Consider the following 72,089-nt stretch of genomic DNA (forward strand, 5'->3'; position numbering starts at 1 on the left):
AAAATGCACAAATGAAATACACGAAGCCAGTACACTGAAGCAAGTGGTGTCTGTGAAATAAGGTAATGCAGTTTTCCTTTACTACATGCATAAAATTAAGCTACTCAAACCTTTTGCTTTTGACAATGATGTCATGAACTGATTTAAGAAGAGTCATGTTTGTAGAACTGCTTAACTACTGCCATGTAATATCATGTTTAGACCATACCCATGTGTGTAGAAATACACAGTGTTTCTGATATTATCGTATTTTTTAACAGTTATAGAAAAAGTTAATTGCATCTTCAAGGTGATATCCACAAGTGCAGTCTGGTATGTCTGATACATGTCGTCTAAACTTATCAGCGTTTAAGTCACTGCAGCCGAGCCTAAGGCGACAGTGGACAATTTGGCATGATCTATGAAAATATTTGAAGTCAAAATTATTAATAATTGCATCAGAACGATTAATTAAGGATTTGATTTCTTTTAATGAGCGAGCATTAGTTACTTCATCGGATATAGGGTTCCGCAGGTTGATCATATCCAGAAGAAATGACAATAAGCATAGGTCTGTGTTCTACATTTGATTGTTTGTATGTTGAATCTTTTTCTAAGGTTATATTTGCTGTTATCAGAGAATTGAATATACACTTTTCAAATATTTTGGCTAAGCAACTTGTGAGTGCTACAGGTCTATGATTTGGGCATTCATGTTCATCGCTGACACTGACACCGCATCAGCCCGGCAGTGGACTTGACACAGTTATTTGCGCACTGATTATATAACTCCTACAGACAGGTGGGGTGGTTGTTCAAAGCGAAACGGACGACCCCGTCTGTTATCTAATAAATGCTGTGCGGCGCCTTTGATCTTGCCTCCAACCATACACCTTATAGTAGTAAACGACGATCAGGATGTCTGCCCAGTGTATCCACAATTAACTAGAATGCTTCATATCTACAAATATATATATAGAAAATTGCATCAGTGTGGTTTATCATGTACAATGCTTTCTTACGCTTGGTGAGGCAGACTGAAATTGAACATTAGGATAACGTCAGCAGGGATAAAAGAGGTCATACCAAAGAACTTTATTTACTAGTGGAAAAATCAGACATTCCGATCAACCACTACAAGCCCCGGCCGGATCTCAAGGTTGACCAGATCAACACCCCAAAGGAATATCTCTACGCCAAACAAGGAGTCCCTTTCGTCATGGTGCGCAAGAAGGGGGGACAGGACATCGAGTAAGACATCACAAACTACACAGACTTGTACCACTTCTTCCAGAGTAGTGGCGTACCGACCTCAAACCACTTCGTCGCCAATACCGCCGCCCTCCTTGCCAAGAGTCTCTACCAGAATCCCGACCCCCAGGATGAGAAGCTGACCAAGAGACTACTACAAGGACTAAACTAAATTTTTTTTTTTTTTTGGGGGGGGGGGGGGGGTGTTTGCACTTCTTTATTTAATCATTACGCTTTTTTACCCTAATAGTATAAGTGCTTCCCCGTGTGCGAGATAGGCTAAAGTCGGAAAGCGCACGTTAAATCTCCGAGGTACCTATCTACCAGAACTTTATTTGCTGTTCTGGTCATACATAAATATATGTAAGTTACGTACATGGGGAGGCTAGGTTATTTACAGCTTACAGCAATATAGTGCAAATATTATGTTCAATAAAAGAAAACGTTGATAGATCTATAACACACTTTTTGTACTTTTAAACAAACTGTGGACTTTTAAGACATTTTCGCTTATTGTAATAACATCTAGCTAACCAATCATGTCTATCTATGAAATCTACAAGCATAGTTGCTGTCAAACCTAAAAAAACATATACAGGGAGGTAAGTTTTGACTTGCCAAGCACCTTAAGGTGAGTTTACTTTTAAACTGTCAAAAGCTATTGTCCCTTCAATACTAGTATAAGTCTGGAAGCTGTCTCTCGGACTGTTATGAGTTATGATGTATTTTATGATATAACTGGGGAATGTTCAAATTAGTTACTGTCATTTAATCCAACGTTCTAACTGTCAACTGTCTCAACAGGATCATAGGTTTGGTTATATATCTCCTCCCTGTCTCTATGTCTTAAGTTGTTAATCGGCAACTGCGGTCCAAATGTATCAACTTATTCATCTATTGTTGCAAACTTGACATATTTAAACATATCTTATTGATCATGAACTACTCAGTCAGTCAAGCACCTGTATCCGAAATGTAAAACCAGCCATGTTTCATGTAGTCCCAATATCACTGAAAAATGCCGATGTAACGTGACATATAAATTTACTCACAGACAATATATTTTTCGTGAGAGTGAAGCACAATTTTATTAAAGTTTTATTAACAATTTCATAAACTATAATAATATTAATATTAAAATTCATCATCACTTGCCAAGTTTATGAAAATGTCCCCATTTGGGAGATGTCACATATAAACAAGGATTCGAACTAAATTTGATCGTCTTTGACACTGAGGTTTATTCCCACTTTGCCAGCAAACTGCAGAAGATTAACAGTGAGTGAGTGAGCATCGTTTCTATGTTTATACAAGAAAAGATGTCATGCCAAAAACGCTCACAGTAGTTAGTGAGTAAACTCACGACCTGTCATGACCTGGTTGAGTGACTTCCTCCAATCAACATGAAAGGATTACCCACAGAGAAAGAAAGGATTAAAGTCACCCATAAATCTTCTCCTAACGTAGTACTCCAACTTCTAAATGCCTCTCAAAGAAGGATTAAAATCCTAAAGATATCCTATCTACGTGGTATAGGTACTCACAACCTCTAATAATAAACTGTTACCTTTGGTATCCCCAGCAATACTCACCATGGTCATTGGGCAAATGTAAAAATCACAAACCCTAACGAGATTCTGTCAACATGGTCACACCCGGTGATTGTGAAGATCTCAAATTCTATCAACTGTCAGACAGCATGGCTGTTCATATTCATTTACAACATCCTCTTATAATTAGTATAAAAGTGTCCCACACAAACACATTAAGATGTCTCACCGGCTCTAACTGGGGAACCTCCAAAGATACCCTCCTCTCACTGTATACAACACTAATTAGATCAAAACTAGACTACGGCTGTGCCATATACAATACCCTAAACAACTCTCTTTCTAAAAAACTTGACTCAATACAATATCAGGCTCTCAAACTAATTACACGCACCCAACATGGCACCTCCTACACCTCACTTCAGGCCCTTACAGGAGAAATGCCACTAAATCTACGCAGGGAACATCTAAGCCTTAATTTCTGGGCCGCGTCCCAAACAAACCCTCTCATCCAAAACCTAATTAACCAAAACATTAGCCCAAGAAACCAAGCTCTAGCTCGCAAACACCCCTTACTCACCCCAATATCCCAAAGAATAACTAACTACCTCAATGAACACCAAACTCAAAATCTTAAACAAAACTGCAAAAAATCAAATATCTTCACCCCTAAACTCAAAATACCCCAAATAGACACAACGCTAGCTAACCAAATAAATAAACAAACCGACCCAAACATAGCTAAAACCACCACACTTGCATACATACACGAAAATTGGCCAAATTGGTGTCACATATACACTGACGGATCTTCAGACCCGATCTCCAACCACACAGGCTTCGGAGTCCATACCACACAACCAGTTATATCCACACAATCTTACCGACTCCCTAACAACCAATCTATATTCACGGCCGAACTTATGGGCATGGCCTCAGCCCTGCATAACCAACAATCTAAAAACAACAAAAAAATCCTAATTCTCACTGACTCCCTTAGTGGACTACAAGCCCTCCAAAACAAAAATACCAAAAAACGACCTAAATTGATAAACCAAATACTTAAAAGCTCCAACGACCTAACAAAAGCAGGCAAACAAATAACCTTCTTGTGGATCCCCGCCCACGTAGGAATTTACGGCAATGAAAGCGCCGATAAAGCAGCTAAATTATCTCTCAAAATACCAGAGATAAGCCTAAACCTACCCATCTCAAAATCAGAAATTAAAAGTGTAAACAAACAAAAAATAACCAAAAAATGGCATAATCAATATCAAAACTCAAATAGCCAAATCAAAAAAGTGCTCAGAAAACCATTAGCCAAACCTAAAATCCTACACCCCTCTAAAAAAATTGACAGATTAATTACAAAACTCCAAACAGGACACACCAACCTAAATAACCACCTAAAACAACTTAAAAGACACACCACAGGCAACTGCCCCCACTGCAAACAACCCGAAACCACAGAACACTCACTCATTCACTGCACCCACTATCAAACACACAGAACCACACTACAAACCGCCCTCAATCTAAATAAGGTTCCTACTCTAGATGAAATACTAAACCCTCAAAATAAACTAGAAAACTTCAAGGCCCTAGGCGTATTCCTAATCAAAACAGACCTAATTAAGCGCATCTAAAAATTAATTAATCTACCAATCCAAAATCCAATAAACATACAAACACCCACCTCACCCGGCTCCCTTAGTTCCCTCCTCCACCCACCTCGGCATTTATTCCAAATTTAAAAATTTCAAAAAATCAATATAAGCAACCCCTAAAAGCCCCCTCTTGGGTTGCACACACCACTTTCACCCTTCTCGGAATACACTAAATGGTCCGGCCAGGCCCGTGTGCGAAATACGCAGTAGTCGGAAAGCGCACGTTAAATCTTTTATATCAGTCAGTCAGCCCACACAAAACCTTCTTTTATTTATTCTTTCAAAATACAACACAGAAAGTGGGGTGTGGGGAAAGGGGACATATTCCTACGTGAAGTAATGAGACATTAGTAGTGGTGACGGCTATATCATAATTGTACTGTCTAAAGCATAAATTTGGCGAACGAAAAACGTTATATTTGCAATCAAATGGAATGACTCGTGTGGGCAAATGAATATGTTCGCAATCCACAAACAATCATTTTATTAATGGCGAACATTTACCAACCCGCGACAATCGTGTCAACACGGGGGTTCCCCTAGCAATAAACTCGCATCTAAATTCACTACTGTTCTACTGTCGGCTAGCCACAATGGCTAGACTGGACCCTAGTGGAATGGTTCATGCCATAAAAGTCTAGCAACCGAACACTAATTAAGATGGGCCGACCTTGTATTTACGGTCTGGTGAGCACAGCTCAATGGCCGCTCATTAACTCAAATTTCACATCTCACTGTTTTGTTTTATCTCACTATTCTTTTGATAAATTTGTCAACTTCAACTGGAACCCGGTCCCGTGTTACACGCGTGGCACACGCGTGTGCAACGGGTTGCACACGCGACGCACACCCGTTGCACACCCGTGTCCAACGGGTGCTCACCCCGTGTGCAACCCGTTGAGCACCCGTGTCACATGCGTGTTACACGCGTTCTCAACGCGTGTTAGGGGAATGAACTTTTAGGCAGTAGTGTATCTCCTCTTCTGTTAAGTGTTGCCCTGGCCGACGCCGAAAACTGTGTTTGATTACATACCTTGGTACATTGGGTGCGGTGTAAATTGACGAAATATAGCTTGAATATGGTTCGTGTCAAACCCGAGTTGAACAATGAAGATGATTGAAGAAGTGAAAACAAGTACTTGTTGACATCGACTGAAGCCCCAGGTGAAGATAATAGTCTAAAAAATTATCCATGTAGCATTGATAAACATTCATTTTTATATAGCTTGATAAAAGGTAATACAAATTTATTTTTAAAACTTCACAAGTTCTAACGTTGCCTAATGGTTATTTGGAATACTTTAAGTACAAAATGAAGTAGTTAGCGTTAAACATAGACTCGATTTGTGGCTTTATCATTTTTCCAGATCGCTTTGGAGTAATAATAAGTCTTTCAGACAATGATGCTATTAATATGACATTTGTCAATAGTTTTACACATATATTGGGTATCATCTATCTTTGTTTCGGATGATATATCTATTTCCCCGCCTCGTGGATGGTAGAGAAGAATAGGCGCCCAGATTCTAAAACTTGTCACGGCATTGTCCAATGTTATGCCATGGCGTGTCAGCTTTATGTTTGGGAAATGTCCGAAAAGCAGGTCTTGGACGTTTACCACTTTAGTGAAAGCCACGAGCTCATGGTGATGACAAACCAAGAACGGAATCAGGGATTCCAACAACGATCATGGGTTCCTGGCATACCTTACGAACGCAAAGAGAATTGCGGCGCCTTAGACGTCTGAAGCAACACCCGTTGGATCTAAGAACATATATCCGACTGCGTAATACTTACCCTGAACTATGTGAGAAATTCTAAAGAATTCTGATAAATATAAAACGTCAACGCCAGAGAATATTCAGTCTCGATTATCTGCAGAAACAAGTTTCATTGGACGTATAAAAGTCAAGATAGCCGTGAAATTTACATGACTAGATGACTGAAACTCGGTGATGGCCCCAGGGTAATCTTGTCCTGCACTACCGGTAGTAAGTGTTTGTTGACTGACGCTATACAGTCGTACTCCTGCCATGCGACGGCGGCCTGAAAGCCAAACATATGATATTGTGATTGTGTATGTACACATGTACCATTCACAAGTACCAGCGATACACATGTGTTATTGCATGAGATCAATAGTTGGTAGTTGCCATCTGAAATCCTTTATGTTTCCTCACCATCTGCTATAATTATCTTCTCACTGATACATATGAATAATGCATTTACATTTTGATGTGTACTGTTTGTATGTAGCAATCATCCACACTCCTGTGTACTATTAATGAGTATCACCAATGTGCCATGTATTAGTATCGTGAGTGTCACACAACTAAATGTACTGGATGATATCCAAACACCAAACACACACATAAGATCGAAAGCAACATCGATTGAGCAAGGGGCAACGTTCTACACAAATAATGTAAAGGAAGAGAAATAAACAGGTGGAACATTAATACAGGACTTAGATGAAGGTTTAAATGAAGCTAGATTATTTTATGCTAAATTGTATAAGGAACAAGAGGTTAGCCCGATTAATTTAGAGCCCGCCTCCGTGGTCTAGGTGATGGAACGCATAGCGGACGGTCGACGGTTCGATCCTTGGCTGAGTCACACCAAAAGACGTTAAAAGATGGTACTTGTTGGTATCCTGCCTGGCGCTCGGCACTATATGGACAAGACAGCGAGTGGTCGGCACGGAGTCAGTAAACTGTGTCTGAGCGGGGTGTCCATGTTAAAACAGCGTCATGGTATCCCAGTGAGCTAGCTCTATACAACCGGCAATATTGCGGGCTAGTACATAAATTAGAAACATTATTTAAAGATGAAGCCATAAAAAATACGTTTTCAAGAGGTGAGGTAAGGTGAGGTGAGTTGAAAATGGGTGAAATGGGGTGTGTGTGCGTGTGTGCTTGTGCGTGCTTGTGTGTGTGTGTGTGTGTGTGTGTGTGTGTGTGTGTGTGTGTGTGTGTGTGTGTGTGTGTGTGTGTGTGTAGGTGTGCTGACTCCGAGCCGACCAGTCCTTGTTTTAGCCCCTTAATGCCGAGCGCCAGACAGGGTAACAACAAGTACCATCTTTCAACGTATTTTGGTAATACGCAGGCGGGGTTCGAACCCCGGGCGTTCCCCTCTCCGGGCGGACTCTTTACCACGTAGGCAGTCAGATTCAGTATGTTTGGAAGGGGAACCTTGTGAGGAGGAAATCATATGAGTTCTTAAAAAATGGAAAGTGAAAAAGCATGCCTAAATCCTGTTTATTTTTAAAAACAGTGGCAATTATTAAGGTCAGTATTTGAGACATTCCTTAATTTCGGCTACAAGAAGGGTAGTTAGTCAGTTTCACAAAAACAAGAATTTATTGCTTGTATCTCGAAGTAAAGTAAACCATGACGTTTCGTGAAACATTAGCGCCCGTTTCTAATATAATTGTAAATACCTCATTTGAAATCGGTTCAGTTGCAACAGCTAATAGAATTAAAATTGTTTTGCCAAATATTATTAAAGAAGAGGAAGTAACTAGACGAGCTTATTATTTGATGGAACGTACAGCAACATACTATTATTAATTAGTTTTGAAAAGGCTATTTATTCAGTAGATTATCGACTATTTCAAACGTTTCGAAATACACTAGTCAACATTGGGTAGGGATATTCTGAGTGGTCAGATGGGCGGTAAATCCGACTGGATCCTTGGGATGTTGGCTTACGAATAGTTTACGATTTGGGCTGGGGACTGACCTAAGGTCAACTTTAAGTGTTTATCAACAAACATGGCTCTGCTTTGTCTATCAGCAAGACATAACTAACCATGGGGAATCTGGACATCTTACTAACATATTGTTATCATAATCGAAATAATAAGTCTAAGATACCGAAGATGTCCCACAGGGATGTTGCTGGGGTACTTTAAGGTTTTGACAACTTTGGAGATTTAAAATGCGAGACAATATAGCAAACATTGTTAAAACTAAAAATGGCCCCCAAAGTGAATAAACCATGTGTACCATTGATGTGTACCATAACGTCTTTGATTCCAACCGTTGGTACATTGTACTGCCCTTGTACCATCCATCTGTTTCCAACTCTTATTTGACAAACATAAACTTTTTTTAACGAATTTAAGGTTAATTTACAACTTAACATTTGCAATGTTTTAACACTGTGTTGGTATGACACAGGTTTTGATAACATGAGTTGTCCTCATCAGTTACAGTTTCAGAAGAGTGAGTGAGTGAGTGAGTATGGTTTTACGCCGCTTTTAGCAATATTCCAGCAATATCACGGCGGGGGACACCAGAAATGGGCTTCACACATTGTACCCATGTCGGGAATCGAACCCGGGTCTTCGGCGTGACGAGCGAACGCTTTAACCACTAGGCTACCCGACCGCCCCCCAGTTTCAGAAGAAGCACGCTTGATGTTAATAGCTAACAGAATAGTGTGCATAAATCTGCGGCTTTTTCTTTAGGAATCAGTAACCTGAGTAATACTCTTACGACAAGCATGGGATACTGGGTCCTATTCATCGTCACAATCACCCGATTTCTTGGGAAAAGAGATGTTACAATTATTAAACATAATAAGTGAGATTCAGAAGACAACTAAGTGGCATGATAAAAAAGTTTTTGTTTGTTGTGTAACGCCGCACACAGCAATATTTCAGCTATATCACGACGGTCTGTAAATAATCGAGTCTGGACCAGACAATCCAGGGACTGACATCATGAGCATCAATCTGCTCAATAGGGATACGATGAAACATGATTTGAAATGATAATGACATGAACGTAAATTATGCTTGTATACTGACTACAAAGTTAACTTTGACATCATCAATGCAATTGGGATACGATGACATGCATCAAACCAAGTCAGTGAGCCTGACCACCCGATCCCGTTAGTCGCCTCTTACGACAAGCATAGTCGCCTTTTACGGTTAGCACGGGTTGCTGAAGACCTATTCTAGCGCGGGTCTTCATGGGTCACGTGGTAATAAGTAGGGAATGCAATGAATGGTCACAAGGCTGAATCAACAGTCCTTGTCAATGTCAGTCAATGGAGACTGAAGTGTAGAGGAACCCTTCTCTTGTCTCTGCAGTGTGACAAATGCCATGTCATAACTTTATCACCGTACACCTATTGAAGGAGGCATAAGTGGTCAACATTGCTTTGTCATTGGAGTATCCTGTACCCTTGACTTTAAGTTGTTGTGGCGCACGTGCTGATACGGCAACTACGTTGCTGATAAAAATTAAGTCAAGTGACAACTTGTGATAAAATTGCCATACGAAGTCTCGTGTAGAGATGTTTATTTAGTAGAGAAGCAGGGGAGGAGATGTAAATATTATTACAACTGTATGAACACGAGGAAGAGTATCTATGGATATCAACTTCTTTATTATGAGGAACACAACGTTTCGGAGTATATGCTTACTCCATCATCAGATGAATGAATGCCATGAGGCTGAGAGCATACAGTATATATATATATATATATATATATATATATATATATATATGTACAGGTAAGGCACAGGTAAGGTATATATATATATATATATATATATATATATATATATATATATATATATATATATATATATATATATATATATATATGTACAGGTAAGGCCAACAAAATAATAAGAAAACAAAAGGTGGAAAATAACAAAGGGTTAAAACTAACAAGGGACATGTATGAACATGCATGTGAAGGGTTAGCTTCACTGGTCCAGTGGTTTATGAGAAGAGTATGTATGCAGAGCCTAGAACGCATTTTGAGAGAATAAGGAGCAAGGTCGAAGTTCAAAGGACAGATCAAGGTCAAAACTTAAAATATCGCAAAAGACGGAAGATAAGTGTTGAGCCCAACTACTAGCTACAACTGGACAACAGTTCAGAACCTCTTGGGCAAATACATTTCTTTTATAAAAAAAAGTATTTTAGGGTGCAAGAAAACCCATTTCTATTCAAAAAAGGATATGAGTGTTGTGAAAAATATATGTTTGTTTAAGGTGATGACAGTTGTCAATGGCTACATTTGTAAACAACGATACACAAGAAACAGCGTTATAACTATCTCCCGCCATGGGGCACTTAGAATTTTATTTGTTCATACAGTATTGAATATAAACTATAAAAAAGAGTCCTACAAAGCCTTAAGGAGACATAGGCACTTGGGCCGCTTTATGTCAACAGGAAAAACGATTAAAGGAGATATTAATAGACACAAAAGGACCCTTCTCTGAAAAAACAAAACAATTTATGGCACCAATTCGAACTGTCTTGATCACTAACTCTTAGATAAGCCAACTTCAGTAGTTTCTGAGAAACATCTCCCCATTGCCGACCCTACGCACTCAGTTGAAAAGCGTGGAGCAAGGGCCATAACTCTGTGAAAAGATTAGTAACGACACCAATGTTCGAACACAGTCTCGGTAAGTCTTTCATAAGGGGGCACGGGTGGCCCAGTCGTCTTAGGCGCCGCGATTCGCTGTGCAGACTTGCGTCCCTTGGGCACACCAGAAACCTCTGATTGTGGGTTCGAATCCCGGTTTGCCCAGATTATGTTTCTAGGTTTATCAGCAGCATACCAGTGCTCGTGGGTTTCACCAAAGTGGTAAACGTCTGAGACCTGCATCACTTCGGGCTTTCCTCCCACATTAAGCTGACACACCGCGATATAACTGTAATACTGTTAAAAGCGGCGTTAAACACAACTCACTCACTCTCTGTCTTTCATAAGCATGTATACTTTCAATAACATAACTTCAGTAGTAACTGAAAAAACTTGTCACTATTGCACACACAATGCACTATGTAAAATAACATGGATCAAGGGTCGAGACTCTGTAGAAAAAATAATTTACGGCACCAATGATCAAACTCATTCTTGATAAGTATTTCTTAGATAAGCATGCATATTTCATTCATGGAACTTCAGTAGTTTCTGATAAAACTTGTCCCCATCTCCCGCAGTATGCACGTAGTTGAAAAGAATGTTACTAATAGTCTAGTTATTACCTATATTGTCCAGCTAAAATAGCATGACGTGTGTGCTTGCATCTGATTCATCTGCCGCCATGTATCTGAATTGCAAACTCATATATGAGGTCACACAACCACAAAATATAATCGACTCGTCGTTGCAATTTGGCTTAAATGTTTTTGATTCGTTAAGTTTACAACATGTGGATGTTGGATTAATAGCGAATGAATTTAAAACGGTTTAAGTTATTTTTGAATATACTAGTATCACAGCCGAGGCACTCGCCGCTATAGATAATTTGCATAATTGCTTATACATACAAATCGAATTGTCGGGTATTTGCATACTCAGAATACATATTAGTTGGTGGATTGGTTTGTTTGTTTGTTGTTTTACGCCGCACTCAGCAATATTTCAGCTATATGACGGCGGTTTGTAAATAATCGAGTCTGGACCAATCTAGTGATTGACATCATGAGCATCGATCCACGCAATTGGGATACGATGACATACATCAACCAAGTCAGCGAGTCTGACCACCCGATCCCGTTAGTACAAGTATAGTCGCATTTTACAAGCATGGGTTTCTAAAGACCTATTCTACCCCGGGTCTTTACGAGTCGAATACATATTGGAGGCCAATGTATGGCCAATATGTAGTGGTCCAGCACACTTGTCATTAACTAACTGAAACGTCTTATCCCCAATAATACTGGATGTCTCGAAAACAAAAGTGTTGTTCCCACATACCTAACCCTGGCTATCAACATAAACAAAATGTGATATTATTCATAAGTCAGCAAACAGAACATTAGCAACAATCAGTCCAGAAATAAACCACAGGTAAGACAGTTACCTGTCGTACATTCGAAGCATTCTGCTTAGTGTCGTTTCCCAGATGAGGACATCATTGGCGACTAATACCCCGTTCAGATGCCCCTCTATACATATGTGTGTATATGTGCATACGTGCATACGTGTGTAGAAATACATACGTGATTATACTTGTGATGTGAACGCGTTTACTCATGTGTGTATATTTACACCAGGAGCAAATTTGCATCATGTCTGGAGCAGGTGCAAATCTAAATGTAAATTTGCACAGTGTGTATATGTTGCACTGTGAACCTTTATGTTATCGTAAGAGGATGATCTAATTAATATCTGTTCTTTTGCCAACACCAAAATATTTGTCAACAGTTGCCAACTTTTACGCGTATATACAAATTTAAGTCGCCAGTGTTTTCTTTTGGTTTCAAGGAGTCAAAACTTTGTGTACAAATTAAATCAAACACATGTTGCTTCACGCGCGAAACTTTTCGGTGAAGTAACTCTCTTCTCATTCAACTTTGATTGGAAAACAACCTGTTTTGTGTTGAAGGTCGTAAACAGACCGACGAATATGTGTGCCTTACACAATTTACATACTTTATTTACACACCTAAGTTGATTTTCATGTGAACGCAAAGTAAATTTACATATGCACACGTATGTATAGTTACACATGTGCAAAATTACATAAGTTAGTACAGCAAAGTACGGTTATAACGAACTCAAAGGGACTACTAATTTTAGTTCGGTATAACCGTAGTTCGTTATAAGCATATATACAGCATAACTCCAGCAAATAGTCGGGACCAAAACATTAAGTTCGTTATATACGTAAGTTCGTTATAAGCGTGTTCGTTATAACCGTAGTTTACTGTAAAAGTTGTGCATGTGAACAGGGCATAAGTGTCTACATTTTAATCGAAGACTGTAACATCGTCCTTATCGGCGAATAATTACAATGTTAACGCTGAAGAGTGTTCTCTGAACAACGAAAAATCGTCGTTATTCACAAGCAAGAGTGGGGACAGGGAACGTCCATATTTGCCATCCTGAAGTTCAAAACCTGGTGTACACGCCGAGCTTGTCCTCTGCAACCATGCAGTTACTCTCAAAGAGACCCGTGTGCGTGTCGTTTCCGTCTTGAGCGTTGCCGTCCAAATGCTTTGTGATGCTGATTGACGGCTCCCCAAAGCAAACAGTATTCATGGGGTTATAGATAATGTTCACATCGCATTTACTTTCTGCAGATGTCTGACAGATTCCTCCATTCTTCACGAATCGCCGAAGGACTTTACCCTTTTGATGCTTGGCAAGCCTGTGTATGAATGTAAAGCACTATTAGAAAGGGACAAGTCAATATTCCAGTTATATGACGGCGGTCTGTAAATAATCGAGTCTGGACCAGCCAATACAGTGATTGACATCATGAGCATCGATCCACGCGATTGGGATACGATGACATGCATCAACCATGTCAGCGAACCTGACCACCCGATCCCATTAGTCGCCTTATACGACATGCAGTACGACACACACACAGGGCTTTCTTTTATTTATTATTGAATGCATAGTACCCCACCCAACTCCGAGCCACACATCCCGCACCACCACCCCGACACCCGTTCCTGCGGGACTGAGGGATATAGCAGAACGTTGTTATATTCTGACGGTTATAATGTCATCTTTATGGGGGGCATGGGGGGCCCAGTCATCTAATGCGCCGCGATTCGCTGTACAGAGTTGCGTTCCTGGGCACGCCAGAAACCTATGATTGTGGGTTCGAATCCCGGTTCGCCTGATTATGTTTCTAGGTTCGTCAGCACCGTGCTCGTGGGTTTCAAGTCTGAGACCTGCATCACTTTCCTCCCACATTTAGCCGACACGCTGCAATATAACTGGAATACTGTCAAAAGCGGCGTTAAACCCAACTCACTCACTCATCCTCATGGCATTGTACGCTTTTGACTCTGCAACCACGAATTACCCCCAGCCCTGACCCCCCTCTCTGTAAAAGTTTCAATTAAGCACATACTCTACGTCTTTTCATTTACATATCTTCAGGTGTATACGACACAGGGTTGCTGTAAAACATAATTTCAACACATTTCTCAATTCTGGAGATTTACTTCCGAGTGGGAAAGTAACGCACATGCCATAACATGACACAACATCGGAGATTTCAGGTTTTAAATTACATGACATTACTAACTTCATTTACATGTGTGCAACTCTTTGACTTTGGTTTCAGCAGATTAGAAATGCAAAACATTGTGTTTATGAAATACCTTATATATTTCAAAAGGGTGATCAGCGTAATGACACACAGAATTGCCAACACAACACAAGACCCCGAGATCAGCTTAATCACGGAATGTGTACCTGAAATATTCAGAAATAAAATACAAGACAATTTTAAATATGTAAGTTGCTGTTGCATTTCTTAGTTTAACGTTGAAGATAACTCCAGATAATGCATAATTTCCAACTTTTAAGGATTGACTGTGTATTGCTTTCGGTTCATTGAGGTATGACATGAAAGAGCGATATGCAAACTGTATGTGTCCAAAAGTTTGCGCATCGGTTTTTCGATTCATACCTCAATGAACCGAAAAGTTTAACCAAAAACAGTTGTACTTATTAAAGCAGACAAAAATGACGACATCGATAAACATTCCAGGTGCAGGAATACATACAGTGGCGTGACATGAATCAGGTGATTGTTTAATATTATGGACATAACTTGATACGCCTACAAAGTCAGTGGCCAGTCAACGGAGAGTAGGAACAAAACAATGTTCATATGACTTGTCAATCAAGGCAAGAGGCGAGAAGAAATGCAAGCAGACTGTAACGAACCGGAACAAATATGTCCGAGAGAAGGCGGCTGTTTCAAATGACATGGTCAGTTACCGCCAGATGCAAACATTAGTTCCCTGAGAACGGGAAGACACGGTTGGATAAATGCTAGTTAGAAATGAAACCCGAAGACATGAAAGTTGTGGAATCGAGGCGAGCGGGAAAAAAACAGGCGAGCGAGCCTGCACAGTTGCTGTTTCATTCCTTCTCGGCCTTCGGTTTCAAAGTGTTGTTTCGACAATGACTATGCATGAATTTCGCGAAATGTCCTGTGCATGACGATACACGTGAGCAGAAAGGGAAGTCTCTCGACTGAAATACTGGGATTCACCGTAGTAATGATTGAAGTTATTTTTTTACATTCTTTTGGAAATGAATGCAATAACACGTGACCAATTCAACTGATCAGAATGCAGGAATTGCAATGAACACAGCGAAAATGTTATGACAACTGAATCAAACACACATGTGATTGCATGCTCATCGATCCATCATCAAGGTAACATGACACAATTGAACACAGGGGCTCAACCAACAACACAGAGCAACAAAAGAGAAGCCTGATTCTCTATTCAGTCTTGCTGAGGACACCAATGATTTAACGGTTCAGGGTTCAACGCCACCCATACTAATATGAAATTGTGTGAGTGAGTAAGTTGGGTTTAACGCCGCTTTTAACAGTATTCCAGTTATATCACGGCGTGTCAGCTTAACGTGGAAGGGAAGCCCGGTGATGCAGGTCTTAGACGTTTACCACTTCGGTGAAACCCACGTGCACGGGCATGGTGCTGACAAACCTAGAAGCATAATCTGGGCGAACCGGGATTCGAACCCACAATCAGAGGTTTCTGGCGTGCCCAAGGGACGCAACCCTACACAGCGAATCTCGGCGCCTTAGACGACTGGGCCACCCGTGCCCCCACATAAGAGAGGAGGGTGAAGAGTGAGGAGTGCGAGAGATAGGGGAGAGAATGTATGTCTGTTGTGTGTGTGATAGAGAGAGATCGGAGAGAGAGAGAGAGAGAGAGAGGGGGGGGGGGAGACACCTACCAGTATCACACCTATCTCCTGTCCACCCTGCCTGACACCTTGATGGACACTGTACATTTCCTGGATCACAAATGCTCCCCTCTGCACACCTGCCGCAGGTGGATTCACAGGTCACACCATAGAAGCCCTCGTCACATTCTTAAACAGGACAGAAAAGACAGACACTAAAGAAAGGTATTTCAGTGGTGACTAACACGTATTTGATAATCAGTGCGTTACTTACCATAATACCGAAATACTTTTATTCTTCGCAATTCAGACATTCTTCTTGTCAGAGTGTGTTTCTGTACCCTACTTCCATTTACCGTCATTGTGAAAAAAGACCGCCTGCAAAAGTATGTAATGGTATAAATTAAATATGAACTTTATTCTAAACATATAAACATCCGGGTCAAAGACATTTTGAATATTGGATCTGACACCAAATTATTACGTTATCTAAACGTTTCTAGGCCGAAACAAGTCGCCGGAATCAGTGCACACGCAAGGTCAAAGACACAACTATGATACTCGTATCAAATACATCGCCATCGAATAACCATTTCTTGTTTCTTTCATTTTTTGAAGCCATCAAACATGGCTGTATACTTTCCTTTGCCCGGAGTTTACATTGTTTGATTGGCTTGCCTTCCATATTTCTACATAGACTTGAGATACCCTACTAAAGTAAAATCAGACTTCGAAATACACAGATACTTTTTCAAAATATTATCAACACAACAACGTCTCTGCTCCCAACAATCGTGTTCTAGGAAATATGTATATACCCTCGGAGTTAATTTTAACTCGAAGTCCTGGGACCATCGAAAACGTTTGAGTTATCCATACTTCGATGTATGGTTTTCGAACCACAGTGACGCTTAAGACTAGGAAGTCCTAGTCCTTGCATCACATTTACGAGATGGTATCGAATCAGTTAATTTGACCAACATAAAAAATGGCGTGTTTCAGTTAAGAAGCATTCCATATGAACCACCTGTGGTTTCGCGCAATAATGTAGAGCTGGCCTTCAAAATAGCTCGCGTTAAAATATGTTTCCAGTGTTTTTATGACAGAAACCTTCTTAGTTGCTAATTCCATTGACATGATGTGACTCGTGGAGGAATGAGCATCACACCAGAATAAGTGTTCCCCTGGAAACAAAAAACATGACCACGACAAATTGATGGATGGAAACTAGAACCAGTTCCATGTATTATAAATTATGCTTTATTTATGCTAAATTTAAAAGTCTATTCCAAGTATCACTTAATTTATACTACACAGACAGAAACAAATAAGTTGTTAGCAAAAGTAAAGGTGGGTGTTAGGTATTCCATGTTGTACTGATTTATGACAATAAAGTCAACATGTTCATTTACATTCATGTTTCACAGTCTGTGATAGAGTTAATCGTCATGCCAAGACCAAGATGTGAGAAATAAGGTTATAAGTGGACTTAAAGCTGGCAAATTTCAAACATCAGTGTCAAGGCATTTCAACATTGTCTGGAGCATAATTTTCCAACTTCAGGAACGATATCGGCAACATGGCACCACTACATCAGTTGTGTTTCTAAAGTTGGCGTATCGTTTGCTCCAGTTTCCCATTTCCTTCTTCAAAGGAGAGATGAGGGTGTGTGCAACGGATTGGGTTGAGGAAGTGCTATGATGCGGGCAACTTAATAAGTGTGCGTTATAGTGACGAGATCTAACGTCCTCACCTTATCCCGACCCTGTGATAACCAGGCGGCAATTCTCAGCATGGCACAGCTCGTCCCCACACAGTGCGAGTCAGTATTGAATTTCTGAGAGCTCACAACATAAACGTATAGCAGTGGCCGTCCAGATCACCTGATCTTAACCCAATTGAGCATCTGTCAACGTCTACAAGTGCCACAGAATCGGCAGCAGCAAGTTGTTTTTCATGAACAATTTGCTGCCATTCCACAAGGTGTCATCCGCTGGCTTTTTGGTTCCATGAGCAAGAGGTGCCATGAAGTCATTCAGGCCAATGGTAGACGGAAGCGGTAGTAGTCCTTTCGCTGCCGTGCTTGAGTTCTCCGTTAATGTTTGATAAACTTTGTTTCATTTGTGATCTTCTAAACACATTCATGCCCCACGTTTCGCTTCTAAATCCTTATAGAAGTCACAGAATGAATCAGCTATGTGTGAAACCCATTTCTGGTGTCCCCCTCCATGATATTGATGGAATATTGCTCAAGACGGCGTACAATATTACTCACTCACTCATAGAATAATTATCTTGAAAAGTACATATGGGTTTCTTTTTTGTGGGGAGCATATGTCCTTTTTACCCGTTGTGTGTATTCCAAGTAACAGACCCGTGAAGATCCGGGCTAGACTAGGTCTTCAGCAACCAATGCTTGCCGTAAAAGGCGACAACGCTTGTCGTAAGAGGCGATCGGGTGGTCAGGCTCGCTGACTTGGTTGATGAATGTCATCGTGTTCCAATTACGTATACCGATGCTCATGATACCAATCACTAGAATATCTGGTCCAGACTCGATTATTCACAGACCGCCGTCATATAGCTGTAATATTGCTGAGTGCGTTTAAACAACAAACCAACAAACAACTAATCCAAGTAACATTATGATAGCTGACCATGAAGTCACGTACCGTGTATCAAATAAATCAAAGGGTCAGTATTCCGTGTATCAATACCAATGCCTACCTTGTTGATCAATGGCGAGTCCAGTTGGCCATCTAGCACCAGTAGATAAAAGTGTTTCAAGATGAGTTCCATTGTAGCACATCTTCTCAATCTTAGCTGTCTCCATATCAGTCCAGTAAATGAACCTTGGAAATATAATTTTTGAGATATTTGTTTGGCGATATAATATGCCTTGTAAAAGTAGTTTGTTTTACGATAAGGGGCGGTCTGGTAGCCTAGTGGTTAAAGCGTTCGCTCGTCACGCCGAAGACCCGGGTTCGATTCCCGACATGGGTACAATGTGTGAAGCCCATTTCTGGTGTCCCCCGCCGTGATATTGCTGGAATATTGCTAAAAGCGGCGTAAAACCATACTCACTCACTCACTTGTTTTACGATACAATGAATGTTCCCTATACGAGCTGGACAATTGTCTCTCAATTAGGGATAAATGGATGGTGGGGTGTCGAATCCGGTCGTGAGGATTCAGTTCTGTTTGTTGAATGAAAAGGTCATCGATCCGTGGTCAGTATTAACATCAGCGATACTACCGCTGTCAATATCGTGGTTGGAAGTTAGAGAATCGATAATACCAAGGGCGACAGTTAGAGCATCGAAAATACTGCTATCGATAGTTAGATCATCTATAATAACGTGGTTGACAGTTAGAGCATCCATATATCAGGATCGACTGTTAGAGTATCCTTAATACCGCGTAACAGAGTATAGATAATGCCGTGGTCGATTGTTAGAGCATCGATAAAATCATGGTCAGTAGTTGGAGAATTCACTAAGGTAACCTGTTCAATTTCAGTTGCAATCCTGACCACCCAAACCCAATCATGTCTTTCCTAAGGTCAGGGTTGACGAAACTTGGGCGATGTACAAATCTACAGAGTCAAGTTATAGCCTAACCTTCGTGATGTATCCAACACGATTGAATGTGGCTGACAATCACTGGATTTTGATGAGATGATTTTAGTGATCGCTGTGGTCGACAAATTCATCATGAATATTGCATCAGGATCGTCATCAACGTAAAACATCTGTCTAATTTTCCAGTCGATTGAAATGTCCCGGATGGCTGTGAAAAGGTATAAAACACAATACATACCTAAAATCTGTATAAGATACGATTCTTAAGTACTCGTACACAACACAAGTTACCTGCTCAACCAAGGAAAACAAGCGGTTGTTGACTGATAAGTACGACGCGACAACAAAACAATTTGCTTCAGCAATGAAATAACTTTGAGTAGATATTTAAAGTTTTAGGAAAGAAAGTATATTGTCTGCTACATGTATTTGAAGGCTACATTTTAATGCAGTTGCGTATAATTGTCTCATCAGTTCCCGATGTTAAATCAATTTCAGTCACACACATGTCGGGTGGTAATACCGACTGCTCATATCCTCGATGTGGGCAATACATATTGCTTGAATATTGCAGTAACAGTAAGTAGAGGAAATGTATAGAAGGGTCATTTCCCCCGGCGTTCTTACCTGAATTCGTTATGAGGACACTTTGCTTGTTGCTGCCATCAAATGCTGACTTCATTATCGTCTTCGTATTCAGTCTCACCCAGTAGACTTGCCGGAACAGAGGGTCGTAGTCAATGGAGGACGACCTCGAGTCTTTAATTGTCGGTGATATCATCGTTGCATTGTCCCCTGTCATGTTGAATTTGTAGATGTAACCGCCGAGGTCGCTGACGAGGACAACCACGTCACCTGTAACATTCCGGACAATTCCGAAATCAGTCTTCAGTCGACATGGGGTGTAAGAAAGACGGATATATCAAAATAACGGATGTATCGAAAACAGATTAAATCGTAATTGTTAATTGTGTATATTTCGTATATGTAGACCGAAACCTTCTGAATAATTTCGATTCGATATCATTATAGCCAATGCTGATTTTACGTATTTGTTAAATTAAAAACTATTCGCGCCCACTTTCGAGACAAAGAAAGGACTTGAATCAAGTTTGCTTGGACTGCTAATTGTCCCGAGTTTGGCCTCTCTTTACCTGGGACTCCGATATAAAGAGATCATGGTGCATGCCTTCTGGGTACACTAGAAACCTATGATTGTATGTTCGAATCCCGGTTCGCCCAAGTTATGTTTCTAAGTTTGTCAGCACCATGCCCGTGTTCGTGGATTTTACCAAAGTCTGACACTTGCATCACTTCGGGCTTTCCCTCCCACATTAAGCTGACACGCCGTGATATAACTGGAATACTGCTAAAAGCGGCATTACACCCAACTGACTCGCTCCCTCACTCCTGTTCGCGGGAGTAACAACACAGATCGGATGACTTTCAGTGTTTTAATCATGCTGTGAAACTAAAGAGAACTTTCAATTAAAAGGAGTTCAATCACCGAGGAAATATATACAGTTCTGATATGACAAGGATGACTTCCAGTTAAAAGGAGTTCGATCGTCGAGGGAGTATATATGGTGTTGATAGGCCAAGGCTGACTTCCTGTTAAAAGAGGTTCAATCATCGAGGGAGTACATATAGTTCTGTTATGCCAAGGCTGACTTCCTGTTGAAAGGAGTTCAATCATCGAGGGAGTATAGATAGTGCTGATGAGCCAAGGATGACTTCCTGTTAAAGGAGATCAATCGTCGAGGGAATATAGATAGCACTGACTGGCCAAAGCTGACCTCCAGTTAAAAGAGGTTCAATCATCGAGGGAGTAGAGATAGAGCTGACAAGCCAAGGATGACTTCCTGTTAAAGGAGTGCAATCGTCGAGGGGGTATAAATAGTGTTGATGAGCCAAAGATGACTTCAAGTTAAAAGGGGTCCAATCATCGAGGGATTTTAGATAGTGCTGACTGGCCAAAGTTCAATTCCAGTTAAAAGAGGTTCAATCATCGAGGAAGTATAGATAGTGCTGACTGGCCAAAGCTGACCTCAAGTTAAAAGAGGTTCAATCATCGAGGGAGTATAATTTATGTAAAGTGTTGATATGCCAAGGCTGACTTCCTGTTAAAAAGAGTTCAATCATCGAGGGAGTATAGATAGTGCTGATGAGCCAAGGATGACTTCCTGTTAAAAGAGTGCAATCGTCGAGGGAGTATAGATAGTGCTGATGAGCCAAGGATGACTTCCTGTTAAAAGAGTGCAATCGTCGAGGGAGTATAGATAGTGTTGACTGGCCAAAGCTGACTTGAAGTTAAAAGAGGTTCAATCATCGAGGGAGTATAGATAGTGATGATTGTCCAAAGCTGACTTCAAGTTTTTATTTCCAAATTGTTTTGTTCATTGCAAACTGAAAGGCCGTAGGCTCATAGTTCAAAGTATTTACAAGGTATGGGTGTTTCTTCTAACTTACAATGTATAATGTATGTACAATGCAATATTTTGAGGTTGACATGAGTATGCAAAACAAATTAATATTTGGATAAGTTATAAACTTCTTTGGAATATACTTGTTTCTTAATTGACGATAGAGTTTACACACAAGCATAAAATGATACTCATTTTCTACAACATTAAAGTAACAAGATGTACAGATATTGTTAGACTTTTTAAATATACATTTATAGATCTTTAAATCATAATATCCTGCTCTGAACTGCGCTAGCGATACTCATCATGTTATAGGCTTTTACTGGGTATCGCGTGGATGGAAGAGTCGTTAGTTTTAACCAATAATTTATAGAGCGCTTAAGCGAAAATATATACAATGGATCTCTGCCACATTCCCCAAGTACAATACCATTTGGGATGGAGGATCGAACCTCAATTACACGTTTACACGCATAAAGATGAACTTTTTCTATATACTCCTATTTTCTCTAACCCCAAGTTTCTGATAAAATTGGCATTATCTTTGTATCAAACATTTGAAAGTATAAATTACAAGGCAGATTATCATATTTTAACAAACTTTGTAGGATTGACATCAACACTTTCTTAGCTTTAACAGATGTAGATTCTAGATATTTATTCCAACTCAAAGTCCTAGTAAACAATATTCCAAGGTATAAGTATAAGATGAAACTACCTCCAATGTGCGTCTTTGTATATCCATTTCTCTAATTTTGATAGTTTCCCACCGCTTTTAAAAACAAGAACTTTAGTTTTATATAGATTGACGGACAGTGACCACTTGTCACAATAATTTTCCAAAATATTGATTTGAAGTTGAAGACCAATAACCGAATCAGAAAAAAGGACAACATCGTCAGCAAAAAGCAAAAGGAATATTTCTATCAGATCTGGATATAACTGGATGCCATTTTTAGATTTTGAGTTAATTTCTAGTTCATTTATAAAGAAAGAGAACAAGATTGGGCTTAATACACAACCCTGAGGCACTCCCAAGGGGCAATCAAACATACTTGTAAGGTTATTGCCATTGGTTCGTACACAAGCTTTAAGTGATTCGTAAATGGCTTTTAATGATTTTTCCATCTTTGATGCCCACCCATGTTTGCAAAATAAGTGCCAGAGCTTTTTTCTTTGAACTCCGATATTTGGAAGAGAATGTGGTAAAGGTAGACCAGGTCTGGCTTCGAGTTAACAGTAGTTTCAATAAGTGGGGATATGCATGCTGAAGGGAGACCATTTTAGCTTCGAGTTATAAGGAGTTTCGATAAAGGGGAGTGTGCATGGTGAAAGTCGACGGGGATTGTTTCTAAGTTAACAGTAACTCTGACATGGGGGTGGGGATCGGTGTGTTTGTTCAAGGTAGTTAGGGACGCCTTCGAGTTATGAGGACTCAAATAAGAGGGAATATTTATATGAAGGTTGAACATGGATTGCTTCGATAATACGAATTCCAAAAAGAGAGTATAAATGCGGTCAGATGGACTAGGTATAAATTCGACTTAGCAGTAATTCCAATAAGAGGGCATATGCATGCTGAAGGTTGATCAGTGATGGCTTTGAGTTAACATAAGCTTTAGTAAGAGGGGGCATGCATGATGAAGGCTGACGATAGATGGCTTCGACTTAACAGGAGTTCTAAAAATAGGGCGCTTGCATGGTGAAGGTTGACCACTGATGACTTCGAGTTAACTGGAGGTTAAGTAAGAAGGAGTGTGCATGGTGACAGTAGGCCAGGTATGTCTTCGAGTAATCAGTAACTCCGATTTGGGGGAGTATACGTGACGAAGATAGGCCTGATAAAGCTTCGAGTAAACAGGAGTTCAAATAAATTGGTTGGTTGGTTGGTTGGTTGGTTGTTTTACGTCACACTCAGCAATATTCCAGCTGTAATGACGGCGGTCTGTAAATAATCGAGTCTGGACCATACAATCCAGTGATTAATATCATGATCGATCGATGACATGCATCAACCAAGTCAGCGAGCCTTACAACCCGATCCCGTTGGTCGCCTTTTACGACATGCATAGTCACCTTTTACTGCACGCATGGGTTGCTGAAGACCTATTCTACCCCAGAATCTTCACGGGTCACAGTTCCAATAAGAGGAAGTATGTATAATGAAAAGAAACCATGGAGAAACCAGGGCATTGGAACTATATATAATGAAGAGAAACCAGGGATCGCTTCATATTTTCAGGACCTTCTGAATGTGGGGGTATGATGAAGATAGACAAGTTCAACTAAGAGGAAGCGTGTATGGTGATTGTTGACCACGAATGAATTCGAGTTAACAGTAACTCCGATGTGGGGGAGTATATGTGGTGAAGGTAGACAAGGGATGGCTTCGAGTTAACAGGATCTCCAAAAAGAGAATATTTGGATTACGGTAGTACAGAGATGACTTCGTGTTAACAGGAGATGCTGTACGAGGGGGTATGCGTGAGAAAAGTAGACCACGGATGGTTTTGAGTTAACAGGAGTTCCAGTGAAAGGGAGTATGTGTGGTGATTGAAAGCTGGGGATGGCGTCAAGTTAACAGGAATTCCAATATAAAAGGAATATGCGTGATGAAATTATGCGCAGACAAGACATTATTCGAGTTAACAGGAACTCCAATAATAGGGAGTATGGTTTGTGAATGAAAACAAGGGATTGGTTCGAGTTAGAGGGACTTCAATTAGAGGGAGTATGTGTGGTGAAAGTAGACCAGGGATGGCTTGGAATTGACAGTAACTCCGAATAGAGAAAATATGATTGGCGAAAGTGGAACAGGGATGGCTTCAAGACAAAAAGATTTCCGATAAAAGTACATGTATGTGTGGTTAAAGGCAGACCAGGGTTGGCTATATGTGTGACGTCGTTTTAAAAAAAGGTAACTTCGAGATAACTGTAGTATATCAAGAGTTTATATATTGGAAGGGACACCATCGATGACTACAAGTTCGGTGAAACTAATGTTTTCTTTAAGTGGGAGTACGGGTGTTGAATGTTGACAAGATATGACTTCCAGTTACATGGAGCTTTGATAAAATGAATCACTACTTCGATAATCCGATACTTCCATCTCTCGACATTTGTCCCAGTCAGCAGTATTGCCACTAAGTAACGGCTAGAATGAGTGTACACTCCCAGTCAGCAGTATTGCCACTAAGTAACGGCTAGAATGAGTGTACACTCCCAGTCAGCAGTATTGCCGCTATGTAATGGCTAGAATGAGTGTACACTCCCAGTCAGCAGTATTGCCGCTATGTAACGGCTAGAATGAGTGTACACTCCCAGTCAGCAGTATTGCCACTATGTAACGGCTAGAATGAGTGTACACTCCCAGTCAGCAGTATTGCCGCTATGTAACGGCTAGAATGAGTGTACACTCCCAGTCAGCAGTATTGCCGCTATGTAATGGCTAGAATGAGTGTACACTCCCAGTCAGCAGTATTGCCGCTATGTAACGGCTAGAATGAGTGTACACTCCCAGTCAGCAGTATTGCCACTAAGTAACGGCTAGAATGAGTGTACACTCCCAGTCAGCAGTATTTCCGCTATGTTACGGCTAGAATGAGTGTACACTCCCAGTCACCAGTATTGCCGCTATGTAACGGCCCAGTTTGTAACTACCTGCTGTTGTGGAACACGAAACAAGGGTGTCTGCGGGCAGAACTTTGTGTTCACTGCGCAAATCGTACGGTCGTGTGACGGGAGTCCATTAACCTTTTACTTTAAGTAAACCTATAGCCAAAGTGAAGCGAAGCAGCCGGAGAACATTGTCACAGATTTATACATCAAACAAGTGAGATAGTTCCCATTTTTAGCGTAACAACATTGTCACCTTGTTTGGTGACGTCGAATTTCTTTATTTCACATACTGAAGAAGTCACAGGCCTATAGTACAAGTTGAAGAATATACAGTTTTATACAATTTATGTACATATCTCACCAGATCACCTCACGTCATTCCACCTCGCATTTCAACGCAGTCACATAATTTCACACATTCAGTACAATACCATGCCCTGTAATTTCATAATTTCTATATTACCATATCACATCTTGTTATATCATACAACATATTCTATAACATCATATCATATTGTATCATTATTATAAGATCATATTATATAGTATTATTTCATATAACATTATCATAACATACTATACATACCATCGTACCATATATCACAACTATATTGTATCACACTTCAACATGTCATATCACACAACACATTAGCAATGTCATAGCTTGTCCCATCTTATCTTATCATATCATACCATATAATGCCATGTCATTCCATGCCAATTTATTTCATATCAATCAATCAATATTTATTCAACACTGGAAGACCGCAAGCCATATAATATGTACACTAAAAAACAGTATTTACACAATTTCTATAATACACATAATATATTGCATCATATCCCCTCATGCATCATATCACACCACATCACTTCATATCATATCACATCATGTCATGTCACATCATATCATTTCATATACATATAACTATACTTAACCATTTGTAATATCACGTCCCACAATATCATATGACAGCCTAGTAGTTTAATACCATTTCTAACTCTTTTGTTTGTAGTTTATTCAGATGGCAAATATCTATAAATATGTACTTAATGTATATACACAATAGTTTCCTAGTACCAAGCAGCTAAGATTATTCTTTCATAAGGTTCTGTCGGTATAAAGAGGCATAATATATGAACATGGACACATTTTGTAAGATACTTCTTTTTGTGTTTGACAGCAATGTAACAAATTTAATAATATTAGGGTACCTGTAATAATAAGCTTGCAGGTATTTTTCTCTAAGGTGTAAATACACTGGACATACAAGTAAGAAATGAAATTCATCTTCTACTGAGTTTAAACTACATCGATTACAGATTCTTTCTTCACGAGGAATGTTTACATAGCGCCCTGTTTCTATTAAAAGGTCGTGAGAAGAACATCTAAAACGTGAAAGAGCCGTTCGAAATTTTTTTAACATTAACTTTTGATAAATAATCTTCCATAATTATTTCTGATTTAAACATTTTGTAATAAAAGCATTTGTTTGTTAGAGTCAATGATGCAGTCCAAGATTGTAAATAAATATCCTTTAATCTCTGGGTTAATGAAAGTATAAACATTGGTTTGGAATACACATTTTGGTTTTGCCAAATATCACCAAAGCCACAACTGAAAAGTAATTCTCTAACACCTGTAACCCAGTTTCTTTTCCCATTATTATCATAAACTATCATCATATTATAACACTTTTTTGGCAGTCTATATGAGGGCATGTCAATAAGTCTCAGCCAGTATTTAATAACTTTTATATTTGAATATACATAGAGGGAATCTTCCACATTCTCCATACACCACCAAGCTGGAAGTGTTTATTTTAACACCTAAATACTTTTTGCAAACATATAAATGAATCCTTTCTATGGCATCAAAGTGCTGTAAACCCCAGACTTCTGCCCCATACAACAAAATGGGGAGTATCTTTATATCAAATATTTTAAAAAAAGATTGATGAGAAATGGTTTCTAAAACTTTCAAACTCTTATGGATACTTACAAAGACCTTTCTTGCTTGTTAAGCAGCTTGGTACAAATGTTTATGCCATGACAAGTTTCTACTGAAGTAAACACCAAGATATTTATAAAATCCTGTAGTTTCTATTTTTTGTCCTTTGAAGGACCAATATTCTTTACTTGCTAAATGACCTCCATTCTTAAATAAAACTTTTGTTTTACTCATGTTAACTGTTAGCTTCCATTTATTGCAGTAACTTTCAAGTTCATTAATTTGACACTGCAGTCCTTTGATTGTTGATGAAAAGAGAGCAATATCATCTGCAAATAAAAGTAAAAATATCTGTGTAATATCTGGATGGATGTTTGGAGACGTCAAAGCAGCGTATGACGTCCTCACATAAATAAAGCGACAAACCCCCTCGATCCAATAGAAATCTCTGCATACAACAGAGTCGATTTACGAATCCGACTATAACATGAGCATGTGTTAATGAATCATTATCAAATAGTAATGATACCAGGTGTTCGCGAAAAGGTGAGCGTATCCTGCCCCGACGGTGGCACGCGTCACAAACACATGCAAGGGCAAATCGATTGTTCATCTGAAAAATAACACGGGAACATATGGTACAAGTCAAAATAGGGAATTGCATCGAACATCATTTTTGTCACTGATTCCTCAAATTTGGAAATTCCTCCACATGTCAACCATAAAACTTTTTGAAAGCCCTCCTGAGGCCTTGAATGTTGTAACCTTGATCAAACAACTTCTGACACTCTTTGAAATATTGGTAGAAAGTGCATGTACGATTGTATCTCAAACGTTGTGAAATGTAAACACCAAAGGCTGGAGCTGCTGGAATATTGTTCGACATGAAGGGAAAGTTGACTTTTGGAAAATTAAAGTTATCCCTCTTGTCATAGAGTCTTGTGGAGAGTGTTTTGTCACCATGAATCTTTATGCATAGATCTAAATATGAAGCAGATGAGGCGGTCTCACTGGTTTCACAGGTGTCCACTGGTCTAGTTCAGGTGGGTAAATCAGTGGAAGGGAATTGGCTATTTGATTGTTATTGAACGATTTCAAATCATAAACATACCTTAAGTTAAAGCTTAAATTAAACTTATTAGCCAAATTACTTTGTTTTGATTTTGCCAATCCGAACAGAAATTCCGATTCATATGCATAAAGAAACAGATCCGCAAGAAGGGGGGCACAATTGATGCCCATGGGGATGCCTACTTCTTGCCTAAATGTCTTATCCCAAAATTTTACGTAGATGTTATCAATGAAGGAATATTTCTGCAGGTTAGCATTGAGGGAAAATGCGCATTGTTTACCATTTGCACACTTACAGAAATTATTATGTGTTCTTACAGATAAAAGTATTATCCATGTGTGATTAAGATATCATATAATGTTAAATACTATCAATTATGCCAGACTGTTTACGTGGTGAGCAATGTCCCTTCTTGTCTCTACAGTAAAGTGCATAATTTCCTCTTTACTGTTGCAAGTGTAAAGTATAGCTTTAAAACAAAGACCCCTTCTTAAAAATGTTAATACATGAATATAGACCAGCGAACAGGCTTAAAGTGGACTTACCTTCATTTGAAGCAGTCCCATATCCCTTGTACAGATGAATGTACAGCAGTATGCTAGTCACATGATGCAACATGACGCCAAGAATCCAGATGCTGCCAGCAGCTGATGCACAGTCATTTATAGCTTGCCCATACTTCACCAAGATTTCATTAGTGTGTAGTCTATATATCATCCAATCATATCTGATGCTTATATTATCTGTCCAATGTTACGTGGCATTGTGTATCCTTTGTTAGTTATTCATAATCTATATTATTGTGACATTCGGTCACATTTAGCACCAAATATAATAAAGACGTGAAGGGGAAATATATTTACGTCACATTTAACACGCTTTTATGATAATGAAGTTTTCTGTCTCCGTCTTTATGTGTATTTGTGTTCATTCTCAGTCGGTATTTTGCATAATTGTATAATGTTATTTATCATCCAAAACTGGCTCCCACCGGAGATATCTCTTGGGGGAGATCAAGCGATATCTACATTGTAGATATCGCTGCAATGAAACTGCATAACAATAATTTGCAGATCATTGTGACGTCATTGTTACCATGACGTCACAATCAAATGACATCACTAATGGCCCTGCTACTGAAGCTGTTGACAGTACTTTTTACACTTAAGACACTGCTTATTACTTTCTACAAACTGAAAAAGTTGGAAGAATGATGATGGATGATAAATAAAATTACACCACTCGTTGATAAAAGTGAAAAAAAAAATCATTATCTTAATGTCTCACGTGTGTCTTACCTCTCTTAAATGACATAAATTATTGTCACAAGATTACAACTTATAATAATTCATGTACATAAATGTTGGATACAATAAGATGGCGGTTTTTAACATAATGTGTATATCACAGAATGAATTCAGAGTATGGCATGATCAAAGGATAAACAGAGTTACGTTGTTTTCGTCGATCTAATTAGTATATACCACTACCGTAAATATGACAAACGATGTTCGTATTTACGTAACCGTATTACACGTAAAGGCCGACCGCAAGTCATGAAGGTGAAACAGGGTGGTGTGTGGTATGCTTGCATAATTTACACATAGTTATATGTTTTAATTCCGACAAAAAGATGCGGGGAAGAGAGTTATCATGTTTTATTCTCCATAAACTTCGGTACTTTTTAAACATTGAGAACTCTGACCAGTGACACCTGCTACAGCTGTGATGTTTGAATAATGTTATATTTGTCTGAAGGATCGGATGCCTCATGAATAAACAGTGACAAGGAATCAAGGATTGCAACTCACTGTAGAACTCTCCCCGTCTTGAAATTAAGCCTACATAAATCAACGGATGTTTGTGTCCAACGCCAAACAGTCACGGACGAGAATTTTCAAATAATTTCTAGTTACCATGATGTCTGTGTCATCTATACAAGTTTTACGTTCAAGTTCACCCTAGGATCTACGATTTGGGTGTTTGTGAAAGATCCAGTCCATCACGTTAATTATTCACGAAGCCCAGGTCCTCTCTGTGTTTAGCTAACATAATCTTCTTACATGTCCTGCTATTGAACGTCATTGCAAAAGTGAAGATAATGAGATAAATGGCATTTCTTTGACAGCGACAGGACAACAGCTTTCGATGTCATGAAAATGTGTATGTTTGAAAGAGCATAGGTCATCGGCGTAACACGTTTTACAGTGTCAAATCGTGTGTTCGTAGAATATCAGACTAAAGAATGTAAAAATTGTTTCTTTTTCCAAACTTAGATATTTTAATTTTTTTAGACAACTTATTTGTGTTGTTTGGATGCTTGTCAATATTTCTTTACCTAAAACTCGGGCGTGAAATATCCCGGATGTCGGATTATACCCTTTACCGAAGGTTGCCTTAACTTTGCTGAATGCGATTGCGCTGTTCACGCCGTCGTGTATTGTCTGGGTGAATTAGGAACTGTTGCCTTGAAATACACAGATCTCATAATAAGAATACCTTCATCATCTTGCTTTGCAATACTTTGACGACAACATTTTTAAGTGGTTACCCATTAAGCTGCTTACTTGAAGATAAATTGCAAACTGTTTCGTGGCAATATTTTAGAATAACTTCATATTAAATCTAACCTGCCAACATGTATATCTTCTTGTTTGGGAAAACCTGTGAACTTGATGCCATCATTAAATCTAGCTAGACAAATACACGCTTTAAAACGTCTGTAAATATTTCCTTGAGGCGGAATAATTAAGTTAGGTAATTATTGCTGAATGTATTGTTTATGAGTTTTTGATTTCGTGGTCTAAGAAAACACGATATTTAAGTGAGTGAGTGAGTGAGTTATAGTTAAGGTCGCTTTTAACAGTATTCCAGTTATATCACGGCGTGTCAGCTTAAAGTGGGAGAAAACCCCAAAGTGATCCAGGTCTCCAACGTTTATTACTTCGGTGAACCACACAAGCATGGGTATGGAGGAAGCATAATCGAGGCGAACCGGGATTCGAACTCATTTTCATGGGTTTCTGGCGTGCCCACACCACATTTGAAGACATGTTACCATATGTAAATCCACATAAATTGCTGGAGAGGAATTTATTATCATCATCAATAATAGAATATGTTTTTGGTTTCTTGAGACTAAAATATTTATTAATGATGTCCAAATTATTTAAAGCAACATAAAGATAGCACGTGTAACCGTTTAACCACGAAACCATTAGTCGCCATACATTTGTCCTATACGATACGTTTTTTCTGCGATGCTGAACCAATTTTCTCGATATAAATAAAATAAATAATCATAAATAAACATAATTGCACATGTAAACGTTTAAAGTTGTTTTTACAAACATACAAATAGGTTAATAGGAAGGGTCACTGTATTCACTGCACGATCTGCGACGTTTGTTTGTTTGTTTGTTTGCTGTTTAACGTCCTATTCAGCAATCTTCTATATATATGACGACGTCTGTAAGTAATCGAGTCTGGACCAGTAAATCCAGACACATTCACACAAACACATTAAGAGGTAAATGCACAGACACACATCTAACAGCAACAGACTGAAAGATTAGCTTTACAGCTTGTTCAATCAAAAAACTATCCATAAACCGTTGTTGTTGTTGTTGTTGTTGTTATTGTGTGCATGATATACTAGTGATAATTATTATAAACTTTAGATTAGAAATATGGAATAGTAGTTTGGGAGATATATTTCTTGTATAAATCTCCAGATGAAATATTTGAATATTTCCCATTATAATTACCAGGTAGTGAATCTGAAAACACGTAACAAACATTGACGAACACGTCTGTCGTGATAGATAACAGAACGCATATATACTTTGGAATTGACGGAATTTAATATCTTAATCTCTAGATTTTTATTGCCACTGATGATACTATCTTAAGCATTTTGTGCACAAGATTTATGTTGACCAGAGGAAATACTGATAAAGGTCAAAGCAATATATACTGAACCAAAGGAGGTCAATCTTTCATGGAGGTTGAGGATTGTCATATTCTGGTTACTGTGGAGCCGGTCGTGGGGGAGAGTCATGTCGTGGTAGGGAGGAAAATTCTGTGGGTGGTAGGGAGGAAAGTTCTGTGGGTGGTAGGGAGGAAAGTTCTGTGGGTGGCGAGATGTAGGTGGAGGTGGTTGAGGGTCAATTTGTGGAAGCTCTAGGGTGGTGAAGGAGGTTCATTTTGTGAGGTTATGGGGTTGCGGGTGTGAAGGGTCACTTGTGGAGAGTCTAGGGGTGGTAGAGGAGGGTCATTTTAAGGAAGGTCTTCAAATAGAGGGTCATGTTGTGGAGGTTACGGTGGTGATAGTTATTGTGGTGGTGAAGGAGATCCATTTTGTGGAGGTTCTAGAGCTGGCGAAGGAGGGTTATTTTGTGGAGGCTCTTGAGGTGGTGGTGGTGAAGGAGGGTCAGTTTGTGGAGGTTCTTAAGGTGGTGGAGGAGGAGGGTCATTTTGTTGAGGTTCTGGAGGTGGAGGTGGAGGAGGAGGGTCATTTTATGAAGGTTCTTGAGGTGGTGGTGGAGACGGAGGGTCATTTTGTGGAGGTTCTTGAGGTGGTGGTGGAGGCGGAGGGTCATTTTGTGGAGGTTCTTGAGGTGGTGGTGGAGGCGGAGGGTCATTTTGTGGAGGTTCTGGAGGTGGAGGTGGAGGAGGAGGGTCATTTTATGAAGGTTCTGGAGGTGGAGGTGGAGGAGGAGGGTCATTTTATGAAGGTTCTTGAGGTGGTGGTGGAGGCGGAGGGTCATTTTGTGGAGGTTCTTGAGGTGGAGGTGGAGGTGGAGGGTCATTTTGTAGAGGTTCTTGAGTTGGAGGTGGAGGTGGAAGGTCATTTTGTGGAGGTTCTTGAGGTGGCGGTGGAGGGGGAGGGTCATTTTGTGGAGGTTCTTGAGGTGGAGGTGGAGGAGGAGGGTCATTTTGTGGAGGTTCTTGAGGTGGAGGTGGAGGAGGAGGGTCATTTTGTGGAGGTTCTTGGGGTGGCGGCGGAGGAGGGTCATTTTGTTGCGGTTCTTGAGGTGGTGGTGGAGGTGGAGGGTCATTTTGTGGAGGTTCTTGAGGTGGCGGTGGAGGGTCATTTTGTAGAGGTTCTTGAGGTGGAGGTGGAGGTGGAGGTGGAGGGTCATTTTGTGGAGGTTCTTGAGGTGGTGGTGGAGGGGGAGTGTCATTTTGTAGAGGTTCTTGAGGTGGAGGAGGAGGGGGAGTGCCATTTTGTAGAGGTTCTTGAGGTGGAGGAGGAGGGTCATTTTGTGGAGGTTCTTGAGGTGGAGGTGGAGGTGAAGGGTCATTTTGTGGAGGTTCTTGAGGTGGCGGTGGAGGGGGAGGGTCATTTTGTGGAGGTTCTTGAGGTGGCGGAGGAGGAGGAGGGTCATTTTGTGGAGGTTCTTGAGGTGGAGGAGGAGGGTCATTTTGTGGAGGTTCTTGAAGTGGAGTCGGAGGAGGAGGGTCATTTTGTGGAGGTTCTTGAGGTGGAGGTGGAGGTGAAGGGTCATTTTGTAGAGGTTCTTGAGGTGGCGTTGGAGGGGGAGGGTCATTTTGTGGAGGTTCTTGAGATGGTGGTGGAGGCGGAGGGTCATTTTGTGAAGGTTCTTGAGGTGGCGGTGGAGGGGGAGGGTCATTTTGTAGAGGTTCTTGAGGTGGCAGTGGAGGAGGAGGGTCATTTTGTGGAGGTTCTTGAGGTGGAAGTGGAGGAGGAGGGTCATTTTGTAGAGGTTCTTGAGGTGGCGTTGGAGGGGGAGGGTCATTTTGTAGAGGTTCTTGAGGTGGCGGTGGAGGGGGAGGGTCATTTTGTGGAGGTTCTTGAGGTGGCGTTGGAGGGGGAGGGTCATTTTGTGGAGGTTCTTGAGGTGGTGGTGGAGGGGGAGGGTCATTTTGTGGAGGTTCTTGAGGTGGCGGTGGAGGAGGAGGGTCATTTTGTGGAGGTTCTTGAGGTGGAAGTGGAGGTGGAGGGTCATTTTGTAGAGGTTCTTGAGGTGGCGTTGGAGGGGGAGGGTCATTTTGTGGAGGTTCTTGAGGTGGCGGTGGAGGTGGAGGGTCAATTTGTGAAGGTTCTTGAGGTGGCGTTGGAGGTGGAGGGTCATTTTGTGGAGGTTCTTGAGGTTGTGGTGGAGGTGAAGGGTCATTTTGTAGAGGTTCTTGAGGTGGAAGTGGAGGAGGAGGGTCATTTTGTAGAGGTTCTTGAGGTGGCGTTGGAGGTGGAGGGTCATTTTGTGGAGGTTCTTGAGGTGGAGGTGGAGGAGGAGGGTTATTTTGTGGAGGTTCTTGAGGTGGAGGTGGAGGGTCATTTTGTGGGGGTTCTTGAGGTGGAGGTGGAGGTGGAGGGTCATTTTGTAGGGGTTCTTGAGGTGGCGTTGGAGGGGGAGGGTCATTTTGTGGAGGTTCTTGAGGTGGTGGTGGAGGGGGAGGGTCATTTTGTGGAGGTTCTTGAGATGGAGGTGGAGGAGGAGGGTCATTTTGTGGGGCTTCTTGAGGTGGCGGTGGAGGAGGAGGGTCATTTTGTAGAGGTTCTTGAGATGGAGGTGGAGGAGGAGGGTTATTTTGTGGAGGTTCTTGAGGTGGAGGTGGAGGGTCATTTTGTGGAGGTTCTTGAGGTGGAGGTGGAGGTGGAGGGTCATTTTGTAGAGGTTCTTGAGGTGGCGTTGGAGGGGGAGGGTCATTTTGTGGAGGTTCTTGAGGTGGCGGTGGAGGAGGAGGGTCATTTTGTAGAGGTTCTTGAGATGGAGGTGGAGGAGGAGGGTTATTTTGTGGAGGTTCTTGAGGTGGAGGTGGAGGGTCATTTTGTGGAGGTTCTTGAGGTGGAGGTGGAGGTGGAGGGTCATTTTGTAGAGGTTCTTGAGGTGGCGTTGGAGGGGGAGGGTCATTTTGTAGAGGTTCTTGAGGTGGCGTTGGAGGGGGAGGGTCATTTTGTGGAGGTTCTTGAGGTGGTGGTGGAGGGGGAGGGTCATTTTGTGGAGGTTCTTGAGGTGGAGGTGGAGGGGGAAGGTCATTTTGTGGAGGTTCTTGAGATGGAGGTGGAGGAGGAGGGTCATTTTGTGGGGCTTCTTGAGGTGGCGGTGGAGGAGGAGGGTCATTTTGTAGAGGTTCTTGAGGTGGAAGTGGAGGAGGAGGGTCATTTTGTGGAGGTTCTTGAGGTGGCGGTTGAGGAGGAGGGTCATTTTGTAGAGGTTCTTGATGTGGAGATTGATGAGCAGAACTGTCCTCCGGTGGTGCTGTAACAGTTGAACCTGAAGGAAACTGTTCATAGTCATTGGTCGTTTCTTTGGTTATTACAGCTCATTGTGTTTTCTTAAACCAATAAATTACACGGATATCGTAACACGATCTTTATAATGTCATAAATAATTGCAATATGAAGAATATATTCAATTGCTTACCTAAAATATCAATACAGATGCTCCCTGACTGTAATTTGTTTTCCTGGCATTTGCAAATGTTGTCTCTGCAAACGGCATATTCTGTGAATGTGCAATCTTTGTTTCTCCTGCAGTCGGATCCAAACGTTTGTGGGGCTGAGAAAGGAAAGACATAACAGACTTGATGTCCACAAATATTACTCACTCTCTCTTCACAGGGCTACGAATGAAGTCATAATATCACAACCCTTAACTGAGGAGATCAAATACTATCAACATGAAATAGCTCGGTCAAAAACTACACAGTCAGATGTGAACAGCAGAATCAGACACTCCATACTCTCAGATGTGGTCGATATTACATTTTCTTACCTCAAAGGAACAACTTCAGATAAGAACAAACACAAACGCTAAAACATCATATGTGTTTTATCACCTGGTTCAGCAAATTTTAGGAACACTCAAATGTGGAACTTAAGTTTTTGTTTGTTGTTTTTGTTTTGTTTTTGTTTTCTCAAAACCTGAATTCGGTAGTCGAACTGTCTTTAGTGAAAACATATTGAAGGGTTTGAAAAAATATGTATATTACCAAACTCTGACAGTCGCTTCTGTGGCGATCCTACCGTGTCTCCCTAACACACTTGCTACACCCGATACCAGATATGTGGTATCATCTTCTAACATGAGAAGAAGAGAAAACACTGGGTTTTAAAGTTCTTACGTTGGTGTTCCCTGGGGGATCGATAGAGACTTGCAAAACGAGTGATGAAGTTTATGTGTATAGTGCGTACTTTTATTTTTCCAGGGTGATGAGATCGCCTTCTGGTTAAAGCGTTCGCTCGTCACGCCGAAGGGTTCGATTCCCGACATGGGTACAATGTGTTAAGCCCATTTCTGGAGTCCCCTGTCATGATAATGCAGGAAATTGGTAAAAGCGGCGTAAAACCAAACTCACACTTACTCAACCCTTTTACCAGCTGGGCAGAGGGGTGGGGCACAATACAAGCCTACAATGAGTTTTCCCCAACAAGACATCACTGTGTAACGCCGGATATACCATGTAAAAAGATCCGTACTGAAGTACGCAAGTCGATCCTGTTATTACACTCTGGATATAAAACGTGCTCATTATATATTTGGACATATGTTTCCAAACGATGTTATTAATGTTATTCAAAACTTCATTCAATATCGTTTACATTCATTTCAGTGAAAACGTTTGTGGCCTGATAGGCAGATCGCACCAACTCACCGCGTTATTAACAACAATCACAATACGATTACCGCTACTGACGCCTGAAAACGAACGTTAGTTCATAGAGAATGTTAAAAGTCATATTTATGGTAGCTTCATGCCTCATATACCATGTACTCGGCCTGAGAGAAATAAAGTGTTGCTGTGTTACGTTCTATTGTCTAAATCTCTGCATATAAAACTACGCCAAGGAGAACAGGAAATATGATTTGAAAGGCAAATGATCATGTGTAGAAGTAGTGACGTCATACCATAAATTGCACATTTTCTTTGACAAAATGTGTTCACTTGAAGAGAAATGATGTAGATTTTTACTGCGCACAATTTCGAAAAGTCTTTTGTTTCCCTCTACATGTCCTAGAGTGGTGTGCGCATTATACTCAAGAAAATAGGTAATTATCTCCAGTTTGTTTTTTCTCATCATAGCAAAATTAGCTCGTACCTACTCTTCTCAACGTTGTCTATAATTTTGGAAACAACCCACACACAGCAATGGCATGTTAGTGCCGCTATAAATAAAATTTTCAGGTGAACAATTCATTTGCCTCTGCATGTGTTTGTAACGGACTTCCACAATCATACTCATGATATAGTCGGAATCGTGCAATCGACAGTGTTTTTAGCAGAGATTACTAATAAATATGGAAACTGTGTTGTCGCTTTTATTTCAACGGGACCACCATAAAAACAATCTGAGAAAAGAAAACGCCTAATGGTTATATAGTATCTCAGTTTTTCCGCACCAACACAAACATGACTCTCTTTAGAAATGGGGGTGGTCGGGTAGCCTAGTGGTTAAAGCGTTTGCTCGTCACGCCGAAGACCCGTGTTCGATTCCCGACATGGGTACAATGTGTAAAGCCTATTTCTGGTGTCCCCCGCCGTCATATTGCTGGAATATTGCTAAAAGCGGCGTAAAATCAAACTCACTCACTCACTCTTTGGAAATGAAGAAAACCTTTTCTAAGGCGTTCAGGATTATTTAAAAATGACGCAAAAGACAGTTATTAATGTTGATAAGTTGCTGGATTTCTTGTATGTTGTGCCAACTACTCCAGCTATTCAATATATTGACACAGTTAGCCACTCAACCACTGTATAAACAGTTCTTCTGAGGTTCGGGGCTATTCGTTAAAAATGAAATTTCTGTTCGGATTGGCAAAGTCAAAACAAGGTAATTTGCCCAACAAGTTTAACTTAAGCTTCAGGTATATCGATGATCTGAATCTATCAAATAGTCAATTCCCTTCCACTGATTGACCAACCTGAACTAGAAATGAAGGAGATATATATGCGTAAAGAGTGATAAAACAATCTCTACAAGACTGTGTGACAAGATGGATGACTTCAATTTTCCAATGGTCAACTTTCTCTTTATGTCAGGTAATATTCATGCAGCTCAAGCCTTTGCTGTTTACATTTCACAAATTTTAAGGTACATTCGAGCATGCTCTTTTTATCAAGGTTTCAAAGAGCGTCATACGACTTGATCACTTTTTCTCAGAAAATTGTAAAATTAATGATACAACATTCAAGGCCTCAGTAAAGCTTTCGAAAGGTTCTATGGGAAACATGCGGAGGACTTTTCCAAATTCTATCAGTGACAAAAATGGTGTCCGATTCTATATTTTGACTTGTACTATTATGTTTTTCAGGTGAAGAGTTGACTTGTCTTTGCATGTGTTAGTGACGGGTGCCATCGGTAGGGCAAGATACACTCACTATTCGCGAACACCTGGTATCATCACTATTTGATTGTGATTCATAAACACATGATCATGATATAGTCGGAATCGTACAAGCTGCTCTGCTTTTGGCAGGCATTCTTATGAATATGGAAAGGGTAAGGTCGCTTTTCTTTATATTATTGTAAGAAATTGGAAACATTTAGAAGTATGAATAGCATTTCCCAAATCTATTGTTTTTACATTATTGCCTACTCCTCAACCATGTGTGAAATGTGTGCTTAATTCCTCAATTTTAGTATGTAACAAAATCAATGAAACTTTTAAATGAGTTTTTTCTTATATAATGACTTACACGAAACATAATTCAACACCAGAATGAAAATAAGATTGAATATTTATCAAATGTTAATATTATAAATAAGCAAGTTACCTACATCGACATGTGTCGTACATGATGTAGCCAGGGCTACTGACGCTGCTAGGACTGCTCTCAGAGTTGACGACATAAGCCACACACAGGCTGTCGGTCTTCGAAAACTGAAAACTCGCACATTTCTCATCTCTGTAACATTCTGAAGCACATTCCAATCGTAAACTTGTATTGTGTGTCCATTTCACCTCAGCTGACAACATCTGATCAGTGTAGACATCGATCATCTTGGCAAGACAGTCACAATCGTTACCGCTTAGGATGACCCTCATCGAAAGTAAGAAAATAAGTGTTTGTGTCCAAAGTATTTCATATGGAACTGTCATTTTGACGACTCGTCTCTAACGCTCATGTTATGAACCCTGTTTGGAACCAAATGTATGGTTGTACACAGAAAAATAACCATACGACTGATGCTACTACGGTGATGTATGGAGAAATCATCCTACTTTAAAATAGATGCGAGTAGTCCTTCGGGAAATTGGTATTTCAATAAGTTAATGGTCCACTGCATCAGCACAAGGTGAGGTGAAATGGTGCTCCAAGATTATTGCACTTATATAGCGATGTGCATGCACCCAGGTGTGTGTATGGCTGCTTGTACTATCCCGATTTATAGTGCTAGCCCTCTGAGGTACCATGCCGCAGTTTAACATGAACACCCCACTCAGACATTCTATACTGACTCCGAGGCGACCAGTTCTTGTTTCATTCCTGTCATCACTATTTGATAGTAAGCCATAAACACATGCTAGAGACCATATATTATATGGTCTCTGCACTTGCTTATGATAGCCGAGACCGCCTCCGTGGTCTAGTGGTAGAGCGTCCGCCCGGAGAGCGGAAGGTCCGGTGTTCGATCGCGTCATACCAAAAGACATTTATAGATGGTACTTGTTGTTACCCTGTCTGGCGCTCGGCAATAAGGGGCTAAAACAAGGACTGGTCGGCTCGGAGTCAGTATACTGTGTCTGAGTGGGATATTCATGTTAAACTGCGGCATGGTATCTCAGTGAGCTAGCACTATAAATCGGCATCAGTCCGGACTAGTACAAGCAGCCACACAAACACACACACACACGTACATGCACGTCGCTATATACATGTAAGTGCAATAATCTTGGACGCGACGTTAAACCCCATTTCACCTCACCTCACCTTATGATAGTCGGAATCGTACACTGACTTACATTTTAGCAAGTGCTCATGCTTACAGAAAGTGTATTTCATATTTCGCTATTAGGTATCATTAATCCAATGAATTTTTTTGAATTTTCAAAATTATTATTTCATTCATATCTTGCATCCTGTTTTGAATATTTAACAGTTAAGTATTTCGAAATTTCAGCATTTCAAATATGTGTCTAATAACTGTTTAATGAGTGAGTTGATATACTTTTATGTTGATTCAAACATTACGTTGAGAAACATTAAGAATGGACACAGAGGGAGTATACCCGGGTGTTCTGCTTGACCAGCAAATGCCACTGTTCGACCACACTGTCCAACACAAGTTGATAATGTGACGTGCGATGATAATTAAAATGAGATGTATTTACGTTATCGTGCCATCAACAACGTTCTACATGTATCTAAATCATGATTATCCTTTTCGCGAACACCTGGTGGCATCAGTCCTCTCATCAATTGTATTCACTCTTTTGCCTTTTATGCCCAATGGAATCTGTTTCGGTAGATATTCGAGACTCTGGTGTTGATGTTTTGAATTTACTTAACTACAAGTAATCACCATTGTCATCAGCAGCAGCAGCATATCATTGGAATAGACATGCTTTATACAAAAACTACATGCAAATGTACAACGAATAACATTTTAAAGTTATCGAAGCTAAACCTCCACTGCATTTCAATGAGACATGTTTAAATATTCATTTAATTCTGTTTCTTGTATTGTCACAGTTTGTAAAGGACACTCTTTGGTCGATGGCAGTAGTCTTAACATCTCATGGGAAAAAGAAATGCTGTCGGTTTATTGGTTTTTAGTGATTAAGGAGTTAAGTTGTTGCTATGTTAATGGTTACTGGACCGAACAGCAATTACTTTACACAATTAACCAATTACATTACTTATGTATTCATTTCATTTATAAGCATTCATTAATCAAAAGCAGTAATGGTAGTATTTTGTGCTGGAAATGCTGTAAAGAGGTGGTTTGAATTTTGTTTCGTGGATATAAAGAATGAATATGAGTGGGTCAAAACAAGACGTTTACTGTAATAAGACGCCCATATACAGTAAAGTTACATGTTATTCCTTATCACGTAAGTAGAGCATATGTACATGTAGAGCAAATACATTTTGTTTTGTTTGTGGAGGATCTTAAAGAAACAAATGAATGGCATATAATATGTTACGGTATGGTAGTATTCAGGGGTGTATTCTTCTGTTAAAACATTTTATAAGTACAGACTAATAAAATCTAAAATGTCGGACTGCAAATAATACTGATACAACGACTTGCTCGGACGGTCCCTGTCCTTAACAGAGATAAAGTCAAATGAAGAAGATAGCTGGCCAATCTAAAATGTCGGACTGGAAATAAACACTGATACAACGACATGCTCTGACGGTCTCTGTCCTTAACAAAGATAAAGTAAAATGAAAATGGTAGCTGGCCAATCTAAAATGTCGAACTGGAAATAAACACTGATACAGCGACTAGCTCTGACAGTCCCTGTCCTTCAAAGAGATAAGGTAAAATGAAGAAGGTAGCTGGCCAATCTAAAATGTCGAACTGGAAATAAACACTGATACAACGACATGCTCTGACGGTCCCTGTCCTTAACGAAGATAACGGCGCGGGACACCAGAATGGATCTTCACACAATTTACCCATGTTGTAATTCGAACCCGGGCCCTAGCGAAGAGCGAAAGCTTACACTTTTGGACTGCCTCACCACCCCTTCAAGACTTTAATTTCTGCATGTATTGATATGAGGTGTAATTTGATTTCAATTAATAATTCATTTATCGTCATGGGTTTAAGTCTGTAATTTTTAACGAGTTGAAAAGAACCATTCGGTTGTAACGTCATATCGATTACAGTTACCAATGCCACCTGAGGGTTGAAAAGACCATACTGACTTATCATGAAAGTGTTCCCAGCAGGGGTTAACATACATTGTGCATGAACATATATCTTTCTTTAATACTGTAAAGGCGACGTTTCGGTATAGATCCTTATACCGTAGCCAAGCAATACCGTTGTCAAGTCAGTCTTTCTAAGGATCAAGTTATTCACATTTTTTTTATTTCTTGGTTTACGGATGCGCCGCTCTTTCAAAGGCCAAATGTTAAAAAAAAAAATCACCCTTTTTTATTACCGCCGATCTTTAAGTCAAAAAGTTTAAACAAAAAAAAAAGATTTCATTTCCTCGTCGAGAGTAAAGCAAAGGGAAGTCACTCTGATATTTTTCGCTGGGATCCTTCTCTAATACCATCAAAGTTTGTCAACGCAAGGCGCAGTGGTGACCAGTTTAACTCTTTCAACACTAAAATCAACAAAAATATATCAAATAGTTGCCAAACTGACATCTAAGTTATTATTTCCATCTTTTCGTGCGATCGCTTGTAGTGTACGTCAAATGACATATCGATTTCTCGGCTCGGACACGATGTCTTTGATGCCAAAATATATGCATTAGCAATCTTTGTCACAGCTCGTAACCTAGCACTATGAAGTTCCATATTTTTAATTTAGATCGCGATTTCATGCTTAAAAAGTTCAGAATAACATGATTTAATATAACCTTTCGTCAAAGTTTGAAAGTTATCATACTCGAGGACAGTACCGTTGCTGTAAATTGATTGGCTGCCTCCGGTCACGTGCTTATGTTTGACCAATCACGAACCTTGTAGCAGATTGTTTCGGTGAAACAATATAAGTTTTTTCAATGTATACTGACATGGCAGCCTTCGACGTATGTGTTATTCATACGAAGCTGCGAAAACGGAGGTATTTCCTCATGTTAGTGAGCGGACAGCCACTATCATCGGGAAATGGGTGATGACAGATTTTAGTTTCATTCTTTTTTAAATAATCTTCCGACTACGTAAACAAATGAATATTTTACAAAAATAGGTAATTGGATTTTATGAAATCTTATATTTGCCGAAAATCGTGAAATTTTCGCTTCAGTGGTCCTTAATCTGGACGTTATGAATGCTTTAGGTTACATTATTATTATTTTATAACGAACTTTATTAAGTTGTTAATGAATAAATTAAATAATGTAATAGACATAGCTTTTTCTATTTATAAACAATAAGATTGAGTAGACCTTTCAAATAGTGTATAGCCAAACATGTAGTAGCAAAGATGTTTTACAAGCAGATAATTTCCTTGATAAATGTTGGCTTCATCTATCACACAAGAGTCTCTGGGAACTAGTTTGTCACAGCTATAAGCTTCTGGTTGGCTGGTGTTGAAAGAGTTAAACGTCGCCCATGCTGCCAGAGTAGCAGCGTCTTTCATGCATTTCCACCCCTGAGTGCCAGGGAAAATGTTCTTGAAAAATTGAGTTTTTTTAATTCTCTTACTCCAGAATATTTTTTTTATACTTACCTAACTTTTAAGGACAAAATTCAAGTAAAAAATTCTACCTCACTTTTAAAATGAGTTTGAAATCCGTAAACCAAGAAATAAGAAAAATGTCGCCTAAATTGTGTCTACTTTGTCATCCATCAACTTCTAAGTAATGCCTATCAAACAATTCAACATATATCTTGTAATCATCAGCAAAGTAGTTTGTCCTTTAATTGACAAAGAAATGTCGTTTCGTGCAATAAATGACATCTCAGATTCCTTGTTGGTTGATTAAGAATTTCCCTCTGTCAAAGTTTTCAAAGACGAGATTGCAATGTACATTCTAATGCAATTACTAAAAGGTCTAGGAAATTCGCCCATGGCTGTACATGAGATACAATTATATACATTTTGTTTTTATACAAAGTGGCAGCATTATAAAAAACAGTAATAAAAATATAATACGTAGATACATATAATTTTACTAGATGTCTTATACACATGATTAAGGAATTTAGAGAGACCTTTTAGATCTCTTACATTGTAAGTGGTCATACGTTTCTTAAATTTGAACAAATTTGGAAACTTAAGCTAATTATAAAAGCTCATATCTAAATAAATAATGGAACTCATCTCCCAAAGCTATTGAATCACAGATTGGACACTGATGTTCTTCTCTGGGAATTTTCAGCCATCGACCAGTTTCAACGGGTAATCTATGATTAGTGCTTCTCATTTTATTTAATGGAGAAAAATTATTAATTTTGAGAGCAAATATGTCTCAAATGAAAGTTGATTCTTCAGATACTTGTAGTTCGACCCTTTGGGACTGATTCAGCAGTGGATTTCCAGTTAAGAAGGAACTCAGATATATATAGTCAACCATTGATGCCAGCCAAAGCTTGGAACATACCTATTGGTTTTGAAGTACATATGAAAGACCGCAGTTATCTAATACTTTCTTAATAAATTCTAACCATGGGATATTCTTTATGGATAGTATGCATGTATTTGTAACGTATTTTGGGACGGTTTATGATCCTCTTCTGTAGAAGCAAGCATACCTCGAAAGGAAAGAACACGTTTATAACCTTTACTATTTAGAGGTTATCTGCCCAATTCATGATACGACATATTTCGGATTATGTTTTTTTTATCCCAGTACCTAATTAAAGCAATCTTAGATTAACCCTTTCTATGAAAGTTAGGTTAACATATCCCCATGCCATGCCACCATATAACAGTATATGGACGACAATTGCATAAAATCCAGATAAATAGCAGTTTAATGGGAAAGTCAAATTACGGGTCTTCATGTGTAGGTTGAACATTGCTATATTTTCAGACAAAATATTTGAAACTCCGAAACGTTGTGTTGCTCATAATAAAGAAGTTGACTTCCATATATTCTCTTCCTTATGTGTATCACTTCTAAATGCCTTTCAAAGACAAGATACTAGTATTTGACTGCTTCTATAAATCGTTTATTACTATCCAAAAAAGATGCTAAGCAAACCATGATATAGATTTTACGACAATGTATGTCAGCAATTATAACTTTATACAGACGGCAATTGGTCCAAATCCATAAAAAAAGATGATAATCCAAAAGGGAATTATTTACACATGACAGTACGTTTTGTTCAACAGTCGTAGCGCTGTTTGTAAAGGAGATGGCAATATGTAAACACCTGTCATCATTACTATTTGATAGTGATTCATAAACAGATGCTCATGACAAAGTATAAATTGTACAATCGACTCTACTGTATGCAGAGTTTTCTATTGGATATGGATAGGGTTTTGTCGCTTTATTTTTATGGCCAGATGGTACAATGGCATGCGCCATGTAGTAGTTAAGTAAATGACATGCAGACTGTAAATAAGACAATACGACTCTTCGGTTTTCAATTTCGCAAGAATATAAAAGGTCTTTCTTTATCTTGGAGAATCGTGTCCGAAGATGTTGTTTAGAACTTGATAAACCAAGACGTATGTCCAAACAACCAAACAGATAAAACCAGGACTACCCCAAACCGATTTCTTCAAAGAAAATAAGTCTTTAACTAAATATGTAAAACATATTTCATCATTCAGTTGCAAAGGTTCGGTTCAGAATTATTAATTTACATTTTATAGCTCCTTGGCCTTAAAAAATAAGAATTTCTTCATAAACTGCTGATCAAAAGAAAGTATACATTGTTAGATTGCGCATAGGTTTTATTACCTTGGCAAAAAGAAAAAGAGTTCAGTTTGGAAACTGTTGCCCAAACACACCCTACAGCATCTTCCTTGTCCTCATCCGTGGACATTTGAACGCCCAGCGTCACAGTGATGAATAAAGCAACAAAACCCTTTCCATACTCATACATCAGAGTTGTTGTCCTGTTGTCGTCCCCTTTCTCAGAAGACAGCCGCAAGGGAAGGGCACTGTTCCACTAGAACAATGGCCCGCCCTACAACGCTCGAACATGCCAGGAACTTCTCAACATCAATAACGTCGTTGGTCGGTCTTCACGCTCAACCGACCACTCGCCGATAGAACATCTCTGGGATCTCTAGTTTTCAGTGTAAAATAACACTTATGACCCCTGTCACCGTGGATCAATTTTATCTATTATCATGGTCCAGTGCCTCTATGTTCTCCGACATGTATTCTGGCGGTCGCTATCTTACAGAGTCAAATCATTTTGATGTTAGAGTGAGTGAGTGAGTGAATGAGTGTGTATGGTTTTACGCCGCTTAGAGAATTAATGGCCCAACTATTTTTCTCTCTTGTTGGTTGGTTGGTTTGTTGTTTAACGCCGCACTCAGCAATATTCCAGCTATATGACGGCGGTCTGTAAATAATCGAGTCTGGACCAGACAATCCAGTGATTAATGTCATGAGCATCGATCCACGCAATTGGGATCGATGACATGCATCAACCAAGTCAGCGAGCCTGACCACCCGATCCCGTTAGTCGCCTCTTACGACAAGCATAGTCACCTTTTACGGCAAGCATGGGTTTCTGAAGACCTATTCTACCCCGGAATCTTCACGGATCTTCTCTCGTGTAATCTAATGACTCTTAAACCATGTAATGGCTGGATGTATGTTGTCTATTATATGTTCGCTTCCATATTAATGTATTTAAAATGTTTTTGTATTTATGATTTGCAAACATTATGGGAATTCATATCTACATTCAGATATTTCTCATCTATTCATGGTCATTTTGGCCTCGTCAATAATAGTACATAGCTTGCTGTGAATCTTCAATGATACCATTGGATAGCTTGTGTTCAGCGCTTTATTTTGATACTTACATTTATCATATAATGGGTAGGTTTCTCGGCAGGATAAAGCCAACGGATAAAAACGATATCCGTTGGTGTCATATGCGGATAGAGATGCAAACATCAAAGGTCAAGTAGGGACTACTTTCACTGTTTATAAACAAACATGGCGTCGCCCTCGTCATTCGGCGATCGAGTCAGAATTAACCATTGGGAATCTGGATAAACTACAGGGATAATTGCTGTCATTATCAAAAGAACAGTCTAATAGACTGAAAATCAGTGTCTAACTGTGACGTAGCTAAGGCATTTTATAAGTTTTGGCAACTTTGGAAATATAAATTTCGACACAATTTTGCGAGCGCACGAGGCCTAGCCAAGCGGGATCAGTTGCCATATCTGTGATTGTAGACCTCTGCGGCTGGAAACCTACTCCAAAAATTAAAATAGTTGGATTTGGCCGAAATATGTTTGAATTTTTACCTTGTTTCGTTTTGTCGCTGTGTGTACATCTGACTACACTTCTTAACGTTATGACAGGACAGACCGACTGTCAACAACGTCTGACCGTGGCCGTGACAAAGGGAAGTTACTCTAGCGGACAGACCGATGGATTGCCGCGAAAGGCAATTAAAAACAATTGTTGTTTTGCGTATATGTTGCTTCGCCACTGCATAAGAAACAGATTTCAGTTGGAACTATATTGGCTACTGTCACTGTCCGACTGACACATCACTTACCCTCTGACGTAATAAATATTAATGCGCGCATTCCAGGAAAACTCGCAATGTTTCGGTAATGATTGTGAGAGAGGGAAAGCGATTTTGAAGCACAAAATTAAATAATGACATTATATGATAAAGAGGTTATCACGCTTGTGTCTTTGGGGATGGTAAATATCCTGTATTAGGAATAAACACTATGTATTTAGCTCGCCAAGGCTCTCTAAATACAATGTTTATTCCTAATGCAGGATATTTACCATCCCCAAACACACTCGCGTGATAACCTCTATTTCTAGTGTAGATATAATATATAGTTAGTTTGGAATTCGTGTTTTCCCCGTTTTTAGAAACACAAGTTGGCTTGTCGCCTCAGTCAGTTGTATCCCCCGGCGGTCCAGCAGAGGTTGTCTCCTATCTAGACTTCGTAAGATCGCGTATCTTCACCCTCCAGACTTCGTTAAATCGTTTACGATTGTCTCGCTACTGGAGTGGTCACGTTCGAAACTCAGGTTTCGTCAGTAAGTGGGTTCGGGGCTTTGTCGATCTAGATTCTGACTTAGTCTGGTTGTACTGAACTAAACGTAGTTACTAGGGTTTGTAGTACTCTGTTTTTTCTTGTAATAAGTTGGATATCCAGTGATTTCTAAACTCTTAGTAACTAGTGTTTCAGTAATTACTTAATGAGTTGCGACTGTTCGATGGCAACTGTTATTTGATAACCCTTTCAACTGCTACATCAGCTTCTTGGCATGATAAGGGATGTGGGGTAGCCTAGTGGTTAAAGCATTCGCACGTCACGCAGAAGGCCCGGGTTCGATTCCCCACATGGGTACAATGTGTGCAGCCCATTTCTGGTGTCCCCCGCCCTGATATTGCTGGAATATTGCTAAAAGCGCCGTAAAGTCAAACTCGCTCACACACTTTGCATGATATGATTCTACCTACTATTTACGAGGATATGGAGGGCCACACAGTGTCCCTTTAGTTGTTTTCCAGCCGGTAGCGACAACATCAATATGAGATCAATATCAAATATATAAAAAATTTCCCAAATGTATGTTGAAGGATATTTGAAAATAAAGCTGAAAGGGTAGGTGCTTAACTATGTATGCTCCACTTGTGCTTCACACAATGCAGAGGAAAGACCGCCACCCTTGTGTAGCTGAAAGAGCGTTTGCCCGAAGAGCGGAAGGTCGGTGCTTCGATCCTCTGACCACGTCATACCAAGATACGTTAAGAGATGGTATTAGCTGTTACCCTGCCTGGCGTTCGGCATAAAGGATATCAAAAAAGGACTGGCCTGCTAGGAGTCAATATAATGTGTAAGTGGGATATTAGTCCGGATTGGTACTCTCGAACAAACACGCGCGCGCGCGCAGCCACACGCACACGCACACACACGTACACGCACACACACGCACACGCACACGCACACGCACACGCACACGCACACACGTACATGCACCAGACGCGAGCGCGCACGCCTCTATATAAGTATAATAATTAAACTTGAAAACGCGACGTTAAACCCCATTTCACCTCACCTCAAGCTGTTGTTCGGTGTTGAAAAACGCAGGACGGTTAAAATATTTAGACAGGAGACAAGAAGATGGACCTGTGAAACTCGCATCACCATTCCCGCTAAACATGTACACATAGTCACATCAAAAGAACATATTAATATGAACTCAAGCATGTTCTGTTTTCCTGGTTCAGTTCGATACTAACGTAAAGAGGTGAGGTGAAATAGGGTTTAACGTCGCGTCCAAGATTATTGCACTTATATATCGACGTGCATGTACGTGTGTGTGCGTGTGTGTGGCTCCTTGTACTAGTCCGGACTGATGCCGATTTATAGTGCTAGCTCACTGAGATACCATGCCTCAGATTAACATGAATATCCCACTCAGACACAGTATACTGACTCAGAGCCGACCAGTCCTTGTTTTAGCCCCTTAATGCCGAGCGCCAGACAGGGTAACAACAAGTACCATCTTTTAACGTCTTTTGGTATGACGCGACGTAAAGATATTATATGTCAGCTCTTAGTGTCTTCTGACATTGAAAGAGCGCTTATGGCTGTCGATAGAAATATGAAATCATTATTACATGCACAGTGGGTTTATATGTGTTATAACATTGTTTTAACTGAATAAACAGCAAAGCTGACTGTTGTACGCGCCCTATGGAAATACTGCTTGATCTTCGTAGAGGAAACATACATTTGTGCAGTACATATTTTACTCACGCTTCATTAGATAGTGACTGATTACAGTTTCACGTGTGCAGTTCGTCACATATGATGAGTTTAATACTCAGCAGTATTCCAGTTCTGTGAAGTTCAAATATTAAGTGGTGTAGTTGGCATATTGTTTAAAAAAGGTTAATAAACAGGAACAAACTGATAACACTTGTTTTGTGTTTTTCATACATTCCTAACATGTATATCACACAAGGCGAAATTCCAATATATACAAAATATAAAATTTTGTATTTATGGTATATCCAAAAATATACAATTTTGTATATTTGGTATTTCCGAAAATATACAATTTTGTATATATGGATTGATTTTACCTCTGCTTCATTCAGTTTGTTTACATTGCAGACATTAATGCTCACAATATGTGGTTGCTATTGAAAATATTACTAAGAATACCGGACAGTATCATTGTATGTGACAAGTGTATACTATTGGCATTATGACAACTCTATTTGGAGTGTTATGAAATATTTTGTATTTATTTATGTTGACAGCATTTTACGTAATAAAGAAATAGAACACTTGAGCAGACCATTATATCAATAATATATATATATAATAAGTGCGCCATCTGTTCACAAATAAGAAGATCTATACATACAAGTCGTTCAGAGTAGTTTCAAACAATGACGGTAAAATAAATATATCATGAATATCGGCAAATATGAATATATACAATTTAATATACTTGTTTCTGTTATGTCATGGTATGGTGATTCTAAATCTAAAATGTTGCTTGATATTGTTTTGACAAACAGTTGTATGCACTGTCCAATGTGATACTCCTACGTAAGTGTATGTAAAAGGATGTTCGTTTAGTCAATTGACATATGTTCATTTTAAACAAGGATTAGTGTGACAGGATAACTAAGTTTGTCATCTGGTATAATGCACTTCCTCGATTAGCATAATTAGAACAGAGTTTGTAATTAGTTATACGCGGACTCCAGTTAGCTAAGGCAGCCAGCATCAGTGGAGAGTGTGAGCAGCTCGAAAAGAGGCGAGCAACTCAATGTGATTTATGAATTTGTGGAATTTTAATCAATAAACGAACGCCTGTCACAAAAATGTAGTTGAACACAGAACACACAGAATCGCAGATTTTTCTATCGTACATTTGAGGGAGAACGTGAACGAAGCCGTGCAGGGTGCCTTACATCAATTTTACTTCAGAACACACAGTGAGCTCAGGTAAGTTTATTAATGATGATATTTTCATTCATTCGTGCAATAGATATGGCAATCATGAGCGCTGACTCTGTATGTGCTCGCAATAGAACATTTGGAAGAATTAATAATGGACAATGTTACTAATATCCAGTTAAACCATGATACCAGATTTTGTCACATATCCTTTATCGCCTCGGCTGTAGTGATTTAAACCTCCATCGGCTTGAAAGACACGTCTCAGATAAAGCATCATGCATGCTCTTGGGCTAAAGTATACTGCATTATTTTTTTCAAATGGCCTTACTACAATGTTTTAAGAAACGAATCGTCTTTCTATTCTAAAGGTTGGAGTTTTAATTCAGTGCTTTATGGGAAACAATTTGTCCATATAGAATTTTTAAATTCAGTCGATATCTACGTTCTGATGGATTTGCACTAAAGTAATAACTTAAGAATTAAGTCATATTTTAAGCTACGTATTAAGTATTAAATTGTTATAGTTAAATAGCTTTTCTAAATAATTGAACACCAGTCCATCAACCGCACTAATTTGTTGACCACTCGCTTTTGTTCTATTTTGATGTATATATGTGTTATGTTTTATAATATGTATGTATATGTACATGTATAAACCAACACATATCAATATTACTTGATTAATATAATTTTGTTTCTGGAGCAGTTTTTACCAATCCCGAATAAAAATATGTTAAAAGCATGTACAATTTCCCATTCTTAGTAGGACATCTCACAAAATCCCACTTTTTTTTGTTGTTGTAAGAATTAATAAGAGGACGTTGTTTTGTTGTTGTTGTTTTTTGGTGTTTTTTTTTTGGGGGGGGGGGGGGGGGGGGGGGGCTTTTGGGATATAAGAAATGAATACAGACTGCCATGCTGTCATTCGGGTTTCTGATTTTGGCAATGACTCCATGAGCATACTGAGTATTGTTGCTTGGGGATATCAAATGTAACAGTTTGTTATCAGAGGAGATTGATAGTGATCTTTTAGTACCAGGTAGATATGATAGCTATAGGATTTATGATGGCAGAAAGTCACTCAACCAGTTCATGTATTCTACGTCAAAGAAGATCAGAACCCGTGTATCACTACACATCCCCAGAATACCAATAACAACGAAATGTAGAAATTAACAAACATGACCAACATTATTATTTCATGTTAATCCTTGTGCCATGCATGTAACTGTAGCTAGATAAACATATGTATACGTTTTCAGTATGTGTGAAGTCGTGCATACAGTTGATTTTTAAGGGGGTGTTTTTGTACTGTCATCCCTAAACAAAAGTTTCACTTTTATCCTCAAAAGCGCAATAATATTCATGTTATAACCCTTTAAGTCAACTTTTGATTTAATACGAATTACGTAACATTTGTGTTACTTTGATTTTCTAAAGTTGTTACAGACCCATGGACTGACTAGGTTCATTAAGTGTCATAAAATTGCCGGGACATAATGTGGTGGCAATACATTCTATAATTAACACCTGTCACAAAGGGCCAGGCCATTTTGGTTTGTGCTCTGTGTTACGCAATATGTGTATTCACGAAATAACATTCAACGAACTATGTACTTCGTCCTGTGATGTTGGTGTCTTTTGGCATTAATGAACATGTAAGGAGATACAACGCGGGCGGATTGATGCATTCGTACTTGGTATGAATAAATGAATTACACTTCGTTCTTAACTGTGTGTGAAATACGCATAATGTCGGAAAGCGCAAGTTAAATTCACAATTACTGACTTCGTTCTTAAATAAATCACAACCATTTATAGTTGTATCACTGTGTAGATTCTTTTATATTTTAACGATGTAAATCACGCCACTTTTAATGTAAAATACGTCACTAAACCAGTTCATGTACTCAACCATTTCCACTAGTATTTTCACAAAAGATCACAGATTAAAAACAATTATCAAGATATATTGTACAATTCTTTAGAAATACCTAATCTTTACAGGGAACTTGCCATCTTGATCTACTATTCTGCATTGTATGACATTAGATACATGCTCATGTACCGCCGCTGGTGGTTTAATTTATGACAAATTAAACATAATTTGGTTTGAACCCAACCATGCGTGTGCTGAATTATACATCGCCAAGCGTTCTGAGCGCCAACAAAGTTTTTCAAAGTAGAAATTAAGCAAAACGAATATTTATCCAATTTCTTATTGCTAGAACATATGCATGAACAATAAGTACTATAATCGGAAATATATTACATGTTATATAGGCACCCGGATGCTCAAAATCACAATACAATGCTAATATCCAATATTTGTGTTCCAGCGAGTGAGTACCAAATAGACAAGGACCAAACCAGTTCTACAGACACAGGCTCTCTCAAAGGCAGCAAGGTGCATTATACATTTAAATGGAAATTGGTCTGTATCGCATCCGCTCGTGACTTGATAAAAATGTCGGATAATTATTACATACATAAAAGTGTCTCGTCTGTTATTTCAAAAGACATGATTTATTCTACCAAAACATAATATGTCAGTTGTGATGCATCTCATTCGTGGCAGGCTATATAATGCAGGGACGGCCCTTTATGTATCATTAAATCTTTAAAAGAGGCGATAAATAAAATACGAAACGAGCCATAATACCATGTTTTATTAACCTAGCAAAACCAAACAGTTGATACTAAACTGTTCACTCGTTTCCAAGAAATGGTACGGCAGGGGGGATCATTTAGTACCCTCTTTACGAAATGAGCGATACTGTTGTTCTCTCATCTAAACTGACGTCCAAAAGAAACTTTACCAACTGAAAATATAAATTTCAGACAAAGTATATTTTTTTTTCGATGAAATCTATCTAAAACACAAAACCTAAATACAACAATAGTAAAGTGAAAAACACGTGCACCACGGACAACTGCAAATGCACGTATAGGTATAAAACGATTGCAACGGCAAGTCAGACATCCACAGTGATAAAAAACACACAAAAGAAATGCCACGACTCACAGTCGAACAACGTGAACGAGCCTTGGGTATGGTACAGATAGGAGCCACCCACGCCCATATTGCACGAACCTTCGGTTGCTCCCGTGTTGCCGTTACCAACTTGATGCAACGTTACAGACAGACAGGGCGGACCGCTGACAGGCCAAGAACAGGCAGACCCAGGGTGACCACGCCCCATGATGACCGGTACTTGCGTACCTTGCACCTCCGAAATCGCTTCCTGACAGTGACGTCATCGGCGACAAATGCCTTAGGTCACAGGGTTAGTCGACAGTGGCCAGGATACAGAGGACAGCTATTGACAGCGCAACATCGTCGTCTGCGATTGAGATAGGCCCGGACTGTACGACGTTGGCAACGACGTGACTGGCAGGGGGTTGTCTTCACTGACGAAAGTCGATTCGTATGAAGCCAATAAACAGGTGATTATTGTTTGATGAGTTCATAGTAGGCGGATGGGATGAAATACCCCTTGATCAACTGTCCCAATCACATCATCAACTGGGACAACGTCCAAATCCTCGCCAACAACCTCCATGATTTCACCAAAAGAAAACTAACAGGAGCAGTCCACATTCGCCGCAACAAGCCATCAATCAACAGAGATCAAGGCTATTTCATCCCATCCGCCGGATGTAACCCCTACTATGAACTCATCAAACAATAATCACCTGTTTATTGGCTTCATGCCCCATTGGCTATGTGTTTTCTGTCCATCGTGTTGTGATAGCATCATCCCTTTGTTGTCACACCTACCTATGATATCCCACTCATGTATGCCCTTGTTGTTACTGTTAATCCTCTACTGTTAATCCTCAACTTGCTATATATATTCTGCACTATGTCCCTCATTCATGGCCCAAAACGTACTACAAAAATCTCAAAATAAAATACAAAAATGGGCTGACAAATGGGGCTTCTCCCTAAACTCAGAAAAAAACACAGGAATAGTATTTAAACACAAAAATATGCAACCCGCCTCCCTAAACCTCCAACTAAACAACAAACCAATCAAATTCCAAAAACAAACCAAATTCTTAGGATTAATCTTCGATGAACATCTCACCTGGGATGCTCACATTAAAAACCTTGTAACCAGATGCAGCAAAGACCTAAACACGTTAAGATGCCTAACCGACTCCAACTGGGGGGCCTCTAAAAACACCCTCCTCTCACTCTATATATCACTAATTAGATCCAAACTAGACTATGGCAGTGCCATTTACGACACCTTAAACAACTCTCTCATTAAAAAAATAGACTCAATCCAGTATCAGGCCCTAAAACTAATCACACGAACTCAACATGGGACCTCCTCCACCTCACTCCAGGCCTTAACAGGAGAAATGCCACTTAAACTACGTAGGGAACAACTTACCTTAAACTTCTGGGCCGCGTCCCAATCAAACCCTCTAATCGAAAACTTAATTAAAAAAATATTAGCCCTAGAAACCAAGCCCTAGCCCGGAAACATCCACTACTTACTCCAATTTCCCAAAGAATAACCAATTACCTAAATGAACACAAAATAAATAATCTTAAACAAAACAATAAATCATTCAATATCTTCACTCCAAAACTTAAAATACCAAAAATAGACACAACACTAGCCGATACACTAAATAAACAGACCGATCCTTACATCGCTAAAACCACCACACTAGCATACATACATGAAAATTGGCCAAATTGGTGTCACATATACACAGACGGATCCTCATATCCGATCTCAAAACACACAGGTTTCGGAGTCCACATCGCACAACCAACTAAAGACACACAATCTTACCGACTCCCAAACAACCAATCCATATTCACGGCCGAACTAATGGACATGGCCTCAGCACTACACAATCAGCAATCTAAAAAACACCCAAAACCGACTCATCCTAACCGACTCCCTCAGTGGACTACAAGCCCTCAAAAATAAAAACACTAAAAACCGCCCCAAACTAATAAATCAAATACTCAATAGCTCAAACAACTTAATTAAGGTAGGTAAACAAATAGAGTTCATTTGGATCCCCGCCCACGTAGGAATCTTTGGAAATGAAAAGGCAGATAACGCAGCAAAATTATCCCTTAAACTCCCAGATATTGCCTATCGCTTGTGTAGGGAACAAAAAAAATAATGTGAAGTGTTTTAATTTTGGAATACTAATAAACACCAAGCTTGGAACTCAGGGCTTCTAAATACGGCAGATTGATGATGAGAAAATGATTACAGCTACTGTGCCTTTGAGTATATATGAAAGAAAAAAAATATTTTGGGTTTGAGTGAGCGGGGTTTTTCGCCACTTTTGATAGTATTTTACTGCGAATCAGCATTACTTGGGAGGAAAGCCCGAAGTGATGTACACATGATGTGTATCACTTTGATTACTTCCACAAGTAAGGATATGGTACTGTGAAACCCAGGATAAATTGAATTTGGATTAGAGTAACAACAATTATGAAATATAAGAATAAATGAGGCCGAACAATTTACACTGCCTTTGTCGGTAGGGAATGCAACATACCTGCAACATCGTCAAGATTTGATGATATCATAAGAATCCCTTCGTCATGAAACTGACTCCCTCTCAGAGTTTGAATACAGACACTAAGTTAGCACACAGCATAATTTGCTTTGGCACAACAGGTATGGTTGTGCTTTCGCAAAGTAAACAATTAATCTAGCAATTCGCTCCACTGGAATGTACAAACAGTAAAATTAGAAAAGTCTTCTGAAAGTCTGGCATTTGTTAGAACCATTACACGTTCTTCGTTTGTCTTAGTCTTCCTTTATAAGACCCCAGTAGGTAAAAGGCAGGTTGCCATATTTGTTTTTCTTGTCAAAGACTATTGCCTTCTTTTGAAGTGTCTCTTCATTCAGGTCCTCCGTGTGATACCTCCAATCGAATATTATTTTACCAAAGTCTACTTTTTGTACTCCAGCTTTTATTGCCAGCGCAGTACTAACGAAAACATCGTCCACATGCAGAGATTTGCTGTTCTTTGATACTTCATGCATCAAGTGCCAAACTCCGGGAGTCGTGATGTATGCATATCCTAAACAATATGAAGGGTAGATATCGAAAGGATATTCTTTGTAAGAAATGTAGCATTTATTGGTTGAATGCCTACTTGGCTTACATCCTGTGATTATTGTGCAGTACATTGTTCTCTGGTCAAGGTGACCACCAGTAAGAAAGTCAACAATACGGTAAGGATTGATGAAAACATCGTCGTCCAGCTTTAATATATATGAGGAATTACAGTGGCGTAAATACCAATCCATTGACATAATATGCTTCCGAGGTAAGCTTGTGTAAATATCAGGAAAGTTTCCTTGGACAATATCTCCATAAAGCTTGCTCTCGTTGATGATTGAGTTTTGGACCCTGTCGTCATTAGTTGTTCCCAACATGAAAACATGGGCCAGTGTCCTTCCCTTGTATTTGGCCACTGAGCCGTATGTTTTTCGAATAAGTTCTCTCTTCATTGCATTCCCCGTAGCTGAATGTATTACTAATATCAAGAATACGCTTGTATTTGAACAAACACTGGGGTTAAGGGAGTACACAAACTGGTGCAGATTTATATACCGATCTCTGTGATCAGATGCGTTCATTGTAAAGAAGGCCATTATCTTCGGAAGCATATCTGTCCCATTCAATAACGTTGGTGGCAAAGAATAGCCATTTGACTTGTGCTTGAAATGGTTAGTTATCTGTTTGGCTTCTTCATGAAATGGTTTCACATTTTTGGTAGACACCTCTGATTGCTTTAAACCAACTAATCCGGACGTTTTGTCATTCAAGCCTGTCTGTTGATGTTTGGGTTGTTCCTGCACAGTGTGCTGAGATGTGTGGTCAGTTCGGTTTAAAGAGTCTTTTTTGGTCCTTGATAATCCAATTCCCCAATACAGACAAACACATACGCCGATGCAATAGTACATGCATTTTAAATTACGTTTTAGACTCATCGTTATTGATTTGAATGAATAAACCTGAAAAACAATTTTATAGGTCATAAATCTGCATCAAAGATAGGAATAAGATGAATTCAATCTCTTAAACAATTGAAGGTGTTTTAAAAGCATACCGAATCACCGCATTTTACAACCTCGTAGATATATTCTTACCATGCATGATGGAGGCATCCGTGACATAGAATGGTATCCGATTCATTTCACTGACATCGTTACCGTATACTTATGCTTTGAATTTTCCTATCTGTATCGACTCTTGATGATCCCGGTTAGTATAGGTTTCAGCAACCCATGCTGGTCATTAAAGACCATTATGCATGTCGTAAGAGGCGACTAACGGGATCGGGTGGTCAGGCTCGCTGACTTGGATGATGCATGACTCGATTATTTACAGGCCACCGTCATATAGCTGGAATATTGCTGAGTGCGGCGTTAAACAACAAACAAACAATCATATCTATATCAATCGAACATTAGGAACTCAAAGCTGTATGTAAACCTACATACCAGTGCGCTGTTTCTGTTCAAGCCTTACACTTGCTTGTGGTGATAGGTTTTTAGCTTGTCAAGCTAATGGTTTCTGTTTGTGGCTCACGTATTATTTATCGGGTTATTTAGATCGCAGAACGCGCCTTGCCCTCGATTCCTGTTCGTGGTTTCCCCGCGTATCCTGTAATGCCTCTCTTAACTGGAAATCACAACGTTGTTTGATTACTTATATCAGACGGGACAGCTTGTTCGTATCGATCAAGAGCATGGCTCGGTAAGGTTTTTCAACATCACGAAATTAATTGATTGCACGTGTGCTACTCAATCGATGACACAAGCAGGGATTGTAAATATTTTTTCAAGTTTTTATTGTAGTATTCGAACTACTTTCCCTGCCTGTTGTGTCAAAGTCTTTTGTGCAAGATACCAAGAGCCAGAGTATGATATCTGCACACCTAGATATTTATAAGTAGTGGCTATGTCAATGACCGAATGTCCACTACTACAATTTTATTAATATCTAAGTTTGCGTCCATTCCTGAATACAAACACTTTGCTTTTTGAATATTAATAGTCAATTTCAATCTATCTCAATATAAAGAAAGTTGGTCGTTTTGTAGACCAAAAGCTGTTACATCTAACAAGATTATGTCCTCTGCTAACAATAAGTTCCCTCACAATTAAAAACTTCCACAATATCATTGATGAAATATGAGAACAAAAACGCGAAAATTGGTATTCCTGTCTCTACACCAGAGTAGCAGTCGAAGAACAGTGTATATCCACCTTTCAGAGAGATATCTATCTAAACATTCGACAATTAATACCATCTTTTCATAATGTAAAGACTAAGCCATTTCTGTACACAGATTCGACTGCTCCTTTCAAATCTAGAAAGGCACCATACAACCTGCCACGTTTTTTAGACAGATATTTACCAAATAAATAAAGTATTAACAAAAAATATAGTTTCGGAAGTTTGGCAACGCTTTCTAAAACCTGCTTGCTCATTAGCTGTGCCATGTTCAAGAGCTGACCACTTTGTTAGTCTTTTACAAACAATTTTGCCAAAACTTTTGCCTGCTACTTCTAAAAGTGTAATATGTCTATAATTTGGGATCATTTTAATTACCTTTCCAATAAAGTGGCCCTCACTTTTGCTTCGAGTGTTCCGAAACTGTGTATATCTAGGAAAATAGAATACGATAATTATCAGCCCAGGTCTCTACTAGACCTATAATATTATATTTGTAGATAAAGCCACAAACAGAAGGTATACACATTTTTTATTTGAATCTTTCTATGTTCCAAGAGACACCAGTAATCCCATAATATTCATCACGCTGGCCATGGCCGGAATGCTACGCAACTGGTGAAGTTTCTTCTGGGTCATGAACATTTTCACTGGAGGGTGGTCTGGGTTTGAACCGTTTGAACTTGAGTCAATATGGGAGTATCTGGAATGGCTTCATCGGGTTTATATTGTTCGTTTCCTTCAGCTTGGTGTATCTCATCACAGAGAAAAATCGACTCTACAAACGTTCCTCTCTTGGGATATCAGACCCGCGTCCATTTTCAATTGGTAAGTTATGGTTTGTGATTCTAAATTGTAAGATTTGGTGATAATCTTTTTTAAGCAGATAGAGATATTGTTCAAATGTTATATTTTCTTTAAACATTTTATAGTACATACCTTTAGAACTCATATAGTTTGGTGTTGCATTTCGGGGACCTGCTGCCAGTATAGGAAATTTTAAGTGAACTTTTAAAAATCTCCCGTTTCTGTGCAACTTTATTCCAAGGTAAGTATAATTATCGACAATTTCTATAGTTTCATTGCCAAAGGAGAATGAATATTTCAGATTGGTGTTTCTAGCTGACCCGGTTCCAAAAACTATTGTTTTGGTTTTGGACAAGTTTACATTCAGTTTCCATCGTGAACAATAAGTATAAAATTACCAAGTGATTGTTGTAGGTCTGCAGGGTCTTCACTGAATAAGACAGCATCATCTGCATATAATAAAACAATAAACTGCAGCGAGAATATTAGATTGGTTTCGCTTTGGTAATCTAAATTAACACTTTTACTTCCTCGTTTCAGAAGAAGGGCTCAATATCATTAATAAAAAGTGAAAACAAAAGTGGCGAAAGATTTTCGCCTCGTCTTCCTCCAATGTTTCATGGGAAGAATGAGGATTTTTGATTGTGTAGCATAACAGTGGAATTTATGTTATGGTACATGTTCGTTACTGAGTTAAGACATTTACCATATATACCATAATTTAGCAATTCATACCACAGACCAGCCCCTCCACACAGTGTCGAATGCTTAAAATCAATAACGACGCAATAGAGTTTTCGTTTCGCTTGTTTTAAAATGTCCCTGATTGCATGTAGAACAAATACATTGTCACTTGTGGAGAAACCTTTTCTGAATCCTGCTTGGGCTGGAGTTAAAATATTATTTGTTTCTACAAAATCAGTGAGCCTCGCATTAAGGATACTTAATGAGCTTGTGAAAAGTTTTCCGAAACAGCTGAGAATTATTATTGGTCTATATGAGTTTGGATCTAGGTGTCAACCTTTTTTCTTATATATCGGTTTTATTATTCCCTTCAGCCAACAATCTGGTATAAATCGAGAGCTAAGTATCAAGTTAATGAAATCAGTCAGCAGTGGTATTAAATGAATTGTAGCATCAATAAAATAATCGTTTTCAACAAAATCTAACCCAGTAGCTTTATTTCTTTAAAGGGTCTTAATGGTGGAAAGGACTTCTTCGCCCGATATTACCTTATTTAAAACATCAGTGTCGTATTTTTGATCTTCGGCAACATCATCGGGTATATCATCATTACATTGGGATTCATTAAGGTCTATATAAAAGTCAAAGAACGTTTCAATATCAGGAGTGTTTTCGGATTTGGTTATATCGCATTTATTTAGTAGCTTCAAATATTCTTTTTGTGAGTATTTCTTAAGGTCCCGAAACTGTTTACTTGTTTCATTTTAATATTGTTTTATACTTTTGTCCATACATTTCTTATAAGCTCTTGACATTTAATGATAGTGCGTTCTATTTGATTGGGTGTTACGTAACTTATATTGTTTTTAGCTTTATGGATTTTTTTCGCATTTTCCTGCACTCATTATTAAACCACGGTTTATCTTTTTTCTTCTTACTCTGTTTGGGACGATTCGCTCGAGACCCGTGAATATTCCGGGTTAGAATAGGTCTTCAGCAACCCATGCTTGCAGTAAAAGGTGACTGTGCTTGTCATAAAAGGAGACTAACGGGATCGGGTGGTCAGGCTCGCTGACTTGGTTGATGCATGTCATCGATCCCAATTGCGTTGATCGATGCTCATAATATCAATCACTGGATGTTCTTGTCCAGACTCGATTATATACAGACCGCCGTCATATAGGTGGAATATTGCTGAGTGCGGCGTTAAACATCAAAACAACCAACCAACGATTCGCCCTAATGCTCCCAACGCTAAAAGTTGCGCCTAACGCTCTCTCTCTCTCTCTCTCTCTCTCTCTCTCTCTCTCTCTCTCTCTCTCTCTCTCTCTCTCTCTCTCTCTCTCTCTCTCTCAGTTTAACTTCTCTCTCTCTAAATTTATTAACTATTAATGTTCTCGTCGCTATATGGCTGAAATATTGCCGATGTGACGTTAAATTTTAACTCACTCACTCACTCACTCACTCACTCACTCTCTCTCTCTCTCGTAACGGTTTGCCTATAGTAACGTTATCTTCCACTTGAGTGAGTGAGTGAGTGAGTGAAGTCGTAAGTCACATCACAGAGAAATATTTAAAACTAGTATTGAATCATAAAATGGATATTACGATACATAACAATACATTATAAAAACGGGCTATTGATTTCCAACAACTGAAGGTAGATCAAGGTAATTTATAAAACAACATATATTTTACGGTTAAAGGATGTGGTAGGAATAAATCTACTTTGAATGACTTGGTCTTACATATCCTCTCCAGGGGACAATAATTGGATACTACTTCAACCCCCTTCGAGGATACAACCACTAGCAATCTCAGTTATCACTTTTATTCTGCCAATCATAAAAACACTATATTATATACACAACATATTAATCAAAATGTATGGAACAATTCAATTTATTTTAAAAAACCAATAACTTAATGAGAACTGATATTAAAAAGATCCTTCATATATGTAACCTTGAAATGTTTATCCCTTGTGATGGAAAAATCAACACAGTCAAGCAGGACATGCTTGACCGTGGTTCTTTCATCACAAGGGATGCAGAACAGAGGATCCTCACCTTTCAACAAATATTCGTTTGTGTAGCGCGAATTGCCAATGCGACATCGTCTTAATACGACCTCTTCAAAACTGGACTGACAAAGTAGGTGTAACCAATAGTGGGTTTAATTTCATGTAATTTATTGTCTACTTGGGTGTCCCACTTCTTCTGCATTAGGGGGTACGGGTGGCCCAGTCGTCTAAGGTGCCGCGATTCGCTGAGCAGAGCTGCGTCCCTTGGGCACGCCAGAAACCTATGATTGTGGGTTCGAATCCCGGTTCGCCCCGATTATGTTTCTAGGTTTGTCAGCACCATACCCGTGCTCGTGGGTTTCACCGAAGTGGTAAACGTCTGAGACCTGCATCACTTCGGGCTTTCCTCCCACATTAAGCTGACACGCCGTGATATAACTGGAATAATGTTAAAAGCGGCGTTAATCCCAACTCACTCACTCACACTCTCTTCTGCATTAAATCTCTGATGTAACGTCTAATAACAGGTTTATAATCACTATAGGGTATAAGAAGTCGTGTCACAGATTTGTTGAGTGCAGCTTTTGCAGCGGCATCAGCCATTGTGTTCCCAATAATACCAACATGGCTGGGTAACCAACAAAAGACGATGTCGCATTGGCCAGTAGCAAGAACATTTAATAATTCAATAATTTCAATTAAAAGTGGATGTTTACAAGACTGATTTTTAATTGCCTGAAGACAAGAAAGAGAATCTGAAAATATAATATATTGCTTATGTTTGGATTGTTTACTTATGTACTCTAATGCTGTTAATATGGCCTTGGATTCGGCCGTAAAAATGGAACAGTTATCTGGAAGTCTTGACGATATAGTCCTGGATCCAATGAAGGTGCCGCTGGCAACTGTGCCACCATCTTTAGATCCATCGGTAATTATAGATTTATAAGTATCATAATTGTTTCTTAACTGAATATACTCTTGTTGATAAATAAGTTGATTTGTTTCAGATTTCTTCAATTTAGTTAATGTTAGATCCACCTCTGGCTTCACTAACTGCCATGGTGGAGAAGACAAAAGATGGGTTGGGGCTGTATTTTCAAGTGTTATTTTTGCAGCAGAAATATGGTGTTTTATTCTTATACGAGGCGTGGAGTAAGAGATGATTTTGTATCATAGAGATCGTAATAGAGAGGATTAAAAACACAATCGAAAGCTGGATTGGAGTTATTAGACTGTAATTTAGAAATGTATTGTAAAGACAATTTCATTCGACGTTGCTTTAGCGATGGTTCATCAGCCTCTGCATACAGACTTTGAATCGGAGAAGTTCTAAAGGCTCCAAGGCAAAGCCTTAGGCCTTGATGATGAAATGAACCTAGTTTTTTTTTAAATTGCTTTTGCAAGCTCCACCATAGATGATGGAGCCGTAATCACGTTTAGAGCGGATGAGGGCCCTCCCCATTTGGAATTTGAAACTACTTTTAATAAATCAAGAGCCTTCAGGCATTTAGTCTTTAAATGTGGTAGAAAGGGCAAGTGATGGTCAAAAATAATACCAAGAAACTTGGCCTCCTTGACAACTTTGATCAGAGTTCCATCTTAAACTAGTTAGTGAGTTAGTGAGTTAATATTTAACGTCACATCGGCAATAGTTCAGCCATATCGTCACGAGTAGTAATACATTCATAACACATATATGTAGACTTTATAAAAAACCTGTCATCAAAGGACAGTACAATAACTAGAATATCACAGAATCTATTTAAAACTAGTTGAGGAACATTTAAAAGCAGAAAGAGTTAACAACACAATATAAAAATGGGCTAGATATCGTCAGTAACTAAAGGAAGATCACCATACCAGGGATCATGGGGACTTACAGTGCCTTTGCTTCCTGCATGGACCCTCGCTGGATTTATATATTATACCTTCAGTCACTGGCGATATTTTACCAGTTAAGCCAAATATTAAAATGACGAAAATTCTACGTGTTAAAATTCTGGCATGCATATCAATACTTCGAATGATGTGGGACTTATGCTTCTTCAACCCCCTTTGAAGGTATAGCCGCTACTTCAACCCCCCTTGAAGGCACAGCCACTAACAATCTAAGTTATGAATTAGCACTACCAATTTTTAAAACAATAAACTAAAAACATCAAAATTTATGAATAAGTTCTATTTCTTTTAAAAATCATAGTATTTAAATGAGAATGAACTTTACTAAAAAGGTCCTTCACTGTTTTTACACTGAAATATTTATCCCTTGTGTCGGAAAAATCAATACAGTCAAGCAGGACATGCTTGACCGTGATTCTTTCATCACAAGGGATACAAAACGGAGGATCCTCACCTTTTAACAAATATTCATGGGTATATCTCGAATGGCCAATACGACATCGTCGCATAAATAATGACATTATATGATAAAGAGGTTATCACGCTTGTGTCTTTGGGGATGGTAAATATCCTGTATTAGGAATAAACACTATGTACTTAGCTCGCCAAGGCTCGCTAAGGCTCGCTAAATACAATGTTTATTCCTAATGCAGGATATTTACCATCCCCAAACACACTCGCGTGATAACCTCTATTTCTAGTGTAGATATAATATATAGTTAGTTTGGAATTCGTGTTTTCCCCGTTTTTAGAAACACAAGTTGGCTTGTCGCCTCAGTCAGTTGTATCCCCCGGCGGTCCAGCAGAGGTTGTCTCCTCTGACGTCCGCTCGCGCTGTGTATCTAGACTTCGTAAGATCGCGTATCTTCACCCTCCAGGCTTCGTTAAATCGTTTACGATTGTCTCGCTACTGGAGTGGTCACGTTCGAAACTCGGGTTTCGTCAGTAAGTAGGTTCGGGGCTTTGTCGATCTAGATTCTGACTTAGTCTGGTTGTACTGAACTAAACGTAGTTACTAGGGTTTGTAGTACTCTGTTTTTTCTTGTAATAAGTTGGATATCCAGTGATTTCTAAACTCTTAGTAACTAGTGTTTCAGTAATTACTTAATGAGTTGCGATTGTTCGATGGCAACTGTTATTTGATAACCCTTTCAACTGCTACATCAGCTTCTTGGCATGATAAAGGATGTGGGGTAGCCTAGTGGTTAAAGCATTCGCTCGTCACGCAGAAGGCCCGGGTTCGATTCCCCACATGGGTACAATGTGTGCAGCCCATTTCTGGTGTCCCCCGCCCTGATATTGCTGGAATATTGCTAAAAGCGCCGTAAAGTCAAACTCGCTCACACTCTTTGCATGATATGATTCTACCTACTATTTACGAGGATATGGAGGGCCACACAGTGTCCCTTTAGTTGTTTTCCAGCCGGTAGCGACAACATCAATATGAGATCAATATCAAATATATAGAAATTTCCCAAATGTATGTTGAAGGATATTTGAAAATAAAGCTGAAAGGGTAGGTGCTTAACTATGTATGCTCCACTTGTGCTTCACACAATGCAGAGGAAAGACCGCCACCCTTGTGTAGCTGAAAGAGCGTTTGCCCGAAGAGCGGAAGGTCGGTGCTTCGATCCTCTGACCACGTCATACCAAGATACGTTAAGAGATGGTATTAGCTGTTACCCTGCCTGGCGTTCGGCATAAAGGATATCAAAAAAGGACTGGCCTGCTAGGAGTCAATATAATGTGTAAGTGGGATATTAGTCCGGATTGGTACTCTCGAACAAACACACGCGCGCGCGCAGCCACACGCACACGCACACACACACGTACACGCACACGCACACGCACACGCACACGCACACGCACACGCACACGCACACGCACACGCACACACACACACGTACATGCACCAGACGCGAGCGCGCACGCCTCTATATAAGTATAATAATTAAACTTGAAAACGCGACGTTAAACCCCATTTCACCTCACCTCAAGCTGTTGTTCGGTGTTGAAAAACGCAGGACGGTTAAAATATTTAGACAGGAGACAAGAAGATGGACCTGTGAAACTCGCATCACCATTCCCGCTAAACATGTACACATAGTCACATCAAAAGAACATATTAATATGAACTCAAGCATGTTCTGTTTTCCTGGTTCAGTTCGATACTAACGTAAAGAGGTGGGGTGAAATAGGGTTTAACGTCGCGTCCAAGATTATTGCACTGATATATCGACGTGCATGTACGTGTGTGTGCGTGTGTGTGGCTCCTTGTACTAGTCCGGACTGATGCCGATTTATAGTGCTAGCTCACTGAGATACCATGCCTCAGATTAACATGAATATCCCACTCAGACACAGTATACTGACTCAGAGCCGACCAGTCCTTGTTTTAGCCCCTTAATGCCGAGCGCCAGACAGGGTAACAACAAGTACCATCTTTTAACGTCTTTTGGTATGACGCGACGTAAAGATATTATATGTCAGCTCTTAGTGTCTTCTGACATTGAAAGAGCGCTTATGGCTGTCGATAGAAATATGAAATCATTATTACATGCACAGTGGGTTTATATGTGTTATAACATTGTTTTAACTGAATAAACAGCAAAGCTGACTGTTGTACGCGCCCTATGGAAATACTGCTTGATCTTCGTAGAGGAAACATACATTTGTGCAGTACATATTTTACTCACGCTTCATTAGATAGTGACTGATTACAGTTTCACGTGTGCAGTTCGTCACATATGATGAGTTTAATACTCAGCAGTATTCCAGTTCTGTGAAGTTCAAATATTAAGTGGTGTAGTTGGCATATTGTTTAAAAAAGGTTAATAAACAGGAACAAACTGATAACACTTGTTTTGTGTTTTTCATACATTCCTAACATGTATATCACACAAGGCGAAATTCCAATATATACAAAATATAAAATTTTGTATTTATGGTATATCCAAAAATATACAATTTTGTATATTTGGTATTTCCGAAAATATACAATTTTGTATATATGGATTGATTTTACCTCTGCTTCATTCAGTTTGTTTACATTGCAGACATTAATGCTCACAATATGTGGTTGCTATTGAAAATATTACTAAGAATACCGGACAGTATCATTGTATGTGACAAGTGTATACTATTGGCATTATGACAACTCTATTTGGAGTGTTATGAAATATTTTGTATTTATTTATGTTGACAGCATTTTACGTAATAAAGAAATAGAACACTTGAGCAGACCATTATATCAATAATATATATATATAATAAGTGCGCCATCTGTTCACAAATAAGAAGATCTATACATACAAGTCGTTCAGAGTAGTTTCAAACAATGACGGTAAAATAAATATATCATGAATATCGGCAAATATGAATATATACAATTTAATATACTTGTTTCTGTTATGTCATGGTATGGTGATTCTAAATCTAAAATGTTGCTTGATATTGTTTTGACAAACAGTTGTATGCACTGTCCAATGTGATACTCCTACGTAAGTGTATGTAAAAGGATGTTCGTTTAGTCAATTGACATATGTTCATTTTAAACAAGGATTAGTGTGACAGGATAACTAAGTTTGTCATCTGGTATAATGCACTTCCTCGATTAGCATAATTAGAACAGAGTTTGTAATTAGTTATACGCGGACTCCAGTTAGCTAAGGCAGCCAGCATCAGTGGAGAGTGTGAGCAGCTCGAAAAGAGGCGAGCAACTCAATGTGATTTATGAATTTGTGGAATTTTAATCAATAAACGAACGCCTGTCACAAAAATGTAGTTGAACACAGAACACACAGAATCGCAGATTTTTCTATCGTACATTTGAGGGAGAACGTGAACGAAGCCGTGCAGGGTGCCTTACATCGATTTTACTTCAGAACACACAGTGAGCTCAGGTAAGTTTATTAATGATGATATTTTCATTCATTCGTGCAATAGATATGGCAATCATGAGCGCTGACTCTGTATGTGCTCGCAATAGAACATTTGGAAGAATTAATAATGGACAATGTTACTAATATCCAGTTAAACCATGATACCAGATTTTGTCACATATCCTTTATCGCCTCGGCTGTAGTGATTTAAACCTCCATCGGCTTGAAAGACACGTCTCAGATAAAGCATCATGCATGCTCTTGGGCTAAAGTATACTGCATTATTTTTTTCAAATGGCCTTACTACAATGTTTTAAGAAACGAATCGTCTTTCTATTCTAAAGGTTGGAGTTTTAATTCAGTGCTTTATGGGAAACAATTTGTCCATATAGAATTTTTAAATTCAGTCGATATCTACGTTCTGATGGATTTGCACTAAAGTAATAACTTAAGAATTAAGTCATATTTTAAGCTACGTATTAAGTATTAAATTGTTATAGTTAAATAGCTTTTCTAAATAATTGAACACCAGTCCATCAACCGCACTAATTTGTTGACCACTCGCTTTTGTTCTATTTTGATGTATATATGTGTTATGTTTTATAATATGTATGTATATGTACATGTATAAACCAACACATATCAATATTACTTGATTAATATAATTTTGTTTCTGGAGCAGTTTTTACCAATCCCGAATAAAAATATGTTAAAAGCATGTACAATTTCCCATTCTTAGTAGGACATCTCACAAAATCCCACTTTTTTTTGTTGTTGTAAGAATTAATAAGAGGACGTTGTTTTGTTGTTGTTGTTTTTTGGTGTTTTTTTTTTGGGGGGGGGGGGGGGCTTTTGGGATATAAGAAATGAATACAGACTGCCATGCTGTCATTCGGGTTTCTGATTTTGGCAATGACTCCATGAGCATACTGAGTATTGTTTCTTGGGGATATCAAATGTAACAGTTTGTTATCAGAGGAGATTGATAGTGATCTTTTAGTACCAGGTAGATATGATAGCTATAGGATTTATGATGGCAGAAAGTCACTCAACCAGTTCATGTATTCTACGTCAAAGAAGATCAGAACCCGTGTATCACTACACATCCCCAGAATACCAATAACAACGAAATGTAGAAATTAACAAACATGACCAACATTATTATTTCATGTTAATCCTTGTGCCATGCATGTAACTGTAGCTAGATAAACATATGTATACGTTTTCAGTATGTGTGAAGTCGTGCATACAGTTGATTTTTAAGGGGGTGTTTTTGTACTGTCATCCCTAAACAAAAGTTTCACTTTTATCCTCAAAAGCGCAATAATATTCATGTTATAACCCTTTAAGTCAACTTTTGATTTAATACGAATTACGTAACATTTGTGTTACTTTGATTTTCTAAAGTTGTTACAGACCCATGGACTGACTAGGTTCATTAAGTGTCATAAAATTGCCGGGACATAATGTGGTGGCAATACATTCTATAATTAACACCTGTCACAAAGGGCCAGGCCATTTTGGTTTGTGCTCTGTGTTACGCAATATGTGTATTCACGAAATAACATTCAACGAACTATGTACTTCGTCCTGTGATGTTGGTGTCTTTTGGCATTAATGAACATGTAAGGAGATACAACGCGGGCGGATTGATGCATTCGTACTTGGTATGAATAAATGAATTACACTTCGTTCTTAACTGTGTGTGAAATACGCATAATGTCGGAAAGCGCAAGTTAAATTCACAATTACTGACTTCGTTCTTAAATAAATCACAACCATTTATAGTTGTATCACTGTGTAGATTCTTTTATATTTTAACGATGTAAATCACGCCACTTTTAATGTAAAATACGTCACTAAACCAGTTCATGTACTCAACCATTTCCACTAGTATTTTCACAAAAGATCACAGATTAAAAACAATTATCAAGATATATTGTACAATTCTTTAGAAATACCTAATCTTTACAGGGAACTTGCCATCTTGATCTACTATTCTGCATTGTATGACATTAGATACATGCTCATGTACCGCCGCTGGTGGTTTAATTTATGACAAATTAAACATAATTTGGTTTGAACCCTACCATGCGTGTGCTGAATTATACATCGCCAAGCGTTCTGAGCGCCAACAAAGTTTTTCAAAGTAGAAATTAAGCAAAACGAATATTTATCCAATTTCTTATTGCTAGAACATATGCATGAACACTAAGTACTATAATCGGAAATATATTACATGTTATATAGGCACCCGGATGCTCAAAATCACAATACAATGCTAATATCCAATATTTGTGTTCCAGCGAGTGAGTACCAAATAGACAAGGACCAAACCAGTTCTACAGACACAGGCTCTCTCAAAGGCAGCAAGGTGCATTATACATTTAAATGGAAATTGGTCTGTATCGCATCCGCTCGTGACTTGATAAAAATGTCGGATAATTATTACATACATAAAAGTGTCTCGTCTGTTATTTCAAAAGACATGATTTATTCTACCAAAACATAATATGTCAGTTGTGATGCATCTCATTCGTGGCAGGCTATATAATGCAGGGACGGCCCTTTATGTATCATTAAATCTTTAAAAGAGGCGATAAATAAAATACGAAACGAGCCATAATACCATGTTTTATTAACCTAGCAAAACCAAACAGTTGATACTAAACTGTTCACTCGTTTCCAAGAAATGGTACGGCAGGGGGGATCATTTAGTACCCTCTTTACGAAATGAGCGATACTGTTGTTCTCTCATCTAAACTGACGTCCAAAAGAAACTTTACCAACTGAAAATATAAATTTCAGACAAAGTATATTTTTTTTTCGATGAAATCTATCTAAAACACAAAACCTAAATACAACAATAGTAAAGTGAAAAACACGTGCACCACGGACAACTGCAAATGCACGTATAGGTATAAAACGATTGCAACGGCAAGTCAGACATCCACAGTGATAAAAAACACACAAAAGAAATGCCACGACTCACAGTCGAACAACGTGAACGAGCCTTGGGTATGGTACAGATAGGAGCCACCCACGCCCATATTGCACGAACCTTCGGTTGCTCCCGT

General features: G+C 39.1%; 2 protein-coding genes and 1 pseudogene across 2 annotated transcripts; all 3 read right to left on the minus strand.

Annotated features, from left to right (window-relative positions):
• Window positions 1–11,763: 11,763 nt before the first annotated feature.
• Window positions 11,764–29,390, minus strand: LOC139454491 (low-density lipoprotein receptor-related protein 6-like). The gene is made up of 9 exons (XM_071236241.1): window positions 29,318–29,390; window positions 20,333–20,560; window positions 19,745–19,913; window positions 18,852–18,976; window positions 17,152–17,308; window positions 16,399–16,502; window positions 16,176–16,313; window positions 14,555–14,648; window positions 11,764–13,584 (listed from the first exon to the last, which is right to left on the minus strand). Exons 1-9 carry the CDS (start codon window positions 29,388–29,390, stop codon window positions 13,326–13,328), a joined length of 1,347 nt encoding a protein of 448 aa, XP_071092342.1. The 3' UTR covers window positions 11,764–13,325.
• LOC139470682 (uncharacterized) lies at window positions 26,597–28,942 on the minus strand (annotated as a pseudogene).
• Window positions 29,391–57,272: 27,882 nt separating the features above from the next.
• Window positions 57,273–58,466, minus strand: LOC139461261 (beta-1,3-galactosyltransferase 1-like). The gene has a single exon (XM_071242900.1). The coding sequence runs from the start codon at window positions 58,464–58,466 to the stop codon at window positions 57,273–57,275; it is 1,194 nt and encodes a 397-aa protein (XP_071099001.1).
• Between the last annotated feature and the right edge of the window lie 13,623 nt (window positions 58,467–72,089).

This window comes from Haliotis cracherodii, unplaced genomic scaffold (assembly GCF_022045235.1).
Source record: "Haliotis cracherodii isolate W230 unplaced genomic scaffold, xgHalCrac1.p SCAF_1, whole genome shotgun sequence".
Lineage (NCBI taxonomy): Eukaryota > Metazoa > Mollusca > Gastropoda > Lepetellida > Haliotidae > Haliotis > Haliotis cracherodii.

What these genes read in the sequence shown, in the direction of transcription:
- LOC139461261 (XM_071242900.1), bottom strand. Translation starts at nt 58,466, where the DNA reads ATGAGTCTAAAACGTAATTTAAAATGCATGTACTATTGCATCGGCGTA.
- LOC139454491 (XM_071236241.1), bottom strand. Translation starts at nt 29,390, where the DNA reads ATGTTGCATCATGTGACTAGCATACTGCTGTACATTCATCTGTACAAG. An exon ending in TGGGACTGCTTCAAATGAAG is followed by an intron (nt 20,561 to 29,317) that starts GTAAGTCCACTT and finishes GGAATGTTACAG; the next exon opens with GTGACGTGGTTGTCCTCGTC. An exon ending in AGGAGATAGGTGTGATACTG is followed by an intron (nt 14,649 to 16,175) that starts GTAGGTGTCTCC and finishes TGAATATTTCAG; the next exon opens with GTACACATTCCGTGATTAAG.